The 60,948-nt window shown below is 42.0% G+C and overlaps 1 pseudogene across 1 annotated transcript; it reads left to right on the forward strand.

The window, feature by feature from the left end:
- The first annotated feature begins 15,039 nt into the window (after positions 1-15,039).
- LOC148775255 (uncharacterized) lies at positions 15,040-60,746 on the forward strand (annotated as a pseudogene). Its single transcript, XR_016039296.1, has 4 exons — positions 15,040-15,107; positions 15,203-15,667; positions 32,639-38,941; positions 47,326-60,746. The product of XR_016039296.1 is annotated as an uncharacterized LOC148775255 (transcript).
- The last annotated feature ends 202 nt before the right edge of the window (positions 60,747-60,948 follow it).

A 60,948-nucleotide genomic window follows, 5' to 3' on the forward strand; every position in this document is an offset into this window, starting at 1 on the left:
ATTTTGGACAAGATTAGGGTGTGTGCAGGGCCTCAGTCTCCTAATCTCCATGAGCTTCTCAGGTCCCTTTAATCTTGCCTTATGGTTTTTTGGCTCCTCCCCCTTTGCTTAGCAGCTGTTTGGAACTCACCCTTTGGAACTCAGGGAAGGACATGGAGGCTGCAGTCTTGCCTACAAGAAACAAGAGACCAAAAAAAAAAAAAAAATGTGTCCAAGAGCCCATAGCTAACTCCCTGCCCAGTCTAACTAGTGTGATTTGGCTAAATGACCAAATTCTTCTCAAGAAAGATATAAGTGGAAATGCCATGGACTTCTGGAACACATCCTTAAAAACAGTGGACTCACCACCTTCATCATTCCTACTGACTTGAATGTGGACACAATGGCTGGAACTCAAGCAACCATTTTGGAATAGGAAACTGCATGCCATGTACAGCAGAAAGGAGACAGAAGGAGTCTAGGCTCTGACACCACAGTACCAGCCCCGAGTCAACAGCCTATGAATGTCTTTAACATAAGAGAAAATAAACCATTAACTTGATTAAGCCACTATTTGTTGTTGTTGTTATGTACAGCTCTTTGTGACCTCAGGGACTGCAGCATGCCAGGCTTCCCTGTCCTTCACTCTTTCCTGGAGTTTGTTAAAATTCATGTCCAGTGAGTAGGTGATACTGTCTAACCATCTCATCCTCTGCCACCCCCCTCCGCTTTTGCCCTCAATCTTCCCCAGCATCAGTCTTTCCCAATGAGTCAGCTCTTTGCATCATGTGGCCAAAGTATTAGAGCTTCAGCTTCGGCATCACTATTTAAGACAGCCCTATTCTGCACTATCTCTACACAGATTCTCAGTCACCAGTACAGAGCTGCTCTGGGGCCCCAGAATCTGTGTTTTGACAAGCTCTCCAGGTAATTCGTATACTCAATAAAGTTTGAGAGGCACTGATTTAGAGTTTCCCACCACATACACCTAACCTGATAACTGATAGAGTAGTCCTAAATTGCAGGTTTTGTCAAGGGCTTGGTGAAAGCTTAAAAGGCAGGTGATATAAAGCCAGGTAAGACGGCAAAGGCAATAACTGACAATGTCAAGATTTTAAATGATTTTGACAGAGTGGAACGCTGGACCAAAGCCAAGCAGATGAATGCAATAGGGATACTAAAAAAGAAAATCTAAATGTTCTTTTTTTATTGAAGCAAATATAAAAAGTTCTATCTTTGACTTCGAAAATTTAAAAGAAGAAATCTAAAATTACTTATTTTGAAAGACCGCAAATAATGATATAAATCAATGCCAATTACGGCTAGTGCAAGGGACAAAAGAGGGAAAGGCGATCCGGAAAGGGAATGAGAACAAAACCCAACGTCATGAAGAGATGTAGAGTCAAGGGCAGAAAGGAAGAGAATGGGGGCCCCAGTTCAGCATCACTCTGTGGATCCTAAGATGGTCTTTGCATCTGGAGGTGATCATGATAAAGCATCAGATTATATGAAAACTCACTGTGCACCAGGCACTGTGTGTTATGCAAATGTATCCTCTCAGGAACTCTGAGATAAGATCTATTATTATCATTGCTTCTCAGATGCAGAAACTGAAGCAGAGAGGCTGAGTCATTTCCTAACAGCCACACAGCTAACACAAGGTAGAAGCAAGATAGGAACCCAGGTGACTAGACTTCTGGTCTGTGACCCTCAGCACCCCTGGCGTGGACCCTACCCTTTGGTGCTGCTACACACTCCTCATTGATCAGTTTCCATTGCCTGATAGCCTGGCATAAAAACAAGGAAATCCATTACCTCCTGTAACTGTAAAGCCAGAAGTTGAATGGGAATCTAGATGCAGTCTGATTACAAGCACAGAGACAGCATCACAGATACACTTTGCTTCCATTCCCATGTGCTACCATCCTCAGCATCTGGATTCAGCCTAAGGATGGCACCCCTCACAGTTCCAAGATGGCAGGCACCAGTCCTGAAACTTCGTGCTTTCTTCTTCACGGCCAGCAAGGGAGAGAAGTCTTCAGTCCAAACATGGAATATACTGAAATATATACTCCTTAACTCAGTTTTTTGTACCGAGGCAGGCAAGTGACCATCCTTAGACAACAGAGGTCATCCGTGGGAATAATTCGAGTTGAGTGGGATAGATCACTGCTTGTGGTCAGAGATGGTCTCCACCGAGTCAGGGCTTTGTACCACTCAGGACAGATGGGTGTCACTATTAGTTGTGATTCTTTTTTCTTCTAAAGCAAATTAAGTTTCTTTCTGTGTTCAAATTCTGGCAAAAGAACAAGTACTGAGAAAATCATACTCTATTCATTAGAAAGCACCTTGGGTAGAAATCAATAAACTCCTCTTACCAACTAGATGCTGGTAGCAGGTGATTTAGGAGCAGAGAGGTGCCCAATGTGTACTAGACACCAAGAATGATGCTTCAAGCTTTATTATTTCTTTTAATCATTACAGGGAAATCATATTATCCCCATTATGCAGATGAAACAACCAAGGCCCAGAATTTGTTTGCATGCAAATTGCTCAATGCCATTCAGCTTGTCAAGTGGCAGAGGTTCAAACTTAACCCTATAGGATTCTACAAGCCAAGTTCTTTCCATCCTACTCTACTGACCCAGTACAGGGTCATTTCCATTTGTGAAATTATTAGAATTGAATCTCTTTTTTCTTTTTCATTTTTGACTACACACTGCAGCATGTGGGGCCTTAGTACCCTGACCAGGGACTGAACCCACGCTCTTTTGCATTGGAAGGCAGAGTCTTAACCACTGGACTGCCAGGGAAATCCCAGCATTGAATCTTTTAACTGAGATTTCTTGGCTATTTCTTATCTGCTCTCTGGCCCATTTTTCCAAAGAACTACTCCATTTTGCTAAATGCTTTATGTGTACAATCTGTTTATCCTGCCAATAACCCTATAATGCAGTTTATTATAGAGAATACTTTTACTACCAAATGATAAAATCCCAAATGAAACGTTATGTGCCAATGGCCACATACCCAGTTCTTTTCTAGTTATGATTCTCTCTAGACTTAATTGCAAGTATTTTGAGTTTATTTTTCTTTGGTGGCAGAAACACACTTATAATCTCTTTTCCTGGAGTCATTTTGTCCAGTTGAAAAAATTTAATGGGTGGCACCTTCATCCATTGAGAGGTTTTCATAGAGGGACCATGCCTTCTATTGGTCCTTGGTACAAGACTGAATTTTAATCAACCTTTGTCACTTAACCAAACCAGTCAATCCTCAAGGAAATCAACCCTGAATATTCATTGGAAGGACTAATGCTGAAGCTAATGCTCCAATTCTTTGGCCGCCTGATGTGAAGAGCCAACACACTGGAAAAGATCCTAATGCTGGAAAAGATTGAGGACAGATTAACAATGTTGTGACAGTTTCAAGTGAAAGGCAAAGGGGCTCAGTCATACATGTATCCATTCTCCCCAGAACTCCTTCCCCATCCAGGCCACCATATAACACTGAGCAGGCTTCTCTGTGCTATACAGTAGGTCCTTGTTGGTTATCCATTTTAAATACAGCAGTTTATACAGGTAACCATAAGTTCATTCTCTAAATTGACAGCAGATATTTTTGAGCAAATGATACAATCTACCCAGTAGTGTTCTGGTGAATGTTTAACAACTACCTCTTGGGGAATAAAAGTTCTGATTTATAGCATTTGTCAATTTACATAAGGTAAATACTCCTGCAATGGCTGATTTCAAAATACCAATGAGATGTCACTAACTGCAGAATTAGGAAGCGTTGTGTGCAGTCAGCTTTGTGAACAAGTACGAGCAGGCTGTAGCACGGCTGTGAACTTTCCCCGTTTTAATTAAATCAATTACCATTGACCTCCAGGCCTCCTTAGCCACAGATTCTGAATTGGGGATTAAACCAACCATATGTTGAAAATATTTTGGAAAAAAAAAGAAAAACATTTCAGAAAGCTCCAAAAGGCTAAAGTTGAATCTGCTGTGCACTGCACTATTTACATAACATTTACATTGTATTTGCAACTATTTACATAGCATTTACATGGTATTAGATATTATAAGCAATCTAGAGATGATTTTGGAGAAGGAAATGGCAACCCACTCCACTGTTTTTGCCTGGAGAATCCCAGGGACGGGGGAGCCTGGTGGACTTCCGTCTGTGGGCTCGCACAGAGTCGGACACGACTGAAGCGACTTAGCAGCAGCAGCAGCAGCAGCAGCAGCAGAGATGATTTAAAGTATGTGTGTAGGTGAAATGCAAATTATATGCCATTTCATATATGGGACTCGAGTATTCGTGGATTTTGGTGTCCGTGGAAGACCTAGTCCCCTGGGATCCTGAAGGACTATTAAGTGTGTGAGCTTCGTCGTTCAGTCGTGTCTGACTTTTTGAAACCCCATGGACTGACTATAGCCCACCAGGCCCCTCTGTCCATGGGATTTTCCCAGCAAGAATACGTAGTGGGTTGTCATTTCTTCCTCCAGGGGCTCTTCCCAGCCCAGGGATTAAACCTTTGTCTCCAGAGTCTCCTGCATTCACAGGCAGATTCTTTGCCACTGAGCCACCTGGGAAGCCCTAAGGACTACTATACTAAACGTAAATTACCTATACTTGTTCCACAGCTTGACTATGAAATCCTGCTGTGGACCAGAGCTATTATATGGCAGCATATACCTGCATAAACCTGCCTTAAGCCTAAACTAAGGATTTCCAGTAGGGCAAGTAGGACCTAGACAACTCAGACTTCATCTCCACGTCATTTGCTATTCCTGCGTTAACTGGCAAATTCAAGAGGAGAGTAAGACTGTGAGGTTGAAATAAAAATAACCCTTTGCCTCTATAAATAAGATTCAGCCCAAGGTTCCTCCTCTTTTGCAGACATGCTTATTAAGAACTTGGCTCTTCTCTAAGGAAACTAAGGTAGAGATCATTCGAAAACCCTTTAATTCCAAATTACTCATGATAGGAGTTGCTTAATGAAGCTACCTTTTGATTTTTAATCTTTACTATCATAACTTTTTTTCCAGTAAAAACTTTGCTTAAAATGTCCCTGAGCTTGTAATTAACTTTTACAAACAGAAGTTTTCTGTGTTTTATTGTTCTTATTATTTATTTGATTTTGGTCATGCTGGATCTTCATTGCTGCACAGACTTTCTCTGGTTGCAGTGAGCAGTGACTACTTTGCATTGAGGTGCAGAGACTCCTCACTGTGGTGGCTCCTCTTGTTGTGGAACGTAGGTTCTGGGTGCATGGGTTTCAGTAGTTGTGGTTCATGGGCTCTAGAGCATGGGCTCAGTTGTTGTGGAGTCCAGGCTTAACTGCCCACCGCATGAGGGATCTTTGGAGATAAGGGATCAAATCTGTGCCCCTGCACTGGCAGGCAGATTCTTGTCCATTGTATCACCAGGGAAGTCCCATGGAAAAATCCTGAGTTATTTTTTTTCCCAAAGAATATACTTTAATCAAATTGATATCACCACTGGGGTGACACTGAGAAAGTTGCTTATGTGCCCTGAATTTCTCTTTCCCCATCTATCAGATGGGATAACAACTCTTATTTCTGGCTACTCCTTATAACCTTGAAAGGTTGTTATGAGACAAGTATCCCGGCACACCTGAAGCACTTGCAAGAGAACCTTGAATGTGGTAGTCAATCAATCAATAATCATTACCATGCATTACGGAGGATACTGATAAGAAATTTTCATGATTACTATTCAGGCATGGTACTAGAGGGTTGGAGCTACAATTTAAATAGCACAGGGCTTTATTCACTAGCTCAGAGCATTTGGCAAGAGTAATTTGGCTGTTGATTTTTAGTACATCTGACGGGAATGACTTTTGCAGCTTCCTTGGAAGTGTGGATGTTATTGTAATTTAACAACACTCACCTTCCTAGTTTTTAGTCCATTATGGCTGTTGGCCCCTCAGTTCAGTTCAGTTCAGTCACTCAGTCGTGTCCGACTCTCCGCGACCCCACGAATCACAGCACGCCAGGCCTCCCTGTCCATCACCAACTCCCGGAGTTCACTCAAATTCATGTCCACAGAGTCGGTGATGCCATCCAGCCATCTCATTCTCCGTCGTCCCCTTCTCCTCCTGCCTCCAACCTTTCCCAGCATCAGAGTCTTTTCCAGTGAGTCAACTCGTCACATGAGGTGGCCAAAGTATTGCAGTTTCAGCTTGAGCATCAGTCCTTCCAATGAACACCCAGGATTGATCTCCTTTAGAATGGACTGGCTGGATCTCCTTGCAGTACAAGGGACTCTCAAGAGTCTTCTCCAACACCACAGTTCAAAAGCATCAATTCTTTGGCGATCAGCCTTCTTCACAGTCCAACTCTCACATCCATACATGACCACGGGAAAAACCATAGCCTTCACTAGACGGACCTTGGTTGGCAAAGTAATGTCTCTGCTTTTTAATATACTATCAAGGTTGGTCATAACTTTCCTTCCAAGGAGTAAGCGTCTTTTAATTTCATGGCTGCAATCAGCATCTGCAGTGATTTTGGAGCCCAAAAAAATAAAGTCTGACACTGTTTCCACTGTTTTTCCATCTATTTCCCATGAAGTGATGGGACCAGATGCCATGATCTTAGTTTTCTGAATGTTGAGCTTCAAGCCAACCTTTTCACTCTCCTCTTTCACTTTCATCAAGAGGCCTTTGAGTTCCTCTTCACTTTCTGCCATAAGGGTGATGTTATCTGCATATCTGAGGGTATTGATATTTCTCCCAGCAATCTTGATTCCAGCTTGTGCTTCTTCCAGCCCAGCGTTCCTCATGATGTACTCTGCATAGAAGTTAAATAAGCAGGGTGACAATATACAACCTTGACGTATTCCTTTTCCTGTTTGGAACCAGTCTGTTGTTCCATGTACAGTTCTGACTGTTGCTTCCTGACTTGCATACAGGTTTCTCAAGAGACAGGTCAGGTGGTCTGGTATTCCCATCTTTTGAAGAATTTTCCACAGGTTATTGTGATCCACACAGTCAAAGGCTTTGGCATAGTCAATGAAGCAGAAATAGATGTTTTTCTGGAACTCTCTTGCTTTCTCCATGATCCAACGGATGTTGGTGATTTGATCTCTGGTGCTTCTGCCTTTTCTAAAACCTGCTTGAACATCTGGGAGTTCATGGTTCACATATTGCTGAAGCCTGGCTTGGAGAATTTTGAGCATGACTTTACTAGCGTGTGAGATGAGTGCAACTGTGTGGTAGTTTGAGCATTCTTTGGCATTGCCTTTCTTTGGGATTGGAATGAAGACTGACCTTTTCCAGTCCTGTGGCCAAATTTGCTAGCTTCCCTCAAATTGCCAGCCCAACAGAAAGACTGAGCAGCCTGCCCCAGGACAAAATTGTGGCCTGGGTGGGAGCAGGGAATGGGTGGGGGATATCGGGGGAAAACCCTGAGCCCCATCCCTGGGAAAATGAACAGTTCACTCAGCCCTGCTGCAGTCTTTCATCGACGCACACACAAAATCCCAGAAGCAAACCCTGCCTCCAGCTACCTCCACAGTAGTCCTGGAGGAGCTGGAGGGCCATTCACACATAGAAGCCTGGTTCAGTGCTGCATGCTACCTGAGGTCACAAGACAATCAGTGCAGAGAGACTGAGATGACAATTCACAAAAAGGCTACCCCCTCCCTTTCTGGGGTCACCCCATTCATTCTTCCTGAGTTGCTGTGAATAGTCAAGATTATTATTTCAGACTTCTTTAAGCCTCTTGACTTAAATAATGATGAGGGGACTTCCCTGGAGGCGCAGTGCAAGAGAATCCGCCTGTCAATGCAGGAGACACAGGTTTGAGCCCTGGTCCGGGAAGATTTCACACGCGGCAAAGCAACTAAGTCCGTGCACCACAGTTACTGAGCCTGTGCTCTCAAGCCCAGGAGCCGCAGCCACTCAGCCCACGCGCCAAAGCTACTGAAGCCTCTTCGCCCTAGAGCCCGTGCTCTGCAACAAGAGAAACCACTCCCATGAGAAGCCCGCGCACCCCAACTGGAGAGGAGCCCCAGCTCTCTGCAACTAGAGGAGAGCCTTTCTCAGCAAGGAAGACCCAGCACAGCCAAAAACAAATAAATAATTTTAAAAGATAGTTCTATAAAAAAGTGCTGATGCGGATAATGACAATAGTTAAAACGGGAAAAGTTACCTGAAAGTCTACATAGTACGATATGTGTGTTTGTGTATGTGACACTATGGATGTGTGTGTGTCTACTGGTTCCTCCTGAGTGGCTTTTTTAAAAACTAATTATCAGCTTCTGGAATTTAACATAATGATTTTTTTCTAGCCGTGACAGTCACATGTAGTTAGGCCATCAAAAACTTGGGAGCATGGACGCAGAGCCATTCTTAACTGGGTTCTGGAGAATGTAATGTTACTTGTATGAGCAGCTCAATAAATTTGGGGTGTAAATATGGCCACATGGTCCACTTTTCCAATGAAGCCATAGAGTAAAGCTCACTGTTAAAACAAATTACGCCCCAAACATTTTCATTTATTTCGTGCCCATCTAACAGTCCAAATGAAATGTCTGTAGTTGAAGATCTGCATTCTTCCACAGTGATTCAGGAATCCAAGTCTGATTATACCCTCTTTTCTGGACAATGTAGTTATGAACTTATTCTACAAAAGGTGGCTTCTCCAATACTCCCAAGAGACGTTTAAAGAAGCCAACTAACCTTTCTGGCCCTTCTCTTGATAGAACTAGGAGAGGGAAAAAAGTATGTTAAAGCTTTACATTCACTGGGGCATCCTAGTATATTGGATTCTTTGAAATGCAAGAGTTCGATGTCATTTCAAGGTTTTAGTAGATGAGTGTCTATCTACTAAAGAGAAATAAGGAGAATTTGGAGACTATCTTCATATACGTAAAGGGGCATAAAGAAACTGAAAAATGCAGACATTTTTATTTAGTTATTTATTTAATTATTTAGCTTTGCCAGGTCTTAGTTTTGGCCCTTGGGATCTCTAGTTGCAGAATGTGAGATCTAGTTCTCTGATCAGGGATCAAACTCTGCACATTGGGAGCTCAGAGCCTTAGCCACTGGACCACCAGGGACCACCAGGGAAACCCCTATAAACTCTTTATTTTTGAAGGACTCAGTTACTATGTATAGTTTTTTATAAGACCTATAGTTACTGTTCAACACATTTGTTGAATCCAGCCTCTTGAATCCTGCCTGGAACTTGGCTGCTCAATTGTTGCTTCTTAGAATTAATAAATGAATGATAATGCTATTAGAAAGAGATGGGAATCCCAGACCACCTGACCTGCCTCTTGAGAAACCTGTATGCAGGTCAGGAAGCAACAGTCAGAACTATACATGGAACAACAGACTGGTTCCCAATAGGAAAAGGAGTACGTCAAGGTTGTATATTGTCACCCGGCTTATTTAACTTCTATGCAGAGTACATCATGAGGAACGCTGGGCTGGAAGAAGCACAAGCTGGAATCAAGATTGCCCGGAGAAATATCAATAACCTCAGATATGCAGATGACACTACCCTTATGGCAGAAAGTGAAGAGGAACTAAAAAGCCTCTTGATGAAAGTGAAAGAGGAGAGTGAAAAGGTTGGCTTGAAGCTCAACATTCAGAAAACTAAGATCATGGCATCTGGTCCCATCACTTCATAGGAAATAGATGGAAAAACAGTGGAGACAGTGTCAGACTTTATTTTTGGGGGCTCCAAAATCACTGCAGATGCTGATTGCAGCCATGAAATTAAAAGACGCTTACTCCTTGGAAGGAAAGTTATGACCAGCCTAGATAGCATATTAAAAAGCAGAGACATTAGTTTGCCAACCAAGGTCCGTCTAGTGAAGGCTATGGTTTTTCCCGTGGTCATGTATGGATGTGAGAGTTGGACTGTGAAGAAAGCTGATCGCCGAAGAATTGATGCTTTTGAACTGTGGTGTTGGAGAAGACTCTTGAGAGTCCCTTGTACTGCAAGGAGATCCAGCCAGTCCATTCTAAAGGAGATCAATCCTGGGTGTTCATTGGAAGGACTGATGCTCAAGCTGAAACTGCAATACTTTGGCCACCTCATGTGACGAGTTGACTCACTGGAAAAGACTCTGATGCTGGGAAAGGTTGAGGGCGGGAGGAGAAGGGGACTACGGAGAATGAGATGGCTGGATGGCATCACCGACTCTGTGGACATGAGTTTGAGTGAACTCCGGGAGTTGGTGATGGACAGGGAGGCCTGGCGTGCTGTGATTCATGGGGTCGCAGAGAGTCGGACATGACTGAGTGACTGAACTGAACTGAACTGAATGCTATTAGTCTAGTAAATACTTCAAAATATGTACAGATCCATAGAAATAACTCTATACAATAAAAGTCATTTAAGTTTTTGAGATGAAAACTGGTGGTCATTCAATAAATATTTATCTATTTGTATTATCAAAAGTATAATTGGGATCCTTTAAATTGCCAAAGTAGACAGAGATGTGACTTGTATATATCACAGTCAGGACAGCTACATGTCGAGTACGGTACAGAGGAAGTCATTCATAGAGACACCCATGGAAACAGCTTCCCCTAGGGTTATGCAGTGTGCATCACCCACACAGTAACTTCAGTCTATCAGTCTGAACAGGCTATGAAGGTGCAACAGCAGGTTCCCCTTGTTCACCACCAGGACCGATTGAGCTTCTCGGCTAACTGGGTAGTCATGGCCTCTCACTTCCCACTTCTTTCTCATTCACCACCTTTCCCTACAAGTCGATGTTCTCGTCAAAGATGCTGACTCTCCCAGAGAGAGAGGAGTGTCCCTCAGTAAAGAGTGTGCCTGCAACTCTGCAGGAGCCCCACTCCACCTCCAGCGGCCTCTAAAGCCTGGAGCAAGAGATCCCTCCAGATAGGAACTGAACGTTCTCCTCACTTTCCAATGAGGTACTTACCCAACGTCTTTTTTCCTAACCCAACATTGTTTTTAAATGTGGTTATTTATTTATTCGGCTGCACTGGGTCTTGGTTGTGGCACAAGGGATCTTTGATCTTCACTGTGGCATGCAGGATCTTTAGTTGCATGGCATGTGGGGTCTAACGTCCTGACCAGGGGTTGAACCTGGGCCGCCTGCATTGAGAGCTGGGAGTCTTAGCTACTGGACCACCAGGGAAGTCCCCCTGGTTACATACAGGAATGAAATATATCAAAATCCCTGCCCTCAAGTGGCTCACAGTCTAGTGAAGATAAGACATGTGAACACATAAGGTATACTCATAACACTGAATAAGAGCCATGCCAGAGGGATAAAGCATGGCTGTCCTCACAGACATAGCAAGCACAAATGTAATTAACTTGGTGGAGAGGGCGTGGACAAAGAATCCTAGGTAGGTGAACCTTCGTATACACAGAACAAGGTATGTATGAGAAACTACAAGTATTCAACATTCCTGGAGCAAAAGAGTTCTTGCAAAAGTAGTGGGAGACCTGGCTGAAGAAACTGGCTGAGGATGAAGCATTAAAAAAAAAAAAAAAACATGGATGAAGTTTGATCATTTTTCCTAAAGAGGAACAGAGAAGCCATGGAAGATTTTTAAGCTGTTTGATGACATGGTCAATTCTCTGCCTTTCAGAAAAGTCTCTCTGGACTTTAGAGTACAGTGGAAGTTGGGCTGGACCAGTCAAGATGAGGTGAAGACACCAGTTAAGGAGGGTTTTGTCCAGATGAGGGATCCTGTGAAGGCTGAGGGCATGGGGAGCAGTTCATGGCTATCCCAGTCATTGGAAAGGATGACTTTATGGAATTCATAGACTGACAGGATGGAGGTGGGGATAAACTAAGAATGACTTGTGCTACTGGATGTTTCCCAGGTGATGCTAGTGGTAAAGAACCCGCCTGCCAATGCAGGAGACATAAGAGATGTGGGTTCATGCCCTGGGTGGGAAAGATCCCCTGGAAGAGGACATGGCAACTCATTCCAATTTTCTTGCCTGGAGAAGCCCCATGGACAGTGGATTTCCTTACAATCTGTAAGGTCACAAAGAGACACTACTGAAGCAATTTGGCATGCACTGGGTGTTTGGGCTTCCCTGGAGGCTCAGACGGTAATGCAGGAGACCCAGGTTTGATCCCGGGGTCGGGAAGATCCCCTGCAGAATGAAATGGCAACCCAATCCAGTATTCTTGCCTGGAGAATTCCATGGATAGAGGAGCCTGGTGGGCTACAGTCCATGGAGTCGCAAAGAGTCGGACATGACTGAGCGACTAACTCTGGCGGTACCATTCACATGAGGAATAAGAGGACTAGGCTTGGTAGGGATCCACTCACACACACATACAGGGAGTTAAACAATACAGCAAAGGGAGACCAGGACTACACACAGCACCATCACCTGGCTTTAATTAGGCAAAGGAACAAATGCTACCAGTACAGAGTAGGCAAACACTGCTTGATCTCTTTTTTAAGACTCCTCTTTGCATAACTTTTCTCCTTTATGGGAGCAGTATCACTTGGAGGAATCTGCCTGTTATCCTTAACAACATTTGAAAATCTTTCTAGGTCTGCAGCAGCAGTTAGTAAGAAATCACAACCTCTTCTTTTCTCGATTTCCTACTTCTTTGGAAGTCTTTTTTTTTAGTTATTTTAGCTGTGTGCAGGCTTTCTTTAGTTGCGATGAGCAAGGGCTACTCTCTAGTTCTGATGCTCAGGCTTCTTCTTGTGGTGGCTTCTCTTGTTTCATAGCACAAGCTCTAGAGGGTGCAGGCTTCAGTAGCTGTGGCTCGTGGGCTTAGCAGTTGTGGCGCATGGGCCTAGTAGCCCTGCAGCATGTGAAACCCTCCCATACCAGGGATCATACCCGTGTCCTCCACACTGGCAGGCAGATTCTTAACCACTGGACCACTAGGGAAGTCTGTGAACTTCCTACTCCTTGCTCTGTTCAGTGTCTTCGGCTACCGCCAAAGCCTTCCTTCATTGCATGAGTGTGACCATGTAATTACTGGGGCATTTTAGAGTAGTCAAAGATTTATAACTTCCTAGAAAATATTTTGGAGAAGGCAAAGGCAAGCCACTCCAGTACTCTTGCCTAGAAAATCCCATGGATGGAGGAGCCTGGTAGGCTGCAGTCCGTGGGGTCGCTACAAGTCAGACATGACTGAGCGACTTCACTTTCACTTTTCACTTTCACACATTGGAGAAGGAAATGGCGGCCCACTCCAGTGTTCTTGCCTGGAGAATCCCAGGGACGGGGGAGCCTGGTGGGCTGCCGTCTATGGGGTCACACAGAGTCGGACACGACTGAAGTGACTTAGCAGCAGCAGCAGCAGAAAATATTTGGTTCTGAGATATAAACACAAAGTAAAGGCTGCCCCTAAGAACTTTATGAAGTAGGCAAGGAGTCATTCAGCCATTCAATAGCTAGTCATTCTGTAGTTATGGTTCTGAGGTTAATGCTGGAAATGCTAAATGGAACTAAAAACCTTTCTTGCCATTAGAGTTTTACATTTGATGGAGAAGGTGAACAAATCAAACCTTAAAGGAATGGGTAAGGCGTGATTTATTACAACATAAGATGCTATGAGAGCAAGGAATAGGAAGAGCCAACTCACATGTGGATGTCCAGAGAAGTTTTCTCCAGGTGATGGACACAAATCACAGAACACAATGTCTACCAGGAACAATGTCCCAAGCAAGGAACTCACCAAGTGCTCAGAAAAAGGCACTATTTCATTCTAAGTAGATCCATCAAAACTTTTTGGACAGAAGTACATTTTAGTTGAAATTTGAAAGGCTCCAGTGAATTGAGTTCGGGAAAGTAGGGAGTATAAGAGCATGTTTGAGAAGCTGATGATGTCCTTTACCCAGATCAGACTTAGGTATTTTGGGGGGACCTCTAAGACAGGGAGGGAGACAAATACTTTTAAACACTTAACAGCAAATCTAGAGTTAAATAGTACTATAGCATTCAAGAAATACCACGAGGCAGTTAGTGATTAAGAGCGAAGTCAGAGAAAGGACTAGAAGCACACGGAAGGATGAGGTCACCAGTGTGTCTGAATCACAAGGGACCCGCACAGACCTGAGGTCACAGGTCTTTTGTGGGCTGGAAAGGCATTCTCGCCTACTCAGTAGATGCAGGGTAACTGTTGGTTAACTGAGTTAATCTTTCGTCGGGGAGCCAGAAATTGTGGAGGACCTTGCTACTGTGTTTACACTTTAACCAAAACTTTAGGAAAAACTGCGGCTCCCCAGGGAAACTGAGGAAAGCGCCATTCTGGTGCTTATTCGGGCAAATTCATAGCCAAAGAGCTGCCCTCCAAAACCTACACCAAGGCTGTCCAGCCCTTTTTTCTAAAGTTCTAAATTTTGGGGGTGGGGGGGAGATGAGAAGGGCATTGGTGTGGATTAAAAAGAGATTCACAGAGAGCAAAGGAAGTTCTTCACATGCTTTTCTTAGTGGTCCACCTTCCCCCGACCCCACCCCGCTTCCTTGAGGGAAAGCCATGTAAGCAAGAGTATTGAACTTGAAGCCTGGGTCTCTGCCACTACCTGACAATGAACAGGTCACTTAATCTCTTCATCTCCGAGTCCTCTGTCCTCATTCATGGTTGTGGGTTCCATACTATTTAGGGTCTACGATATGAAAGATGAGGCGTTTTCCACGCTCTCTTTTAATCCTCACAACCATTAAGGTAGATTTCAGTAACCTCATTTGACTCAAGATATTCAGTTCAGAGTGTGTAAGTAACACGCCCAAGGTCACACAGCAACAGCGGCGGGGGCCAGATGGCAATCCAGGGTTGCTTGAGTCTCTCACTGCGCAGTCCCAGCTCGGGATCAGTTGAGCAGCCCTATACTGGTTCCCTGGGTGCCTGGACTATCGGACCGCCTCCCCTCCTCCCACCTAAACCCCAGGCTAAGCGCCCCTTTCACCACCGGGCATGCTCAGTCGCTCTGGAAGAGTTTTCGCTCTGCCTTGGGAAATTTTTCACGCCGCTCCGGCAGCCGAACCCGCCCCGCCCACGGCTTCTCTTCACCGGATTGGTCGAACTCAGGGAAGCTATGAGGCGGCCCCAATGACCTCCCAACTACCTCTCCCAACGATCTGGGCGCGCGCGTTCCGAGCGTGCGTGCGTGCGTGCGTGTGAGTGAGCACGTGAGGCCCCGGAACGTGCACTGGGGGAGGGGGGGCGGGACTGGAAAAACCGGAGGCAAGGGGCGGGGCTTCCGTTGCCATAGCAGTGACGTCAGGCGCCGCGAAGCGAACCCGGCCCCTTCCCCACGCGCGCGCGCGCGTGCGCGCGTACACACAGAGAGACAGGCACACACGCGCGCGCACCGCCGCTCTCCGTCAGACACACTGGAGGGAAAGGTCAAACTAAAGGCGAGGGAGCCGGGAGGCTGGAGGGAGCAGCCGCCGCCGCCGCCGCGCGCCATGACGGACGCGGCCGAGGCGGCCTTGTCTCCGCCGACGCCGCCTAGACGCTGCTCCCGCCGCGCCCCCGGCCCCCCCTCAGCGCCGCGCGCCCCCTCCCTTGGCGCTCGCGCGTCCCCGCGCCCCCGCCTCCCCGCTGCGCCCCGGGCGCGCGTCGGGCCCCGGGCGCGCGCCGGCTAGCGCGGGCGCGGGCGGGCGGGAGGCCCCGCGGCCTCTGCGCCAGGAGCTCCCCGAGCCCCTCGACTGGTCGCTCGGCCGGACCCGGCCAGGTGAGTGCGGTGGGGGCGGGCGGTGGGGCGAGCGGGTGTCAGGAGCGGCCCGGGCAGCCGGCGGGCGCAGCCCGCTGCCTGACCCCTTCCGGGGGCGCTGACAGGCGCGCGGTCCCCGGCCTCTGGGGGGCGTCGCGTCTCTCACGGGGTTGGGGGGCTGCGCGCGGCAGCCCGCCTGGCGTCCCTGCCCTTCGGGGTCGGCCGCGGAGCGCCGGGCGCTCGGGGCCGGGGCAGCGCCGCCGCCGGGCGGGAGTCGGTCGGGCGCCCCGGCCGTGGGGAGCGGCGGCGGGAGGGCAGGTGGGCCCCTCTCGGGGGGTGAAGTGCGGGAAGGGGGCGAGGGGCCGGGCCAGGTGCGCGCGGGGCGGGGGTCCGCTGAGCTCGCAGGAAGTGTTTGTCCGGCAGTTGGGAGAAACTCCGTCCTGGGGACGAGGAGCCTTGCTTTTTGCCGCCGGGGCAGCGAAAGTGGAGGATCTTTACAGCAGAGCTCGGGGGAAGCCTGGCTGAACCGGACTAAAGGGAGAGGGGTTACCCCCACCACCACCACCACCATCCCTGCGTAGGGACCGGAGACGATCAGACCTGCTTGTGGGTAGCATTAGGGTATGAGGCGTGGACGTTGCCATGTCAGTGTTGGATGTTTGTTGCTGATGGTTATTTTAGGACTAAATGTTTTTAAAAAAGTTACTTGGGAGAGAGGGAACTGCTTGAATGGTCAGGAGTTCTTCCCTGTGTGTGTATGTGCAGGAAATGGGTTAATCTTTCACACCATCATCACCACCCAACTGAATCGATGCCCAGTGGACTTTAAAAATAATAAATACGAAACCCTAAAGCCCTGAAACGAAGTGGTGTTTGTCTGGTGAGTTTCAGGTGTCAGGCTCCGGGTTCTGCGAGAATAACAGAGAGGCAGGACACCGAAGTACGTGATGTGCTCCAGTAGCCGTCTTTTTTTTTTTTTGTAATAAGCTTTGGAGCCCATCAAAGTGGAGTTTAGTTATAACTGCCAGGGTTAAGTAATCACATTGACCCCGTGCCACCCACCAATCAGGAGCTTCCCTGAAAGTAACTTGGAAGCGAGCTATCAGTGCAGTCCTCTGCTGATTGCGAATAGCCACTGCTTCTGCTCATTTGTTTTTCCCTCTTTAATTTTCCGCTGTTGTAATGCATGCAACCTGTTTACCAGACGTTGGAACGAATCATCCATAGTTGAGTTGCTCTCCACAAAGTCACTTTTCAAAAGATCAGGTGCTAACTGTAACATAATTTCTTTTCATGTTTGAAAGTTGTTTGGAATTTTCCATTATAGTAATTTTACATGATAAAGGTTTTTTTGAGTCGAAGTCTAGCTTGATACCAAGTGGGTAACGTGCTTTAGAGTTTAAAATCTCATCCAAGAAAACTTCCGGTTTGTGAAAGGTGCAGGATTGTGACCGCTGAGGAAATGTCTTTGGTAAAGAATAAGGAACGCCAGGACACCTGGTGAATTTCGTGTTAATTGGCAGGCTCCGCATTTGCTATACAAACTTTCTGCTTACCTAAGCATTTCTAGTACGTGGGTGCTGCTTTGGTTGTTTGTGGATCTTTGGTTATTCATCATTTTGAAAAAGTTCTATGAAGGGAAAACTCTCACTTTGAAATTGAGTCCTGGTCGCCCTAGCCAGGGTACCAAAGGTTTTCAGTACAAGATGTGAGGGAGGATTTTTCAGTGTACCACCTTGTTAATTCTTTCTCTGCAGCTATTTTTTGTACCTCTGTGCTCTGATGCTCCTTTTAGGTCTTACTCCTATGGCAGTTGCTGACGTATGTCTGTATACAACCCTGTAATGGGGTACTTAAATGTTACGACTTAGAACATCATTTCCTGTACTATATAAATAAATTTTTATTTGTCTTCCTTCTCTGTTTCTAAAGGGAGCTGTAGAACTGGGCAAATCAGCACTTAATCAGCATATCCCCCCTCCTGTAAGTCTTGTTGACCTTGGTGCCATCATGGAGGTCATGTGTTCATGGAGATAAACAGTTCTTGAATAGTTTCCTCCAGGTGACAAAGGCACATTTGAGATATGAGTTTCTTGATTTTTTTTTCATCATTTTAATCAGGCATTTATTGTGATCATTGCCAAAAATAGTTCATTGACCTGTCTTTGGGAGTCCATAAATTTCTTTTTTGACTTTTCTAGTGTTGTATATTCTACTACAGATGAACAGCTGGTTTTTTGGGTGACATTTTTAAAACTTGGGAAAGAGAGAGAAGCGCAGTAACGCTGGGAAGAATTTGGCCCTGAAAAGCAGTTGTGCTCAACTTTAAGAAATTTGATATTTATAAGTGTAAGATAACAAAACAAGTAGTGGTTTCTTATGTTATATGAAAATTGTAAATTTTAGAAGAAGGATTCCCTAAAGGGTGCCTTTAAATAATTATCCCTTTTATATGTTACTTACCAAATGTGATTTGATTTTTGAAAAGTCAGTTGTCATACAACAATTTAAGAACAGATTTTTGACATAATGTTAAGATTTATCAGTGTGTTCCTTGAATTGTCCATTTCCCTAAAGTGTTTTGAGGCAAAGTTAATATTTATGGGTTTTCTGAATTCAAAGTTGTGCTACTTATATGCTGCCTATTAAGTAAGGTTTTAACTGAATGGAAAAATTGCCATCTGACTTGTTCTGTACCATTTACAGAGTACATTGAAACCTAATTAAAATGCTAAAATTTTATGGTCAGGTTTGTCTGGAACCCCACCCAAGGTTGTTCAGTTACTCAGGTATCAAAAGCAGCTTGTTGTAAGATACTCTCACTAGGACGTTGGTCCTGCAGCAAAGGCCAACAAGTGGTTATACCCAGCCTTCAGCAAAACCCAAATAAATAGATTTGGTCTAAAGTCCACATGCAGTGAAAACCATTACCTGGACTTTTTCTCTTGGTGCAAATTATTCTTCAGAATTAAAGGTTTGATTTTCCTAAGCTATAATTCTATTTGGGTCACTTGTGAAAAATCTATTTTGATAAAAGAACAACTGCATACTCTTGGAACTTTCAAGGGAGCTTTTTTTTCTCTCTCTCTTTTTTTTAGTGCAGTTGGGTTTTATTTGGAATCCCAGGAGATATTGAATGAAGTCCTTGGGGAGTTTTCATTCCAAAATCATTTGACTTTGATGACATTTAAAAAAAAAAAAAAGGAATGTGAGTTAATATGAGTAGAACTTGCTTATGGGTTAGCTCAGACTTTATGTTGGGATAAAGGGGCAAGGGAGGAACTGGACACAAACTTAATTAAGGATAATTAATCAAATTTGTTTTATGCTGTTCATGCCTGGCTGGGTAAGAGTCTCACCCTTCCTCCCCAGCTTTAGAGAAATCTTATTCCTAGAGAAGGGATTTGAAGGTTAAGAGCTAAGCGTTGAATATATGTGTTGTTGGAGTATCTTTTGAGCACTTTAATAGTTTTTTGTCTTGTTCTTGTGCATTAGACAGAAAGCAGGAAACTATTTTCATGCTGAATATAGGTTGAGAGCCCAACTTTGGGATAATGGGCACAGTTTTACTGCTCTTAGTATAATTGAATATTATAAAAATTAAGGGAACAGCTTGAATGATGCCATTAATTTTTTAGTATGGGCTCTTAGTTCCTCTCCTGAACAAATGAATAAAAATGAAGATTGAAATTGTGATGTTAAAAGAAATGTTTTTAAGTTTTATTTTGCTTTTTTAATCTCAAAGGACTGTCTCAAGGATTGCTAATTTAGAGCATAGGTAAAAATTTCGTTACTTGGGTTTATCATAATTGAGGGCACGTAATTAAAAAAATTTTTAAGTACGTACAAAAAAATAAGTAGAATACTGCATTTAAAAAATATTTATGCTGAGATCTATGAGAATAGGGGAAATGATTAGAAATTTTAATTGGGACTTAAGGCTGATTTATGTTATTAGTGTTGTTATTTAACCCAATGTCACTTTTAAAATGTCATTTAATTTTTCTCTTCAGTAAAATGCAATCGGTGGAACATACTTTATGTAAAATTGGGTTCTTAACTATTTGGTAGACTTCTTAAGTATAAAATATTACCTATTAACAGATGTTTAAGTCTATAGGATTTTTTAAAGTTTTTAGACCTTACGGGGACGACAGAGAATGAGATGGCTGGATGGCATCACCGACTCGATGGACATGAGTTTGAGTGAACTCCGGGAGTTGGTGATGGACAGGGAGGCCTGGCGTGCTGTGAATCATGGGATCGCAAAGAGTCGGACACGACTGAGCGACTGAACTGAACTGAGACCTTGTAATCTGCAGAAATTTGGAGAAAAATTTTAAAAATAGGAAAGGCTGAGTTTGGATTTTTAGTCATAGATGAGCCCATAAATTGCATTTTCCTCATTCTCCTTTAAAGGGTTTTACTGTTACGTGTTTATATTTTGCAGACTCCCATCACACTGGGTTTTTTTATTTTGATTTTTTGGTCGCACACCACGTGGCATGTGGAATCTCAGTTCCCCAGCCTGGGATTGAACCTGTGCCCCCAGCAGTGACAGTTTGGAGTCCTAATCACAAGGCCACCGGGGAAGCCTCTGGTCACACTGGTTTTTAGCGTTGGATCATCTTATCTTTAGCATCAAAGTTCTTTTGTAAAAACTGTCCTCTATTTTCTCCCAGCTCCTCCATCTGGGAGATTGAATCTCAGTTATTGAACGTTGTTTAATCAGAAGTTAGTCTAAATAGAAGGGTTTTTTCTGTTTTCACAAACTTGGGAAAAATACAGATTTATCTTAAGATAATTTATGAACTTCTTTGTATTAATATGAGGACAATTAAACACTGTGTATAATTTAATATTCCTAACTATTAGCATTTATTCTAAGTTAACTTTATTTGATGTATTGTTGAAATCAACATAGTAGTTGTACAGTCTCTAAAAAATACCTATTTTGTCTGTGGGGTAGTTTTTAAAACACTTCCCTTAAGTGGGAAAGAGATGGAAATTTTACTCTGAAACTTTCTACTGGAATATATAGTTAAATGTTTGAGATTGGGTGTTGTTTTGATTGTTAGTTACATGTGAGGATTTTTTTGTACATTTTTGTAGGATTACTTTCAAGTATGTTTTCATTTGTAAAAAGCTATTTTTTTAAAAAAAGTTATTTTGTTCTTAATGATTGCAAATTCTCGGACTTTTATATTTGAAAGAAATATAAGTGAGTAATTTATTAAACTGTTTCCCTAAAATGCATGCGGTAACATTTATTTTACTGTAACAAAGAGAGTTATCTTCATCCCAAACAAATTTATAGCAGAATAGTTGGATATTTTTGTAAATTTAGGGAGTGTTGAGCGTGCCCAGAAATGGTGCATTGAATACTAGGTTTTGGACTGAGTTTATCATATGGAAAGGGTGTTTATCTTATAAAGACGTTTATATTTCTGTTTAAGGACCATATCTTACATATGCTTGAAGTGACTGTACTGTACATGTTGGTCGAATGATTTATGGAAGAATTAATTGGTGTCCTGAACTTCCGTCCCCTTTTCCTCCTTTTACTAATTGTCACTGGTTGGCTTTGAGCCAGGTGCTAGGAGGGAACTTTTAATGCTCAATAGATAGATAGAGAATGGTTGTTGGTTTCTTCCCAGTGTCGTATCCTATAGAGAAAAGTGAAGGTATTCTTTAACTTTCTTTTAATATGTGTTAAATGTTGTTTTGAACATTTGTTTTTAATCAGTCTATTTATAAAGGGGATGATACTTTAAAAATTCTCCGGACGGTTTAAGTGGTTATGTTCCCCACAGCAGGGAAGGAGAGGATAGAGAGGATTGTAGGGATTTGATTAAATTGTTTAAATGAATATAATTATTTTGATATAAAACATGTTAAATTAATCTCTATATACCTTTTCTATAGGATGGTAATCTTGCTTTTCTTAATGAGCATATCTCACTGTGAAGAAACAGAAGTAGTGAGTGAACTGCTAGGAGAGGCATATGCATGTCATTAGTCAGTTTTATGTGTTATTGCTGGGGACATTTTAGATGGCCATGAGAAAGATAAGCAGTTTCACTGAAGATCATTTTCAGAGATCTCATTTGGAGCTCCATATTTTGAAAGGTGGGAGAACAGATTCTCAAGTGATGGATGGGGAAGCATTTTCAGATACAGAGTCACTATTAAGAAAACAAGTGTACCAATCTTTAAAAAATTACATTATACCAATTACAATCATATATATTATATTTTCCAAAACTGTACCAGTTTTGAATATCCTGTGGCCATAAATACACTAGTATTTGTCCACCCATAAGTCCTAACTTTGAGGGTAGAAAGGATAGTCACTTACATTATAGTTTACCTCATAAATGAAAAAGCTGATCATTTTTATCTTCCTTTTCCTATAACTTTGCCATTGATTTTGAAGGCCTAGTGTGGTTGTTGTTCAGTTGCTCAGTAGTGTCCTACTCTTTGCAACCCCATGGACTGCAGCATGCCAGTTTGCTCAAACTCACGTCTGTTGAGTTGGTGATGCCATCCAACCATCTCATTGTCTATCATCCCCTTCTCCTGCCTTCAGTCTTTCCCAGCATCAGGGTCTTTTCTAATGAGTCAGCTTTTCGTATCAGGTGTCCATAAATGTTGGAGCTTCAGCTTCAGCATCAGTCTTTCCAATGAGTATTCAGGGTTGATTTCCTTTAGGATGGACTAGTTTGATCTCTTTGCTGTCCAAAGGACTCTCAAGAGTCTTCTCCAGCACCACAGTTCGAAGGCATCAGTTCTTTTTTGATGTCAACCTTTTTTACTGTCCAGATCTCACATCCGTACGTGACTACAGGAAAAACCATAGCTTTGACTATATGGATGATGGTCGGCAGAGTAATGTCTCTGCTTTTTAATGTGCTGTCTAGGTTGGTCATAGCTTTTCTTCCAAGCGTCTTTTAATTTCATGGCTGTAGTCACCATCTGCAGTGATTTTGGAGCCCAAGAAAATAGTCCGTCACTGTTTCCATTGTTTCTCATCTATTTGCCATGAAGTGATGGTACTGGATGCCATGATCTTTGTTTTCTGAATGTTGAGTTTTAAGCTAGCTTTTTTACTCTCCTCTTTCACCTTCATCAAGAGGCTCTTTAGTTCCTCATCACTTTCTGCCATTAGGGTGGTGTCATCTGCATATCTGAGGCTATGTAACCTCGGATTCTATGATTGAAGAGAAACAGTAAGGATGAATCCTGGCACCTGAGAAGTTAGAGTGACCTTGGGAAAGAGAGGCATGAAGTAAATAAAACATCTGTGTGGCTATATTAATTCTGAAAAGCAGTAGTTTTGAAGCTATATTCTATAAGGGCTTCATTCTAAGCAGATTCATTCCAATTTCAACCAGCACAGTTTTATGTTATCAGTTTTAGATGTGGACGTTTGCATCAGATTTCATGAAATCGGGGTTTTATTGTTTAAAATAGAAAGTGTGCTAGCCACGTTTGTTAGCATGTTTGGTCTTATCAGTGTCCTGCGTAAATCCTTGCAATGCTTGAGTCTTTATTATGACTTAACACAACTTATTTATCTAGTTCCAGCTTCATCCTTCATCTCTGTTCATCACTGTTTCCCTTGCTTTTCTTGGAAACCCTGCATTGTAGTCCTACTTAAATTGCTTGATATTCCCTAAGAAGGAAATGCTCTTTTCCATCTCCATGCCTTAACACGTGGAGCCACCCTTATTCTCGTCATGCTGAGGAACTCTGTTTCCTTGGAGCCTTGGTCATTGCTCCATAAAAGCATTTGTTTCATTATTTTGTAACTATGGCTTTCTTCGAGAGCAGAAACCATCTAATTTATCTTCATATCCATACTGTTTGGTGTTCATTAAGTATTCAAATGTCTGTTGAATAATTGCATTCAGGACTTGAGAAGTAGAAGAATTACTTTAATGCGTACTCATGTGAGTAAAACATCACAGATCTAGTCTGTGCAAAAGTACTCTTAGTGACATTTTGTTGGGCACAATGCTAAGTATATAAGAAGTACCCAGATGCACTTATCAGGAAGTATAATAAAGCCAAAAGACACATTAAATGGGAAGTTAGATTAGATTAGGTACTAGTGATTTAAATGAAGTAATGTATTGGCTTCAGTCATCTAATCCTGAAAGCTGGTTGTGGAAGCATTTTAATAAAAATCCCATACAGTCTTGAAAAAGTTTCTTTCTATGTGACTAATGCTAATAGATTCAAAAAGACCTTCCAACGTCAAAGTTTAACATAGTGTTGTGCGTGTGTGTGTACGCTTAGTCACTAAGTCGTGTCCAACTCTCTATGACCCCACGGACTGTAGCCCACCAGGCTCCTCTGTCCATGGAATTTCTCAGGAAAGAATACTGGAGTGGGTTGCCATTTCCTTCAGGGGATCTTTCTGGCCCAGGAGTCAAACCTGCATCTCCTCCATTGGCAGGTGGGTTCTTACCACTACTTGGGAAGCCCCTAACATACTAAAACCTATCCGTAAGTGAGCCCTGGAGCTGTCCTTCCTGAATCTCAATCCCTTTCCTAGCTTTGTGATCTTGTGCAAGCTGTCTAATCTGTGGCTCCTTTTTCTTATCTGTAAAATGAGGATTTCAGTCATACTACCCTATATAGCTGTGATGAAGGGTGAACACAAGTTAATGTATGTTGAGCAGTTAGAAGAATGCCCAATACACAGAAAACATTCAAGACGTATTGGCTATAATTTCTAGCAGCTTCTTGAGCAGTTTTTAAATTGTATATCGTTTCCATCATTTAAAGACAATTTCTTTAACACACAAGTATCTAATTTAAAATGAAAATAGCACTTTTAGTTAGTTACTGTTCTATCTCCTTACGGCCTTCCCTTGTGGCTCAGCTGGTAAAGAATCTGCCTGCAATGCAGGAGACCTGGGTTCGATCCCTGGGTTGAGAAGATCCCCTGGAGAAGGAAAAGGCTACCCACTCCAGTATTCTGGCCTAGAGAACTCCGTGGGTTGAATTCCGTGGGCTCACGAAGAGTCAGACAGGACTGAGCAACCTTCACTGTCTCCTTCCTGCCCCATTCTTCCGCTTCCCAGTGGCGTATAGGCTGTTTCTGTCCTCTGGGTGACATGAGATACGAGACTGTTCTTCTGATTTCTGCAGCAGAGCATTTTGTTCCCATGACCTGTGCGCTTCCTGACGGTGCCGACAAGAGAGAAGGGGGAGGAGCAGCAGGTGTAGGAATCCAGTGACAGGTTCGTAAACCAGCCTTAACCTGTGCCAAGGAAGTCCTGAACTTTCATCCTTCTTGGTAGAGGATAGGTATGCAACTTTGTTCCTTTACGCTTTCCCTAACTTTTTTGTCTTGGAAGAATAGATTTTTTAAAACTCTGACTTTATCTGTGCATACTGGTGTTAGCTGCCCAGTCGTGTCCGACTCTCTGCGACCCCCTCGACTGTAGCCCGCCAGGCTCCTCTGTGGCATTCTCCAGGCAGGAGTATTGGAGTGTAGCCATTCCCTTCTCCAGGGGATCTCCAGACCCCGGGATCAAACCCAGGTCTCTTGCATTGCAGGCAGATTCATTTACCATCTGAGCGGTGCACCAGGGAAGCCTGTGGACAGAGGAGTCTGGTGGGCTACAGTCCATGGGGTCACAGAGAGTAGAACACTGCTAAGCAGCTAACACACATACTCCAGAAAGGCACATACGAATGTAATAAGTCAGTGGACCTGTTTTTAAGCTCAGTGTTCACACATGTACCTGTAGTGAGGACAGGAAGTGGGGCGTTAGTAACTTGTGTCCGTACCCTGAAGATCCTGTGTGCCTCGAGATCCTGTCCAGTGTGCCCTTTTATGATGCAGAGAACACTGCCAAGGAAAGAGAAATCTGTTTCCAAGATACTCTGTAAAGAGTGGTTATTCACTTCTCACTGTAACAAGAACATAATATCCAGTGTATCCTTACAGCCTAGTGTGACTACCTCTGTTGTGTAACCATTAAAATATAATGAAAAGCTCATTAGGGTTTTTTTTTTAATATTTCATTAAAAAGAAAGAAATATTACAAATAATTTTGAGCTGACTGTGAGTTGAAGGTGAGGGGCCAAGATCTAAAGATAAGTTGAGCACTTATCTTTACTACTTATGACCAGAATACTTGGGAGTTGAAAGCTGGGAATGAGATTGGACAAGTGCTGGGTTTTGAACAGATTAAGGAAACTAAGACATTAATGAGGGACCATTTTTAAATGCCAGTGGCATCCCGTGTAATTGTTAACTTTGGGAAGTTTGAATCCTTATACAAGTCAGTAACACTAGTAGTGTCTTGTAATTTGAACACTAGTTTAACGTTAGCAAATTTTCGCTCAAGGGCCTTTGTAGGAACTGTCAAATCCTTTGCACCTTCATGCAATTTATGACTTAGGTCATTCAAGAAAAACCAACTTCTAGAACAAATACAGTTTTGACTAAACATATTTCTTCTGGACAGACCTAGACGCTGCGTCCATGTTTCAGTGTCATCTAGCCTTGGAATTTCCTTTCCTTCAACAGCGTGCCTTTCTGCGTTTGTCAGGCCGGAGAACTTCTTGCTTTACTTCTTACCTCAGTGTGTGTTCTTTGTAGTTAGTAGTATACTGGAGAAATACTGTTTGGACATTTTCAAATGCCTCAAAACTGTTAGGTTACCTCAAGGGATGAGTAAGATTTGTGCGACTTCCACCCAGTTGGATCACCTCAAGAACATCTCTGTGCTATCATCCACCCTTCCTTGGTTTAGGTTTCTGAGTGTTAGAAATAACTTCTTACTGAACTTGATTTATTTCTCCTCTTAAGTTTCACTTACTTGTCTTTGGCTGTCTAGGGCACTATATATATGAAACTTAACTCTTCTTATACACAGTAACTCTTAAAATGATTGAAAGTGACTGTTAAGTCCTGCTTGAGTCTTTTTGCCACAATAAGGGGGGAAAAAGCCCTAATTCTCAAACCATATGCACATGACATGGTTTATAGACCTTTCTCTGTGCACATTGCTAAACTCATGACAAAGTCTGTTTGTCAGTAACCTCTCAAAATACAGTGGCCAAAACTGACTGACGGCCTCAGATGTGGACTGCCTACTGCTGAAGACAATGAAGCTATTATCTGGGTACTGTGCTTCTGTTAATACAGCCTGAAATTTGTATCACATTTTTTGGCAGCAACATTATCCTTTGATCATATTTAGCTTATCGTAAACTAAAACGTTGTCTCTTTTTCATGTGGACTGCTTGAAGTCCAGTCTTTCTCGTTCTTTACTTGCAAGTTGATGCTTTGAAAATAAATTCAGGATATGATGTATTACATTACCCTGAAAGTTTAAGTGAATTTTTTTAAATCAAATTTTATCTCATTTTGACTATCCAGAGATAGAGCATTTGTCTAAAAGAGCACAGTTTTCATGGTACTGTCTCATATATTTTCATTTAATCTTTACAGCAGCCATCCCAGAATCGGAAGAGAAAAGTGGCTTTCTGCTTAGTCAGTTATCGGCAGAGGTAGTACTTGGTCGCAGGGGTTTTGATTCCAGATCCCGTGTTCATCTTAACCGCTGTTCACCTACTGAGCGTTTAGCATGTCCTCTGCCACGTGGCCGGCTCTATGCAGCGCTGGTGCGATAGTGAGCGAGGCGGATGACAGCCTGTGCCCTGCGGTGTTGATGGCTTGCTGTATAGATAATCGCTGCCGGTCCCTGAGCACCTTCTACTTGAGAGGGCACTGTGGTAGACTGTGTCATTGCTCACGGTGTGTGTGTGTCTCTCCTGGTGTCCTCGCTGTCAGAGGGTTGTGTTTCCCACTCTGTTGACATCAGGTTTGGACACTTGGCTTTCCTAGACTGATAAAATGTTAGAGCAAGTGGCATGCCCATGTTTGAGCAGATGTTTTAAATTCTGTTTTGCGGTTCTGCCAGTGGCTCTCTTCCTTCTGTCATGGAACCAGCCTGCCTTAGTTGGGGCTGGTCCCAGAATGATGGAGCCTCAGACAGAATTCCTGAATGATGGAGCAGAGCTGAAGCCAATTCACGGTTGACATCTAATGTAAGTGAGAAATGAACCCTTTTGTTTGAGGCACCATGATTTTGGAGCTGTTTGTTACCATAGCATCACGTATCCCAAGCAGACTGTGATACTGACATTCACGGCGCTGTTGGGTGATAAATAAGACTTAAGCCTTGTTCTCACAGAATGTGCAGTCTTGGCAGGTGCAGTGAATTTCCATCAGTTACTGTGGTTGAGGAAGAGGAGAGAATGTGTTGGAAAGGTCTTTGAAGCTGAGGATCTTTCCTGCCTTTGCTTCATCTCTAGGCTGAGTCCATCAATATGTTTTAAATTCGGAGTCTAAGGTCCAGCCACTCACGGTCACAACTTCTATCCAAAATTTGATAAGGATGCTTTCTCTGTCTTGGTTCAAATCACTTTTTTAAAAAACAAATGTTCAAGAGGATGGGCTTTGACAGAATAGTCATTAGAAACTTCCTTCCTAAGTCTTATTAGTTAGCATTCACTAGGTAACCTAAGAACCTGCCTAGTTGAACTTTTTCCCCAACATATCCATGAAAGTGTCATGAGATCCTAGGTCCTGTTGGAATTTTATTTGTCAGCATTCAGATTTTCCATTGCCACAGCCATGTGTACCTGGTTTCGCATGGGTTTTCATTTAAAAACGAAGCCCAGGCTGGGATTCTGTGAGGAATTTCCTTCCCCAAGAAGCTGAGGGATGCATGGCCAGGGTTCAGGGGAACTCTTGAAACCTTTGAAAAAATTGCACAGTAGATTTTCTGTAAATATACCTTGTTCTGAGCTGTAGCTTTCATCAGATTATCAAAGAGAATTAATGATTCCCCTTAGAAGGTTGCAGCCACTGTTGTGGAGTGAGAGGAAAAGTGGAACGAGGATTGAGAGGGCGTGAGTGTGTAAGGGATGGGTCGAGAGGGCATGAGTGTGTAAGGAACGGGGGTTGGGGGTGGGGGGTGGTGGGGCAGAACCCAGGAGGAGGGCTGAGAAGGGAGAGGGAGAAAGGGCTGAGGACTGCTAACACACACAGCGTTTCAGAAGCCGGTTCCTTATTTAGTCAGATTGTTATAAATCTGTTCTAGGATTTTTCATGGATTCTACTTCCATTCTCACGGCACTTATTTGTGATTCCTTGGATATTACCCAATTTTCAGATATATTTAATGTTTTAGGGTGTAATTTTTCTCAATCTATATCTCCTTCCTATCTTCGGCTTTGATTTTTTCTTTCATTCTTTTTTTACTGCCCCCCCATCCTTATTTACCCTTCTCAGATTAAAGATCATTCTTATTTAAGAAGGCTGATTCAAGATAGAAACTGTTCCTTAGGTTATCTGTTGATAATTGACCCCAAGTCAGGAGATAGCCTTTGTTATTCTTTCTTGTTGGGAAGGCTTCCCCCACCTCACCCCACCTCAGGATCTTAGTTCCCCAGCCAGGGATCAAACCCTGGGCCACAGGACTGAAAGCACAGAATCCTAACAACTGGACTGCCAGGGAATCCGAGGAAGGCATTTTTAAATTTAAAATTTTTTCCTTAATGCTTATGACAAGTATGTTTAAAAAAAAAACTGTATTGAGATATAAATGTTATACAGTTAACTGCACATGTCAAAAGTGTGTAATCTGATAAGCTTTGACATGGTGTATACCCATAAAGCCATGCCTGTAGTCACGATACTGAGCATGTTTGTCACCCCTGTTTTTTCTCGTCCCTGTTGGTAACCTCCCCCCTTTATTACCCAGGAAACTACTGTTTATTTTCTTTTTCTTTAGTTTAGTCAGCATGTCCTAGAATACAGGATGCACTTTTTTTTTTTATTTAACTTCTTTCACTAAGCATGATTATTTTGAGATGTATCCATTTTGTAGTGTGTATTAATAGTTTATTCCTTTTTTAGCTAAGAAATATTCTATTGGATGGAGACATACTATAATCTGTGTATCCGTTCACGTCTTGATGAGGAGGGTGGTGGTTCTAGTTTTTGGCTTTTACAAATAAAGCTGCTGTGAACATCCATGGCGTATCTTTATATGGACATATGCCCTCATTTCTCTTGGGTAAATTCCTAAGAGTGAAGTGGCTGAATAATATGGGGTGGGGACTGGGGGGAGATAGGGAATAAGAGGTTGAGAAAGCAAGAGAGGTTTATTGTAAGAAATTGGCTCACAGGATTGCGGGGGCTGGCAAGTCCAAAATCCATGGGACGGGCCAGCAGTTTGCAGCTGGCAGGGGAGCTGCTGTTGCAGTCCTGAGTCCAGTGTCTATAGGACGGGCCCGGAGTCTGGGAGTCCAGGCAAGATTTCTGTCCCTGTCTTGATGCAGAATCCCTTCTTCCCCAGGAAACCGTAGTCTTTTGCTTTGAAGGCCTTCAACTGATTTGATGTGGCCCACCCACATTGTGGAAGGCAATCTCATTTACATAACATCAGCTAATTGTACATGGTAATCATATCTATGGAATACTTTCACAGCAGCCCCTAAACTAGTGTTTGACCAAACACCTGGGCACGAAGCCTAGCCAGGCTGACAGAAAATTTAACCACTACAGTCCCTAAATATTTTGTATTTTTAATGCTGTTATAAATTTTTTATTCATATTTTTTAAATTCAATTTCCGGTTGTTGCTAGCTCACTAGTATACTGTTAGCGTGTTTTTTTGGGGGGGGCCATGCCACACAACCTGTGGGATGTTCATTCCTCGACCGGGAATTGAACCTGAGCCTCTGCAGTGAACTGGACTGCCTGGGAGTTCCCTGTTGTTTTTTTTTTCAACTGGCCACCTTTATACTACTCTTAAACAGATAAATGTCAGTTTTTTCATTCTAGTTTAGGATTACTTTACATCTTTTTAGACATATCCTTTAAAAATAGGAATTATTTTAGACACTTCATAATGACATTACTTCTCACTTCTCTTGTTTATTGGAATCATCTGACAGGAATGGCAAGTTCATTTTAGTAATCTTGTCTTACCTTATTTGAGTCATCCTTTTTATTTTTTTAATCATAGGATTATAACAGTTCTTAAATATTTTAAAGATAAAAAATGTAGGTGGATTAAGAGTCTAGAATCTAGAAAATTTCAGAGCAGAGGCACTCCAAATAGGGAACAGAAAAATTTGGGAGAGAAGATTCAGGCTCATATTTCAGTCATCACCTTTATGCCATTCTCTTTGTGATTCACTTTTTGAGCCTCAGGTCCTCATCTGTAAAATGGAATAATAACATCGATTTTCACAGAGCCATTGTGAAGTTAAGTGAGCAGTTTTGTGTGAAGAGGCTGGAATCGTGCTTTTAAACATAATAGCTCCCATTACTATTAGCATTTTATTCAGCAAATGTTTGATACTTCCATTTGCATTTTTTAGAATGAATTTTGCAAGAAGTTTGTCAGATTCTCCACCAAAAGCTTGCAGACACTGTTCCATGCTCTAGAACTATAGGAGTTAAAAGAATGAGCAAGGTTTCTGCTCTCATGAAGGTTCAACCTGGCAGGCTCTGACAGGACAGGCGGACAATAAACAAGTAAAGGAACCAGCAGAGGACATCATTTCAAGTCATGATAAGAACTTTGAAGAGCAGCGAGGGAGATGCAGTGACATTGGTGGAGGGCAGCCCCGTCAAAGTGGGCAGGCTGGGAAGACCTCTCTGTGGAGATGACATTTGACTCAAGACCCCGTTGAGGATGGTGTGAAGGAACCAGGCATGTGAAGGGCCGTGTAACAACTGGTGTGGCAGAGAAAGTGCAGAGCCTCTGCAGTGGGAAGGATTGGGCAGATGGGAGGAAGAGAGAGGAACCCCAAAAACTGGTGCAGAGGAGTAGGGAAGTCAGAGAGGGGATGCGCATTTCATGCCAAGCACAGGGGGAGGCCTTGGACGGTTTCTAGGAAGGGAAGTGACCTGATCACAGGGAGCATTGTTGCCCTGGGCCTGTGGGGACATGAGCCCAGCCCTGAGGCATATTTCAGTGTGACTTGGATTTCCAGTTGCCTCAGAAACATTAAACTACATATTTTCCCTGATACAAAGATCCCAGCCAAACCCTGTCAAAGCGAAGTGTGTATTGTCTAAAGCAAATTCTGTTTTATATATCTTCTCAATTTTACTAAGATTTATTATATACTTGCATGTATTTTCATAAATAGTGTTTTGGGGATTTTTTTTCCCTTTCAAGCTCAAGTGGCAATTGACTGGCATCGCCGTCAAGGTTCAACCTTGGTGTCAGATATCAGCATAATTATTGACCACATGGGAGCATTTGGCAAATATTAATATCAACAGGTCTTTATTACTAAAGTATGACTCCCTCATAGAATCATGGAACCAGTGAACTTAAGAATTTGTTGGTCTCGATTCCTTCCTTTTATAGAAGAGACAGCTCGCATCCAAAGAGGTTAAATGGTTCGCATTACATAAACATAAAAAAAATTAAATAAGCCTGGTTTATGTTATCCTCCCCTGATCTAAGGTGAGAGATTCTTGAGGCAAAATATGGAGCCAATAAAGACGCGGACATCAATTTTCTTTATGTTTGCTGCCTTCTTCTCTGTTGCTCGTTTATTTTATACCTGTGCTATTTTACACTTATCCCTGGACTAAGGATATTGGAATGCATCAGACAGCCATTCCATAGTGGGGTAATAGGGAAACAGACAAGTAAACAAGCAGTTGCCATACAAGTCACATGGCACAATAAAGGCAAGCTTAGCCTGTGGGGGCGTAGCCTGTTATGAGGGCCGCGTCTGTGAAGTGTGATCCCAGGTTCAGACTCTGTTCACCCTCCTTTTAAAACAGTGTGCATTGTATTGCTTTAGCTGTTTGACTTTTCTTCTGGTTTCTTGCCTCCCACCCATAGCCCTGGGCTAAATGTAGTGAGTTCCCAGGTCGGGCTGTGCCTGACCAGTCCATATCTGACCAGTAAAACTTGTCTTGATACAGCCCTGCTCTGCCCCTGCCACTTTAGAGACCTGAGGCCTCAATATGGACCCACAGCCAGTGGTAAGTGACAGCTTGTCTTATTTTAAATAGAAACCCATTTAGAGACTAATTTAAGAATAGTTGAACTTGATATAGTTCCTCTCTCAAGTGATGCAGATTTTGTTCTTTATTTTTGAAAAATCCTTAAACAATGACTTTCTGTTTTTTTGGTTTACTCTGGCTCATTTGCCTTTTTGCTGTGTTTTATGTGGGGAGCCATTCCTAAGAAAACTAGCACATGAAGTTCATTGTCATCTTACACCATGTTCTCTATCTTAAAATAAGGCTCCAGAAATGCACTCAGAGAACAGGTAAAGAAAGCAGCACTTCTCTGATTGTGAAGAAACTGTAGTTTCCTGTAAGCCTTTCTCATTCAAGAGCTTATAATTTTCTGTAAAAGCTAAACATTATCCCTTGGGCGGGTATGTTTTATTCTTGGCCCTGATTCTGTGTTAGAAAGTTTGATTTAAAAGGGAAGATATTAGCTTTTTGTCTCCCACACAAACAAAGAATGTTCATATTTGTCTTTATTTTTGGTAAGACTCAGTTTCATTCTCCTGAGCCAGGACTTTCTTGGCAGTCCAGTGGTTGAGACTGTGCTTCCACTGCAGCGGGGCACAGGTTTGATCCCTGGTCAGGGAACTGGGATCCCACATGCCACACGGTGTGGACAAAAAAACTGAAAACAAAAAAATACCCCTGAACCTGCCCTAGCGTGAAGAGTAATATCAGTATCTTTTATCCACAAAAAGCATCTTTGCCATCGTGTGTGTGTGTGTGTAAAATCAAAACCTGCAAATGTGGTATATGTTGTCGAGGGTATTAATCAACTCCTGATGAGTACGTTGTATTTGCACCGGGTGTTAGATGACAGCCATGTTTGACAGTCCAGTGTAGTAGGTGATACGGCATTCTCCATACGGGGATAAAATGATCCATCTCTATTACCCATCTCTCCATTATCCTCCTAGTGCCCTAGATGGGAACTAGAATTTAGATGTGTGCACTGAGAGACTGGAGCTCAAGTTGGGTGGCTAAGATGGTAAAGAATCTGCCTGCAGTGAAGGAGACCGAGTTCGAGCTCTTGCTTGGGAAGATCCCCTGGAGAAGGAAATGTCAACCCCCTGCAGGTTTCTTGCCTGGAAAATCCCATGGACAGAGGAGCGTGACGGGCTATCGTTCATGGGGTCACAAGTCAGATGTGACTTAGTGATAACCACAATAGCAGCCTAAAAAACAGTCAAACCAAATTGTGTATGCACAGTAGTGTGTCCTCTTTACTTTGTGCACTTTGAGAAACTGAGCTATAGGGGTATTTTTAATGACTGGAATAAGCTATTCGTAGTGAATGATCTTAGCTTATACAGAAAAAAGTCTCCATTATAACTAACTGAAAACGTTAGTTCGATATACTAACTCTAATGCTGTCAGCTCTGAAGGTCTCTGTAGTGATTTCGCCTCCTCCTCGGGTGACAGCGACAGCACGTGGCACAGGGGAGAGCCGCCTCTGGAGCCGGGCTTCGGGGCCCAGAGCCCAGTCCCCGAGCTCCGGTGCTGCTATGAGCAGACTGCTTTCTGTCTCACACTCCTTGTTTCTAAAAAGGGGGTGATACTAGTACTTCCCTCACAGGGTGCTAGGAGAGTTAAATGAGTTAATATATGTGAAGCACTTAGAACAGGAGGTAAGTATTAACTATTATTGATGCTTTTCTGCCATACATTTTAAGTGGCCAGTTTTCATAGAGAGTTTGGCATTTGAACTGGGCCTGAAAGAATAAATAAGATTTCCAAAAATGAAATGTAAAGAATTTAAAATGGGGAAAGCTGTGGGGGGCAGGGGAGAATACTAAGAGGAGGTAAAAAGTCTTTTCCCCTCCGTTTTGTCTCCCGTTTATTGCTTACTAATTTTACACCTGCCGCAGAGCTCAGCATTGATGAATGTTATGTAATCTTATTCAGCCCTCATGAAAACCCTTGCCAGATAGGTGTTTTAAAATCTCATTTTACAGATGGGAGAGTAGCCATAGAAAAGTCAAGTCACCAGGTTAAGTGCTTGGCCTAGTTCTGACTGTAAAGCTCAGGCTCTTAATTATTATCCAGTCCTTCCTTCCTAAGAGCAGGCTATTAGAAGACGACTCCAGAAAATATTTATAAAACGATGAGTGCTCTGTGGTTGGAGTTGTAGACGTTCACAGAGTGGTGCTATCAGGGACGCACGTGATCCCTTTGTCCCAGCGAGAGACTGGAGACTGTGTGTGCAAGTCATCACAGAAGATGGACGAGAAGCTCGCGTGCCCGCGCGTGCTGCTGCATCGCCATTCCCGTCATTCCGGCAGCGTGGAGGTGCGTGTTTGCTCCCAGCTGAGAATGGCAGCATTGGGCTGTTGAGGTCTTTATTATTTTTCTCATGAGAAATTACACACGTTTCCCCCGCGACATCCCGATTGACCCGTTGGACTCAAGTGCTCTTCACTTCCTTTTGTTGCCTCAGATTGACGGCTGTTTGAACACCCTTTTCAGTTCTCTACCTACATCTGCTTCCCAGTCTGGAGCACTTTTTGGTTTCATGCCGGTGAGGTCTGCTGAGAATACAATGAGGACGATCGTAATTTTATTACTGTTTATTCCTTCCGTCCCCTGACTGTACTTTGTCACATTGTCTTCCTTTTGAACCTTTAATGGAATCTGTCATTTCATCCTCATACTTTTTCGTCTCAAGTAGTTCACTGGCCTTGACTTGAATTTTAAGTTGTTCTGTCCCCACGTACTACTTCCTTCCATTAATTAGCTGATGGCTGTTTTGTTCCCTCTTTAGTGTTCATGGCTTTTTTTTTTTCAACTGTCTAAAACTCCTCTTTCCAGAAGACCCAGCCAACAACTCAGTACTAGGCTTTATAAAACTAGAATCAGACTAAAATGAACTATAGCTAGTATCTTTCCCTCCAATTTATATCTTTTTCTCTGCTTTTAAAGGAGAGAGGGGAAAAAAAGAACATTTTCTGGACACAATTACCAGAGATTCAGCCAAAAATTTCAAAAGAAAAAGCAAAAACTTTCAAGATTTATCAGTGAACCATTAACATCTGTTACATAGCCTCCAAGAAACCATGAAGAATTTTACTTACAAGTCAGTCTCATGTCTATACCTTTTATTTATTTATTTTCATCATCATGAAACAGGCCTTCATGACTTGTCTGGACTGTGGCAGCAGCCTTAAGCCGGTTCCTTATCCTTCCCACCTCCCCAGGTCATCATCCATATCAGCAGCAGTCTGATGGTTCTTAAACAGTGGTCTAATCTTGTATTTTAAGTCTCCTTTGGTCCCTCCTTGCCTGCGTTCGTATTTAAATCCCTAACATGCCTCATGCAGCCTTGTAGCCTGCTTTAGAGGTGGTGCTCCATGGAAACAGGTATTTTATTCACTGCTCCCCCCACACCTGATCAGTGCCTGAAACAGCCCCTTGTTCCCTTAGTTCACTAAGCCAGGGTTTCCCCAAAACAGGTCCTAGGTTTGCCTCTCACAGGTCACAGGTTTGTTGAGAGGTGCTGGTCGGTGCCCTCCACCTTTGGGATGGCCAGGTGGAGCCTGGCTCAGCCAGGACTCGACTGAGTAATGGGACTCTCAAGTCTGACGGTGGCGGTGATGTGCCGATTGCGGGCGAGGAGGTGCTCTGCCACCTGCACGGCTACGATAGCCACACGCTGCAAAGTGTCCCGCCGTGGGTGAGGGGCCCGGGGCTGCTGGCGGATGTATGATCCAGGGGCCTGAGCAGCTCGCCGGAGGTGCTGCCATTCAGAAGCAGGGGTGGGCTCCCAGGAGGCCGGTCGGGGCGTCTGTCTTCACTCCCGTGGGACACATTTCAGTGCTTCTGTGGGTGCTGTTCCCATTTAGTCGCATTCAGGTTAGCCACGGGCTGACCAGTCCATCAGCCATGAAAAGTATAGTTAAAATCAGGCTTATCTTTTATACCTTTACGAAGTCTTCGCTAACCTAAATATCGTTTCCAGTATTATTGTCCTTATGATTGCTGATGGATGGGCCCAGTTAGCCTGTTTGGTGTGAAAGAGGCCACTGTTTTTGGTGCTCTTTTGTTTTTATTTTTTGCCCAGGCCAGGGAATGCCACATCAAAGAGCATTTTGTAGAACCCTGTCGTGTTCCCACAAACCATGAACCTCATGGTTGTCCTGTTGTCAGATGCGTACTCGGGAGGAAGGTTTGCAGAAACTGTAGGTGCAGACCTGAAACTGCTATCAGCGTCTGAGCAGTGCTTTATCATTTCAGATATGCTTTTACATTTTTTAATTTCACGTTATAGGATTTTCTAGTTTTGCAGATTGAAAAACTGATTCTGAGTAAAGTAACTTAAAGTCATACAGCCAGTATATCAGTGGAAGTGCAAAGACTTGAGCAGGTGTGACTTCAGGGACACAATGTAAGCAGACTTTATGGAAGATAATGACTGGGAGAGTCATTCATACCTCTTGTTCTTAGAAGAGGATTCTTTTTCTCAAGTAGAGCTTTAAGTAGATTTCTTATTAGAAAAGTTTGAAAAATTGAAAACGGTATTTAAAACTCGATAGATATACATGGATCATCTCTGAAGATTGAGACAGCTTTGACATTAAGACGTGCACAGTGAGATGCGTGACATCCACTTGTGTTTCACGTGTAGGGATATGTCTGATACATAAGTGTGTGGATATATACTCTGTATCACTAAGGTTCACAGTTAGGGTCTTAGATTCTTATTTGATGAAATCTCCTTTTGCTTGTATGTTGAGGCCCAAGTTGGCAATTTTCCTTGCAGGTGTGGATTTTGAAAATAAAGTCGACATGTTGAAATGTGACCTGCCTCATCCTGATGCATTCATATCCAGGATTATGGGAAATTTTCAGTGTCGTAGTTTGGCTGATGGTATCCATGAACCATGGCAAGCACTCTCAGACTAAGCAAGTTATCAGTTTTGTTTTGGGTGCACTTCATGGTGTTTATCTAAGTCTATAAAGCAGAGTTTGGAGCCTCTTGTGTCCTGTTGGCTGAAGAGACTGCCTTTTAGCACTTACCTGAGCACTGTGGAACCACATACCTGCTCGGTTTATCCTGATTCAAGTGGTCTTAACACTCGGGGTCGGCGCCATGTGTCACTGGTGACTGATTTTGTCCCGTTTATGACCTAGGACTTTTGGTGGATGGTATTTTGAGAATCTAAAAAGATCCTTAAAAATCATGAGACTCTTAAAAAGCTGGCTGCCATCAGCTCACTGTCAGTGGTCAGAGAATTTTATTTTAAAAAATACAGGGAATTCCCTGGCAGTCGAGTGGTTAGGAATTTGAGAATCCACTGCAGGAGGTACGGGTTTGATCCTTGGCCAGGGAACTAAGATCCCACATGCCATGTGGTGCAGCCAGAAAATTTTGAAAACTTTTTAAAAATTAAAAAAATAGAAACTTGTGATTGCCCTATAGTTTAATGCAGTGTTTGGTCATTTTGTCCAAAACACTGCCCTACCCTACCTCCCCCCAGGTGGTTTTTTGTTTGTTTTGTTTGCCTGTGCTTCATGACATATGGAATCCCGGTTCCCTGACGAGGGAGCCAGTGTGCACCGCGCCTGCATTGGATGTGCAGAGTCTTAACCACTGGACCTCCAGGCCTCTCCCCTCTAGGTCTGAAGCATTCCTGGGCAAGCTTTTTTTTCCAGTAAGTACATAACAAATCAGTGGTTGTGTGTAGATATACAGCACCCTTCTCATGGAAAGCTCTCTTTGCTCACAATATTAATGGAGAAAATGCGTAATTGCCCTGAAATGGTATACTAAATTAGCCATCAACACTTCCTGGGATTTTAATGTAACCTTTTTTCCCCTCCCCCCTTTTTTCTCCTTTTTTTACCTGAATAGGCTTTTGGGCTTTGATCTGTAATGGCAATTAGGGTAACAGATTAGTCCTTGCCTGCCCAGGACTGTTTGGGTATTAAAACTGATAGTCCCTTTCAGTCCCAGATGAGCCATAACACAGGGCTGTGTTGTCGGTGGGCTTTGGCCATGCTATTGAAACTATGGTACCACCTAGGTCAGTGGTTAGGAGAATTTAGTGTGCCTCAGAACAACTTGGAAGGCTTGTAAAACACTGATTTCTGCGTCCGATTCCCCCTAATTCCTGATCCAGTGGGTCTGGGGTAGAAGCCTGAGAACTACTTTTCTTACAGTGTCACGGGTAGAACTGATGCTGCTGGTTTGGAGTCGAGCCGTGTATTTACTGTGTGAGTATATGATGATGTTTTATTAAGCTTTGTGGAGAAAGGAACTGGTTCTCTGCCTTGCAAGCCTAAGCACTGACTACCCCAAACCATGTTTGTGTATCTGAGCACTGATCATGCAGTGCAAAAAAACAACCCATCCTGTTAGAAGTGACAGAAATGGGGGAAAAGTTAAAAAAAAGCCAAATTAAAACAGGTAATTTTTACACAAACATGTATCTGTATATACACATACATAGATATTTTATAGTAAGTTTTCTAGGTAAACTTTCATTTGATAATCAGTTTGAATCTCATAAAGTATCTGACATGGGTAGTTGCTTTCAGAAAACATGTAATTCATTATTATAGCAGAACCGATGTCAGCTGAGTGGAGGAGAGATGATGATACCCACCCTGCCTGCCCCTCGGAGCTCACCATGAAAACCCACAGGGGAGGTGTGAGCACGCCATACAGTCGTCAGATGTCACGGTGATGATTTCCGTGCTTTTCAGCACTCTCCTCTTCGTTGTCTCACTGGTTGTCTGGCGTTCAGTTTGCCAGGCTGGTCTGTCCTCAGAGGTGGTCACCTTGTAGATGGTTCCTTGAGAGTGGCTCACAGTCAGTGAGTCAGTGACTGAGCTTGCTCAGACCACCTGTCCAGTTTGTACCGTCTTCCTCATCTGTACACACCTACTTTACTACTAACCTGAGGACTCTAGTTATACAGCTAACTTGAGAAACCATGTGAAAGCATGTTCAGGCCTCTGTTCCCAACGGCAGTTGGCAATAATGAGTAAATCATAAATAAGCCTCTTAGAACAAGAAGCATATTGTTTTGTGCTAATGCCAGGAGTAAGAACGGTTGCTCTCAAATATGAAATAGATTTGTGTCAAGTATGGAAGTCATTATGCACACCAAAACTTGTTCATCTTTAGCTTCAGCTATTCCTTCATTGGAGAAGGCAATGGCACCCCACTCCAGTACTCTTGACTGGAAGATCCCATGGACGGAGGAGACTGGTAGGCTGCAGTCCATGGGGTCGCCAGGACACGACTGAGCGACTTCACTTTCACTTTTCACTTTCATGCATTGGAGAAGGAAATGGCAACCCACTCCAGTATTCTTGCCTGGAGAATCCCAGGGACAGGTGAGCCTGGTGGGCTGCCGTCTATGGGGTTGCATAGAGTCGTACATGACTGACGTGAATGATGAATACAAGAGTGAAAAGAACGTTTGTGAAATACAGATTACATATTGTAATTACAATTTGTATCTAGAAGATACTTTGTAATTATAGAATATTTCATAATTGATTTTATTATAATTATTCAACTTCTGTACGTTTAGTTTTCAACTGTCTTCAAGAACACATCATAAATTACAGCATTTCACAAAATTCCCTAACAACCCTGAAGAAAAGATTCTATATATTATATGTGAGAATTAAATATAGTAGCTCTGATAAAGATGTCAGTCTTTTGATCAGCCTTTAAAAAAAGCAACAGGGAAATTGTTTGAAGGAGAGACTTGCAATCGCTGGTTCATTGTGACTCATTATGCAGCATCCTAATTAGTCAACTATTGTGTGCCTACCTGGGCATGAAATAACTTTTTTTTCCTAATTTAAATCTGGAAATTTTCGATTGTAGAACAGCTTGAATAGCCTTTGTTGGAAATAGCCACTGGGTCCTTTTTTTTAAGTATTTGTCTTCAGAAACAGTGAAGGTCATCTTGTATCCATAGAGACCACATGTACTTTCCTCATTATTTCTAGTATTGTTTCTGTAATGGGTAGTTATTTATGACATTTAAAGCGAAAAAAAAAATCAGAAAGCAACATTAAATATTACCACAGTAAATATCAATGACCAAAATCACTTACTCCATAGTTTCTCAAGGAAACTAGTTAATATTAGAAAATTAATAGCCTTTCAGAATTGTGTGTGTTGGTGTGTTCAGTAGTTATCCTGTAGGGTGTCTGTTTGTGTATGTATGTTCATTTCTTGGCAGTGACTGAGATTTAACCGGTTTTTTAAGAAGCAGTAGATTCACATGCTTTAGATGAGAGCAGCTCTTGGTTTAGGTGGAGTGCCGATTTTTTTACATGTCACCTAGGCTTCCTTCTGTCTTTCAGAAAAGTGGGTGGTAACAAAACGGCTTTAGTGTATTACTGCTTTATAAACAAAGCCAAGGTCATGAGTTCGTGTGCTTATTACCTACCTTGCTTTGTTATCTCCATGGACTGTGTGTGCATCTCTAACCTAACTCAGCTGGGGAGGGGCGAAGAAAGAAAGCATTAGACTCTTAGTACAGATCCACTGCCAGTGAAACCCACTGCATTAGCGGTCTAGATTAGGACTGTTTTGTTAACGAGTCACTTTTAATGATAGCATCAGGGCATCAGGCATACCTTCAGACTGTTTCAGGCAAATGTATGGTCTGATTATTCGGATTGTTATTCTGGTGTGTTTATTATTAATTCTAAAACTCTGGGTTCCGGGAGAGAAAACTTCATTTTTGCACATATCAAATAGAAAGTGTATCTTCGTATAGAATAACTGGGTCATATCTTTAATGTTACTAATTTGCCTAGATAACTTTACAATGCATATTGTCTTTTGTAATTAATTTACTTAGGAAAAATTGCTGTTGATAAGCCATTTATCTCTTGCTGATAAATTTCATTAACCATATCATTTTTTTGTCCCAAGATGTCACAGATAGCATTCAGGACTAAAAGGCCTAACAAGCATTTAGAGATGGTGACAGCAATACTTGTGTTGATGCCTTCTGTTAACTTGTTGTGCAGAAAGTCTGTTGTTGTAAACATCCCCGACTGGAAGCTGTACCACACAGCTAAGCTTTCAGTCAGATGTTTGCTGCTACCGGCTATTCGCAGGCGTCATTTCAGTGTAATTACAGCTAGGAGGTAGAATTGGGGAGGGGGTGCCTGTAAAGTGTGTGGATGAACACCAGAAATCGTTGGGGTTCTGCCTTCACTGCGCTCTGAGCGAATGTGTGTTTCATGCCGAGTAGTGTGGGATGCTTTCCTCAAAACAGGATATCCTGGAGCGGATGCCAGCCGAGCTTCCAGACTTTAAGATGCTGCTGCTGCTGGGCCTTAGAGAATTCTGTTAAAAAAAAAAAAAAATTTTTTTTCCACTCTGGGTCCTTATTTCTGTTTTTACCCTGTCAGTGAACTCACATTCTTTATTGCCTTTCCAACTAGGCTAGAGTTTGACTTCCCAGCAGTTCAGAAGACTGATTTCCTCCTTTAGAAATTCTGTAGACATTCTTGAGAGTAAATTTATCACCACCGCCCCACCCTACCGCCCAACAGTATATAACCTAGAAATTTTCAGTTTTCTCTGTAGTGAAGAAATGTGTGTATAAACTTTGTCTCTGCCTCTCAACCGCCCCCCACCCTCACCCCAGCTTCCTGTTCTCCACCCTGAGTGACGCCACAGCTCCTAGTCAGAACTGTCCTCTAAAGACGTTTGCAGGACCTCAAACTACTGAGCCTTTTTACAGCATTCACCACTGGTTATATCTGTTTCAGTTTATTGAGTATGTTTTCCTGCTTATTCTCGGGTCATCACTTGGCTTTTCTCTTCCTCATTCGCATGCCTTGTGAGCAGATGCACTGAATCTATTTTGGGGGGTTTCCCCACAGAGCTGAAGAATACAGGGCTTTTCTCACAGCTGACATTCAATGCAGACTATTGATAATGTATAATTTTACAACAGCTCTTTCTCCAAGTTTTGAAAATTTGCTTTCTTACCTCTATTTGTCTTTTAGACACTGGGAAACATTTCTGTTTATTGAAACCTTTGTCTTCAGTAAAGCTTTAGTATTTTTATCATGTATTAATATGATAAACTGCTGAACATGTTACTGTGTAGGGCTCAGTGCATAATCAAACCAAAAGGTAAAGCCCTTGGTAACTTTTTACATACACATCTTCCTTGATTGGATCATAAGCTTTCTGAGGGCGAGGACATCATATCCTTACAATTTTCTGCTTTCCTGGCCGTCAGCACCAAGTAGGGCATCTTGCATGCGCAGGGCTCCGCCAACAATTTTGTTTTGCTGCAGAGGCTGCTGTCTCCTTTTACGTTTCTGCAGAGGAGCAGGTGACAGTTTGGGTCATCGTGTAGCTGCCTATATGTATTCCTACAGCAGCCCCACTTCTTTAACACTTCCTTTGCCAGAGTGCTAGTTTACAAGACTGACGTGGCCGGTGTGGAGGAGGGGAAGGAGGGTGGTGAGTGCTTCAGACACAGGTGGCTTTGCAACTTGAAGTATAATTTTCAGCCTTGATGATGCGCATACAGCAAGTGTCCCTTCCTACTGAACTGTTAATAAAGCGGGTTTCTTGTGTACTCCTTGACCCTCCGATGTAGGCCTCAGAGTCCAGATAGCAGCAAACGGATGGGGCCATTTGGGCTCTGAGAGCCCGAGTCATGTCCCCTCGAAGGTAGAACGAGTCCTCTGCTAAACAGGGTTGTTTTGTTAGACAAGGTGACAGTGTTTCCTATGAAAAGTTGTATTACACAGCCTTGAGATTCAGTGAGATGGGTAGAAACCGCCCAGGTTAATAATTTGCCTGGCTGGATTTGAGAGACTTGTTAAAATGATAGCCCAGATCTGTGCTAAAAGGAGGATGCGTGTCCTGCACAAAGCTGTCACGCTCTGCCCAGCCCAGCCCCTTACCCCTGGCTGCAGGATTAATGTACAATCTGTGTTACGTAACGTTTGTTCCATGTTATTCTGCCCTGATGAGGTGAATCAGAGGCCATGTCAGCTTTAATTCTGGATGCCCTTGCCTCGGTGTACTGGAATACCACCTTATAGTCATCTACAGATGACTTCTTTATGTTTTAATTTGGAAGACCCACAGACTTCCCAAATGACCTGCCAATGTAGCAATTGACTGTATAGGACAAATGCTTTAAAATGTTTGAGCATTAGTGTTTGCTAATAAACGTGTAACAGCTTGTCTCCCCACATTTTAACTTAGTATTGAGGAAGAATTGTGTGGTCTTTATTGACAGGTCCTAGAAAGCTCAGAAATTCTTTCCTAGGAAGATACTTTGATTGAAAGTAAAACATTTTTAGTTGCTGAGTAGTATTCTGAAAATGACAGGCTTTTTTTCCTTAGCACTTGCTTTGAGATTTCTAAGGGGTTACTTTTTAAAAGCACAACTACAAAATTGTGTCTGCAAGTTCATTTCCAATTAGACACATTTGTGTGCAGATATTCTCTGTTAAAAGCACACTGTTCGACAGGTCCTCGTTGGTCATGGTGCCGGAGTCCCTTTTACTCTGACTGGCTCCTTCCATTCCTCTGGATAAAGCTTTATTCATTGAGTGAATGTACCTTTATTTGCAGTGCATATTCAGGGGGAAAAAAGAGTTTCAAGTTTGAGTCCGAACTTAATCACTTTTCAAAACTATGCTGTTTCAGGTTGTCTCTGCCAATTTCCCCAGCCTGGTTCCTTACGGGTGGACAGTGTGGTGGATGTTTTGATGTTATGTGGTTTTGTTTTTTTTTTTCTTCATTCTGTAGCATATTACAAACTTCCTAACAATTTGATGTTCACTGCTATCTTTGCTCTGGCTCTCCAGGATGTTTGGTAAAACCGTTTAATGCATTGGTTTTCAAATAATAGCAGGTATCAGAATTACTTGGGAGAGATTGTTAATTAAAATACGGATTGCTGGGCCTTGCGAGACTTTCTCATTCAGTAGGTCTGCGGTTATGCTTGCTTCTCCTAAATGCCCAAGTGCTGCCGATGCTGCTGTCCTATGTCTAGGCTTTCAGAACCATGGAGCTCATCTTCCATTCGTCTCCCTGGTCAGTGGTGGTGGTGGTTCAGTCATGTCCGACTCTTTGTGACTCCATGGGCTATAGCCCACCAGGCTCCTCTCTGTCCATGGGATTTCCGAGGCAAGAAGACTGGAGTGGATTACCCTTTCATTCACCAAAGGATCTTCCCGACCCAGGGATCGAACTCATGTCTCTTGTGTCTCCTGCATTGACAGGTGGTTCTTTACCACTGAGCCACCTGGGAACCCCTCCCTGTTCAGTATTCAGGCCCAACTAGCAACTGAAGAGAAATACGCATGCAATCCCTAACTTAAAAATGTGTAGTAATCCAAAAATTTGTTTTGAAAAAGATTGGTTGGAAACCTGAGACCCACTTTTCTCCCAGAGAAAGCATCATATTCATTGTCTAGCCCACAAAACCTGTTTGAATATATTTGCAGAGAATAGTGGAAGGAAAAAAAAAAATAGGGTTGCAGTGGAATACTTGAAGCAAAAAGTATATTTGTAGAGAAAAAAAAAAGTGTACGTTTAATCTTGAGAACTTGAGAATTTAATCAGAACTCCTGATTTAATCTTGAATCAGGAAAAGTGGCCTGAAGAGACAGGAGGCCAGGTAGAGAGAGACAGGAGGTTCCCAAAGGTCCTGGAAGGCCTGTGAAATTCCAGAGATTATTTTAGAGTTTGCTGGCAACAGTTCTGTTATTTAATTTTACTTCCAAGTTTGAGGATTTTTTTCTTCTTCGAGGCAAGTGTATTGATCAGGCTGCTTAAAGTGCTTCCTAGAAGCATCAGTGGTAATATTTTCTTAATCAGAGGAATCCAGAGAGACGAGGGGTTCCTGGGAGGCGACTTAGCCACACTTGGGCAGGAGGAGGAGGCCGCAGGTCAGAGCGTGAAGACGTGCTCCTGAGGTGAGCGTCCTGAGGCAGGAGGGAGGGGATGGGGAGAAGCTGGGGCACGGAGGCTGCCGCCGAGCCCTGCGCTCCTCGCAGGTGTTCTGCTGACTTTGTCTTCCACTCGAAACAGGAATCTCCTTCCTGAGGAAGAAGGGGTGCTTGATGCACCATCCCAGCCGTCAGGCAGGTTCCTGTAAATGCAGGTTGGCTTGTTTGGAAGGGAAGGCTGTAAACCCAGCCACATTTAGGTCTGGAACGTTCACGAGATGTCTGCTTATATCGCCGCCACCAGTTATGAGAAGAACATCACTTGTGCCTTTTCCCCTGGATTCTAAACCTTGTCTCAGAAATACCTTTTGATTGGACTTTTGCCTCATTCATGTCAATCTTTGTACCTCCTGTTCTTTTTTCAACAGATTCTACAAAGTTATCTTTTTTAAAAAAATATATAAATTATTCATCATATATCCCTTAATTTAAATTTGAGTCTCAAGGAAAGGACCGGTGCAAATACGGTAAAGGATTGGGTAAGTCCTGCTTTAAACCAAGTTTTCAGTTCATGTAAACATCCTACACTCAGCTGTAACACATGAGTCGGCTGGGAGGTGGATGTTTACTTCAGCTGACTTGGACTGTCAACCATTAACACGGATAGTACGCAGAGGCTTGTTTTTTTTTTCTTTTAATGTAATTACTGTAAACTTTCATTACTGTCATATCTTTGCAGTTGTGCTGTTGTATCTCTAACATGACATGGGACTCAGGGGCTGGGCAAAGCCGTGTCCTCACTTGGGTGGTGGTGTGCCGAGCTCTCAGTGTGCTCCGACAGGCAGGGGCTCTGACGTCAGACCCTTAGAGCCACCTGAGCTGTGCCAGATAGTTTGCCGTGTGATTTGGAGGAAGGAAAGGCACAACTTCACACCTCAGTGCTTTTCTCATCTGCAGAATAGGTATGGTACCTGTTTCACAGGATCGTTGTAAGGCCCAACCTCTGTGATGAGTGCAGAGTGGTTCGTTAGTCAGTGCCTGTCACATTAAGTCCTGATAAATGCTAACGCGCTAGCTGTTGTTCTGCCAGCTATAATGCCTAATAATAGTACATAGCCTATTTTAGGTGTTCAGTGAGTAATTGCCATTCTGTTTAAAGTAGATCAAATTCATTTTTATTTTAGCAGTAAAGACAATACCAGCTTTCCGATTTAATGGAAATGCTTTGAAATCACTGTGATTTAGTGGTAGGGTTTTTGAAGCCCAGCTTCTTGAACTCATATCCTGGTGCTACTGCATACTAGGTTTGTTACTTTGGGACAATTATTTCTCCATTTCCTCAGTCTGCTCAATTGGGATTAGAACAGTACCTCCCTAATAGGATTGTTATGAGATTAAATGGGTTAACGTAATAAATAAGTTAATAGCAGTCAAGTGTTATAATAATTCCTGGTACACAATAAGCCCTTGATGAATGGTAGCTATTATTATTATTTCAAAAACATGTTTGTCATCCTTTTTTTTCACAGCATAGTTGTGCCAAACACTTATAGATAATTTAAAGATAAGCTAACACCTGATAATTAGTCCTAGATATATATTGTTTGATTTAAATGATACTCTCATATTTCATGCTCTTATTGAAAACACTCTACTTAAAATTAACTTTCTATAACTTTGTTTTTCAGCCCCATGAAATCACCTCTGCTTTTTGTTTTTTGATGACACATCCACATTCTATATAGGTGAAAAACAAAGCAAACAACAGCCACAAGATCAAAAGTACTGAAGAAGGACATATTGCTTTAACAGCTTGGCAAGTGTCCATAAACTTACCAGTGCCTACATTCAGACTTAGGGGTCACGTTTGATGCTTGCACTCAGGAAGATGTCTGTGTTTATGAAAAAGTCACAGTTAAATAAAAATGTGAAGTCCAGGCAGGGAGACTTGTTCTTGAACAGGTGAGTGCTGTCTTTCTAATTGTATTCTATTTGATGTTCTTTAAAGTTTTGTGTTTGTTTTTTTTAAGTTATTTTTTATTAAGTGGGAGTTATTCTGTTGTGCACTTGGATGTAAAATGTATTTCAGTGAGTTTCACATTTTCCTTTGAAACTTGTCAAATGCTTAAGTTATTTAATAATTTATAATACTTCAAGAGAAATGGAAGCATCATATAACCTAAGAGTAGTTTTATGAAATGTGTTTTTTCATGTTTTCAGATTAAGGGTATTTGGAGGATCCCCATCAGTTTACCTTTGAACCTCAGTGAATAAAATAGAAAATTTTTCTTTCATACTCTCCAATGTGAAACAGCATTTAGTATATCATGTGGTTTAGGCTTCCAAATGCCTTATAGGTTAAATTCCTAATTTATAGTGTTTTAACTTATTGCTTTTTTCTTTTGTTTAATAGTCCTGTGTTTGTATCTTTGTATTACACACTTTCCTGATTATATAGTAGTATCATTTGGGCTATCAGCTTTGTCTCACTTCAGCACTTAGAAAACGCTCTCCGTGAAAGTTGAGTTGTGGTTGAGTCAAAAAAATTATTTTTCACTTTATCTTGTTTTAGTTAATACTGTAAAAGCATTCTGTTATACTGAGCTGTCTCCCACCTTTTAGATAATACATGCCTTGATTTCTTTGAAAATCGTACGTTTATTAGAATTTTTTCTGATGAACATGTGCTTATAAGTTTTAAATGTTACAGAATCTGGGTAAATGTTAAAATGTTCCCATTTTCCCCCATTATTTTCCAGTTGTGATTTTTCATTTCATTGATTGATAGAGAACATAATATAGTTGGATATTTTATTATATTTGATATGTTCTAAAATTAAACTCCAGCTATTTTCTCTCAAGTTTGAAGATTTGTTATGTCTCATCAGTTCCCAGTAGTAGAATTTCATGCTTCCAAACAAATGTCTCCTGTAGACTTCAGTAGTTGAAAACTGTCCCTTAAAATAGGGAATCTGATAAACATGAGTTTGCCTTTTAGTTCTAGTCATTTCAGTTTTTTTAAAAAAAGCAGTTCTACCTTTTGATAAAGGTAAAGTGTTATTCAGTGGAAAATATTATGCACAATTATAATAAGCAATTAAATGATCTGTTTTCATTGTTGATATTAAGAGTTGTTTGTTTTTAAACTAAAGAGATGATAGTATCAAATTCTGACTTTTTCTGGCTTTCAGTGAAAGGCAGGATTTAGTTTGTTTTGTTTTTAATTTTTAAGATACCAGTGCATTATGAAACCAATAGCAGTTTCACTTTTAGGATTTTTATATCTACATAAATTAGGATTATTTATTAATATTAGCATTAACTTCCTTTAACTTTATGGAAGAGACCCTGTCCTGAGGATGTTTGTATAATTTTATGCATATTATTCCTGTGAGGCTGAGTAAAACTGTTCCATCAGTTAAAATCTTAGCAGTAGAACCTGTTCATCTACTTAGCTATCTTTCTTGGGATTAACCAGATGCAATTATAACTGGCTTTTAAAAGTTCCAACCTTTTCCTTGCTTATTTCAAAGTGATTCTTTAGAACCATTAAGCTGTATGGTCAGTATTTGTCCTGCTGTCTAAAGCTACTTAAATATAGGATTGGGGCTGTTTGTTTTGTTTTTTAAAAGTAGTTTGAAAAAATTTCTTTGCTACTTGTTCTTCATGCAACTTTTCAGTTCAGTTCAGTCGCTCAGTCGTGTCCTACTCTCCGCGACCCCATGAATCACAGCTCGCCAGACCTCCCTGTCCATCACCAAGTCCCGGAGTTCACTCAAACTCATGTCCACAGAGTCGGTGATGCCATCCAGCCACCTCATTCTCTGTCGTCCCCTTCTCCTCCCGCCCCCAACCCTTCCCAGCATCAGAGTCTTTTCCAGTGAGTCAACTCGTCGCATGAGGTGGCCAAAGTATTGCAATTTCAGCCTTAGCATCAGTCCTTCCAATGAACACCCAGGATTGATCTCCTTTAGAATGGACTGGTTGGATCTCCTTGCAGTACAAGGGACTCTCAAGAGTTCTCCAGCACCACAGTTCAAAAGCATCAATTCTTCGGCGATCAGCTTTCTTCACAGTCCAACTCTCACATCCATACATGACCACGGGAAAAACCATAGCCTTGACTAGACCGACCTTGGTTGGCAAAGTAATGTCTCTGCTTTTTAATATACTATCAAGGGTGGTCATAACTTTCCTTCCAAGGAGTAAGCGTCTTTTAATTTTATGGCTGCAATCAGCATCTGCAGTGATTTTGGAGCCCAAAAAAATAAAGTCTGACACTGTTTCCACTGTTTTTCCATCTATTTCCCATGAAGTGATGGGACCAGATGCCATGATCTTCGTTTTCTGAATGTTGAGCTTCAAGCCAACCTTTTCACTCTCCTCTTTCACTTTCATCAAGAGGCTTTTGAGTTCCTCTTCACTTTCTGCCATAAGGGTAGTGTCATCTGCATATCATGCAACTTTTACAGGAGTTCAAATTCCCTGGAAAAAATAAGTGTTTTGTAAGATTTCTTTGACTGAAGAAGTATAGAGGTTGCTAAAGGTATATAGTTGTCTTAATATTGACATAAATTTCCCTTATTCTGTAGGTATCTCTGAAAATTATTATTTCAGGTATCCTATTTATGTATAATAATGATTGTTTAAAATTTTGTGGTAACATAGTAGCACAAAAAGATACCATATTAACCAGAATACTGGGTTATTTCAAGTAAAGGTAAGATTTTGAAATCCTGCATTCTGAGATAACTTCCTAAATATGTGGTCATTCTGTATTATTTAGACTAAATGTAAAGAATATATAAAAATATTCTCTTCACAGTCACATACCACTGCCCTTCTTTTTCTTACACTCTGCAGTATTAATAATGGTGATCCTTCCAAGCTCTTGTGTTTTTACACTCAAATACATTGGTGATATATGTGGGGTTTATTATAGCATGAAATCATACTATAGCTTGTACTTTTTTCCATGCTTTGGAAAACTTTCCATATCTATGTCTCACGTATTTTTTTTTAGTTCTGTGGCCTGGCGTGCTGTGATTCATGGGGTCACGGAGAGTCGGACACGACTGAGCGACTGAACTGAATTGAACTGACTGATAAATATACCAGATTCCCTGTTGGTGGATGCAAAGGTTGCTCCAGTGCTTCACTGTTTTAGACTGTCCTGCAAAATACAGAGTGTTTTGATGCATATTTGTGTGATTATTTCTGCAAGACCATTTGTAAAGGTATAATTGCTGTGTCAAGGAACACATCTATTTGAAATACTTACGGGTACTACAGAATTGTTCTCCCAGGAGTCTGTGACAGGTTACCCTTCAGCTGGCAGTGAAAGAGAATGCCTGTTCCCTCACACGCTTGCCCCCAGGGCATTACCCTTCTTGTTCTTTTTTAGCTGATCTGATGGCTGCAAAAAAGTATCTCTTTATTTTCATTGCCTTGTCTAAGAGCAAAGTTAATATCTCTTCACATTTCTGTTGGTTTTCTTTCTTTTTTATTTGTTTGATTGTTCATCCCCTTAGCCCATATTTCTTTTGATTTGTTAATTTGTTCTCAGTTTTCTAGGAACGCTGTATATTTTGGATTGGGTTACTATATGTGTTGCAAGTACTTCCTCCTAATCTGTCATGTGTTTTTTAAAACTTTATTTTAAACCATTACGTAATCTTTGGTAACTTCTGGGTTTTGTTGTCTTAGGAAGGCCTCAGTATTATAAATGCATTATGCTGAATACATTATCCTTTAATCTTTTGAAACTGTATTTTCATCAAAGCTAAGAAATACCGTCGTTGGTTACATGACCCAGTATTTTATATACTGAGAAAGAGGGGACCAAATCTTGAGGAAAACATAGAGTATTTTCTATAATCATTTCAAATTTTATTTATAGTTATGTAAAGATTTCTTCTAAGACATTTATTCTGATCAGTTTTTTTAAAACTCTTATAAAAAGGACGTCTGTTCTGTCAGTTTTTTATCTTTGCATCAGCAATCCTCAGACCTCGGGTGTTCCCCTCAATTTGTCCCTTATTTTAATACAGCTTTCATTATTACTGTCTGAGTATTCATCAGACAGTAATAATGTATATGGAACACCTTTTATGATACAAGTGTTTTATTAGATACTTTCATAATGTTCTCATCTAACCCTGCAGCAGCCGTTTAAGGTAAGTGTTATTAGTGTACTTTACAGTTGAGGAAACTGGGACTCAGAAAAGTTAAGTTGCTTATAATCACAAACAGTTAAAGTGATGGAGATTCCTGCGCTCAGAGCAAGCACCCTGGGTACCGTACGTAAGTGGTTCAGAGATGCAGGCTGTGGGTCTGAGACATTTGTAGAGATTGGAAAACGAAACACATGGGAGAGATTGACCCTGAGGTATACAGTCAGTCTCGTGTGGAGCACGTGAAGTGTGTGATTAAATGTATGATTCTGATTCTCATACATTTCAGAACCTCCAGATAAATGCTCACTTTTGCCCTTCTCTTATTAATAAGCTTGCTGATACTCTGGCTGTTGTCAGTTTTCATATTGTTATAGTTCTTGAATCAATAGGATTTATAACTGGATCTTCCCTTTAATGTGGAAGTAAATGCAGTGGTACCAGAAATGTTGCATAACCACTCTCTCCATCTGTATGGAGAGAACAGGAGATGAGAATGGTACACTAGCATGAGCAAAGTCATTGCATGTGAGTCACAGTCTCAATAGTCGTCTTCCTTGAACCTTTAAAGAATAATTTTAAAACTGCATACATAATGAGAATGGCAGAGTTTTATTGTGACCCTAAGGAAGTTATTTAAGCTTTTTATTTCCACACAAGCATTTAAAGTTTTCGTTTCAAACTGAACAAACAGAATGAACAGTCCGTACTGTTTGCTTGTGTATAAAAAATGATTGAACAGATCCCAGGCATCTCGGACAGGGCAGGTAGAAGAGTCCCACGGCTCACGTTAGAAACACTTAACTCAAGTGCTTAGAAAACCTGCTGTCGCCACGCCATACAGGGATTTGTGGCTGTAAGGGCTGGAGGCAGAGCTCTGGGTGCACAGAGTGCAAGTCTCTTCTCAAGGCTTGTGGCTATCTGGGGTTTAATCCATGCCTTGCAGTTATTTCTGTGTGTGACAGGTTGAGTGTGTGAGAAACAGTGTGCATAAAAGTTGGCAAACCAGTTTTGCTTGTTTCTCAACCTTTGCAGATCATTGCTTATGAAACACTGGTATTTACAGTAAATATCTTGTTTTAGATGTAGGCCAGCCCCATCCAACCATGTGTCCTTCAACAACTTCGCCCTTTGGTAAGTTGGCACATGGTTTGAGGTGGCCTTTGGTGATGGAGTGTCTGAAGGGAAAAGCTAAGGAGCTGAAGGGAAAGCAGGAAGAGAGTATCATGTCCAGGAAAAAGTGATCATACCATGGATGGATGAGCCCTTGAGAGGATAAAGGATTATCTGTCTGTGTTATGTGACCTTTGGCTAACTCCTGCAGCATCCTGACTTCATAGCCTTTTGTGTAAATGAGAACATTTGGGTGTATATACCCCTTTATCCCTGTGACTCCATCCGGTGATCTGTTTTACTGTGCGTTCGTGTATGTCAGTAGCTCACAGTGTTAATATTTAGCAAATTGAGTCCTAGATTAAACCATCTGAATTCATCGGTAAAATGGGGTTACCTGTCTCCTAAATTGTAGCTGTAATTTAATTAAATAATCCAGATAGTCCCTTAGCACAGTATCTGGCCCATACTAAGCCCTCAGGAAATAACTTGTTCTTCAAAACTCTGTCCAGATGTCTTAATATTACCTGAATCTTGGACGTCCCAGGTAAAAGGGAGGGAGAGTTCTTCTCGTTGTGCCATAAATGTGTCTTCTGCTTGCCTTCTCATTTAGCACCATATTATGAGTGCTAGCAGTGCTATTTAGCACTGGCACTAAAATTATTACCAGTTTATCTACCTGTGTAGTGCTCCACTTAGATTATGAGCCCCTTGAGGACAGGAACAAGCTTGTTTGTCTTCATAAATCCGTGTCTGGCATGATAAATTGTGTTGGAGGAAAAAAAGTTGATTCCTGTTTAAATAAGGTCCCCTCCTCTCTCAGAAGAAGATAATGTTGGAACAAAAGTGTCCAGTAGAAATATTCTCAAAAATCCTGGGCATGGGGACTTCCTTGGTGGTCCAAGGGTTAAGACTCCATGCTTCCAGTGCACTATTGGGTGTATTCTCCAAACACCTTTTTTTTTTTTTTTTTAAGTTATGTAATTGCCACTGTACTCCCAAGGATTCAATCAGTTTTTTTACTTTGCTTCTTCACAGTGTTTTCCTTATAAAGAAAATGAAGTAAGAAAATTGACTGTCTGGTGGAGGATAAAGCATCACAATGGCAGCACGAAAGAGTTGCTCCTGGAATCAAGGCCCTGGGTTCATGTTACAGGTCCATCTGCTACTTTTCTCGCCATAGGACAATGATCGAATTATTGTATCTGTCTGACTCTACAAAATGGGCATGCTTCAGTGACTTGTAATGGTAGAAATACAGACTCCGGGATGTGAAGGGCTAGAGTCCTCTGCTGGTGCTCTGGTCTCACAAGTCTTTTCTAAGTTCTTATAACTTAACCAGAGGTGATATTCATGTAGTGCCAGCACTGGACCTGCTTACTGGAACACACTCAATTACTTCATGAGTGGAGTTAGTTCAGTTCATACGATACCCTTGAAATTTGGGGGGGGGAAGCCTATTTATTTTACCTAATACATAATTTTTTATTGTTCAGTTCAGTTGTTAAAGGCATTTAAATTAATCGTACCCTTGGTTCCATGTTGAAAAACAGAACTAAGATGTAAGTGGTGATCAAGTAATTATACTTCCATCATGCCAGTGTTGTAGGAAAGAATGAACAGCAAAGGCATACCTGAGAATTAAGTTGTACGATTAAAGGTTAATATTTTCTCAACACAAACATACGGGTCTCTCCTTCATCCTGTAACTCTTACAGTTAATTTTGCTAACTTGAGACACACAAAGCATTGAAGCCGACTAGGTCTTCATTGATTGTGTGTTCCTTAGAAAAGATGGAAGTGTAGGGGAAATTATTCTTAGTACTACTGAAACAAATAAAACTATTAGGTGCCTTTCAGCGTAGTGCATAAGGTATCTGAACCTTTGTCACCTATGAAATTTTTGTCCAGGTCACTTCCCAGCTGCCGTGTTTTAAAGGAACCCCTCAAAATCCCCCACTGGTAAGCTCTCTTTTCCCTCTTTTACTGGTTTTGAACCTCATACCATTTTACTAAATAAACATTTTCTCCCAACTCTTCAGTTTCTGTTTTCTTCATTTGTTCTGCTTTTCAAAGTGCATCAGTGAGTGAGTGAATGTTACTGCAGTGTAATAGAAAACTGCTGAACTGTGGCTTAAGATGCTGGTTTACTGTTCTACCCTCTTACGTGGTTTGTTTCCAGGAATCTCGATGGAAGGGCCGACTGAACTAATATAACCATCCCATACCTCCAAACTCAGATGTCAAATAAAACATAACCTATACACAGCCAACAGCAAAAGGAAGGAAACGCAGTCCCAAGTGCCGGAAGTGAAGAGAGAACAGAGCAGTACACGGAGGAACTGGAAGAGACACTGACCTTCAGGGTCGTCATCTTGGCTGAGAACCTAGCCGTTGAACTGTTGGACTTTTACAGCGAGACAGAGCCCCCCACTGGCGCTGCAGCCTCAGGGAGCAGGGTGCAGAGCTCTGCACAGCAGCCTCTGACCCTGAGGCGGGGGGTGGGAGGAATGGTCCCGTGAGAAGAGATGAAATGTCCGGTGCAGTCCTGCTCTCCCAGCATCCAAGCTCAGCTCAGGAGTTACTGTGCGCGCCTCCTTAATGTGCGGGTTCAGTGGGGTGCTGTGAAGCACCGTAGAAAACAAACGTCTGCCCTCCTGGGGCCTCTCTTCCTGTGCCACTGGGAAGAAATGTACTAGTGTACAGACCAGACACACTCGATAGTCTTTGAGATGGCAGGAATAACAGAATAAGCGTGAAAGAGAGGGGAGAAATGAGTCACACAAGGAAGATTCAGTACACATATGTATTTTAGGGGTTTTAAGCAGGAGAAAATGGTGTGGCATTTGTGAGCTGACCTAAACCTGTGTATTCATACACCACACTTGGTAGATAATAGCACCCACTGAAAGCCCACTCACCCCACACACACTCTCTCCTGCCCTCCCATCAGCCCCTAACAGCCAGGTCATAAGGAAGACAGTTTCTTTGCGACTTATGTTAACAACACAGATTAATTATTAAAAACAGTTCTTACTGCCTCTTCTGCTGGCTTAAGGAAGTTGTTCTCTGCCTTTGAGATGCCCTGGAAAGTTATGACCAACCTAGATAGCATATTAAAAAGCAGAGACATTACTTTGCCAACCAAGGTCCGTCTAGTCAAGGCTATGGTTTTTCCCGTGGTCATGTATGGATGTGAGAGTTGGACTGTGAAGAAAGCTGATCATCGAAGAATTGATGCTTTTGAACTGTGGTGCTGGAGAAAACTCTTGAGAGTGCCTTGGACTGCAAGGAGATCCAACCAGTCCATTCTAAAGGAGATCAATCTTGGGTGTTCATTGGAAGGACTGATGCTAAAGCTGAAACTCCAATACTTTGGCCACCTCATGCGACGAGTTGACTCACTGGAAAAGACTCTGATGCTGCGAGGGACTGGGGGCAGGAGGAGAAGGGGATGACAGAATGAGATGGCTGGATGGCATCACCGACTCGATGGATATGAGTTTGAGTGAACTCCAGGAGTTGGTGATGGACAGGGAGGCCTGGCGTGCTGTGATTCATGGGGTCGCAAAGAGTAGGACACGACTGAGCGACTGAACTGAACTACTGCCTTGCCTAAAAATCCCCTTCAAGAAGCAGAATTCTGTTACCCATAACAAGACCTTGTTTGTGGCTGGACAGAGGAACTTCCAGGAGCCTGTATTAGGACATCTTCCCAAAGGATGAGGGTTCAGACCAAGCTGGATTCTTTGACCTGTTCTTGCAGGGTGGATGTGCAACTCTAATCTTGGCCAATCCATGTAATTGTACAGGCCACTAATTTCACCAATTAAAATTTGTGACATTTAGTATGTAAATTAGCAAAGCATATGTTGGTCAGGAGAAACACAACAGTACTTAGGAAAGTTTCTTAAAGATTTTACAGGCCATGTAACATGGGGAAAAGGTTTGAAGCTAACAAAATCCCGTGGACGAAGAAGGCTGGCACGCTGCCGTCCATGGGGACACAGAAGAGTTGGACACGACTTGTAGACTAAACAGTGTTGACAGAGTCAGGATAGAGTTTATACTGGCAAATTTTCAATAAAACGATGATACAAAAGGTATGAATAAGGATATCATTAACGTTATATAGATAAGGGCTTCCCTGGTGGCTCAGCTGTTAAAGAATTCGCCTGCAAAGCAGGAGATGCAGGAAATTTGGGTTCGATCCCTGGGTTGGGAAGATCTGGAGGCGGGCATGACAGCCCACTCCAGTATTCTTGCCTGGAGAATCCCATGGGCTGAGTAGCTTGGCAGGTTACACTGTAGAGTCACTGAGAGTCGGACACGACTACAGTGACTGAGCACGCGTGCGCATAGTTAAGGTGTGCTTTTTCTTTTAATGACAAAGCTATTGTGAGTCTTTGTAGATAAATTTGAAGTTTTAGATATTTTTTAAAATGTGGATCATTGTAAAATAACACTGAATCTGTTTTTTAAAATCTCCCAAGTAATCCACCAGATCCGGATGGTTTATGATGTGGTCTGTCAAACATTCAAGAAACAATCTTTATAAATACTGTAGTAGAAAAAAATTTTTAAAGGAAGGGGAATCTCAACTCTGATGTTGAAGTTAAATGGGATATGTGAAGGGAAAGTAATATAGTCCAGTCTCTCATGAACATGGTTAAACTAATCTAAAGTGTAGAATTTCACTTTCACCAATTACAATACACTCATTGTGACAAGTTAAAATTGATTGCCAAAATGGAAGAATGATATACACTGGAAAAATCTTTCCACATAACATGCCACATTTATAAAGAGAAAAATATCTCAATGAATGCAACAGGAAACAAGATGCAGCACTCATTTTAAAAATCAACAAAATGAGGGCCTCCCTGGCATTCCTGTGACTAAGTGCTCCCACTGCAGGGGCCACACTTGGATCCTTGATTGGGAAACTAAGATCCTGGATGCCACTCAACATGACCAAAAAATATGGGAAAAGAATCAGCCAAACGAAACATTCTCTTGATGGATTATGAATAGACAGAAGCTTCCCTCATGGCCCAGCTGGTAAAGAATCCACCTGCAATTTGGGAGACCTGTGTTCGATCCCTGGTTGGGAAGGTCCTCTGGAGAAGGGAAAGGCTACCCTTTCCAGTATTCTGGCCTGGAGAATTCCATGGACTGTATAGTCCATGGGGTTGCGAAGAGTTGGACACAACTGAGCAACTTTCCCTTTACTTCCTTAATAAGGTAAATGGTAACTGGCTCAGTGGGCAAAGAATCCACCTGCGATGCAGGAGATGAAGGAGACAAGGGTTTAGTCCCTGGGCCGGGAAAATCCCCTGGAGAGGGAAATGGCAACCCACTCCAGGTACAGTCCATAGAGTCACAAAGAGTTGTGAGTTAATAACACACGCACGCTAAAAACATATGGTTTGGGGCTTCCCTGGTGGTCCAGTGGTAAAGACTGCAGCACTACCAAAGCAGGGACCTGGTCAGGGAACTTGATCCCGCATGCCACGATAACATGATGAGTTAATGGTGTAACTAGTAACTAGATAGGTCAGCAGTAGGACGGGGATGACCATTGTGCATCTTGTTCCACATTGCGCAGAGCGTCTGGCCAGCGCAGTAAGATTAGAAGAAGAAATAGACACAAGGATTGTAAAGTAAGAAACAATTATTAGTGGGCAAGATAATTGTTTATTTGAAAGTTCTAGGAAAATTGCAAAGTATTGTAACTAATAAGAAAGTTGAGGGTTTGGGGCTAGAATATGCAATATACAAGAATCAGTAGTGCTCTATTTAAAAGTAATATTAAAAGTTTCATTCACAATAAAAACTATAAGATGCCTAGTAAAAAATGTGCAAGAATTATATAAAAGCAGAACCAAAATAAATGAAGCAATATTCCATGTTTCAGGATGGGAAAAACTAATATATTAAAGTGTCGGTTCTTGCCAAAGTCATCTAGAAATTCACTGAAGTTCCAAACAAATTCTCAACAAAATTTTTCATGGAACACAATAAACCTACCTAACTTAATATGGAAAGACAGAGAGCCAGGACTTTTTTTTTTTTTTAAAGACAGATTCATAAGAGGCGAGGGACACCTATATCTTAGGCAAGACAACAGGACTTAGAAAGTTATGGTGATTAAACAGCCCTAGGGGTGCAAGTTTGGGATGTATAGATCTATCGTATAGAATAAAGGTCCAGATACATGAAAACTTGATATGCCAGAAAGTGGGGAAATAAAGTTCTTTTGGCTTTCTTTGCTGGGTTTTCCCTACTGCACACGAGTTTTCTCTAGTTACTGTGATTGGGGGCTACTCTATAATTAAGGGGAGTGGGCTTCTCACTGCAGTGGCTTCTCTTGTTACAGAGCACTAGGCGTGCAGACTCAATAGTTTTAAAGGAGTTTTCGATAAATAGCATTAGGACAATTGCATGTCCATGTGGGAAAAAATTACCTTTCTCACACCATATACAAAAAAATTTGGTAGATTGAGACCATTTTAAAAATACTTTGGAAAGACATACAGAAAAGAAAAAGACAGAAAAATATGACCTAGTGCAGAGAAGTAGTTGAATGTGACACAAAGTGATCCATAAAAAGATAAATGCATCTGTTTGTATTAAACATAGAAACTTAAATAGTGCAAAAGACACTGAATATGAAAAGGCAACCCATAAGCTTGCAGTGAACTTGCAATGTATCTACCAGTAACTGACAGAGGAAGTGTCCAGATTATAGAAAGGATGAATTAAGGGGGAAAAAATAATACATGAAAGACCCAAAGTAAAGTCATTCAGTCGTGTCCAACTCTTTGTGACTCCAAGGACTGTAGCCTCCCAGGTTCCTTCATCCATGGAATTTTCCAGGCAAGAGTACTGGAGTGGGTTGCCATTTCCTTCTTCAGGGGATATTCCCGACCCTGGGATCGAACCCGATCCTCCCGCATTGCAGGCAGACACTTTACCATCTGAGCCACCAGGGAAGCCCATGAAAGACCCAAAAGTCAATTAACACAAAAATATTTTAGGTCTCTAAATGTAAGACCAGAAACTATAAAACTTTTAGAGGAAAGCAGATAGAACACTTGATGACATAAAGCAAGATCCTCTATGACCCACCTCCTAGAGTAATGGAAATAAAAACAAAAGTAAACAAGTGGGACTTAATTAAACTTTAAAGCTTTGCACAGCAAAGGAAACTATAAACAAGGTGAAAAGACAACCCTCAGAATGGGAGAAAATAATAGCAAATCAAACAACTGACAAAGGATTAATTTCCAAAATGTACAAACAGCTCATACAATTCAATACCAGAAAAACAACCCAATCAGAAAGTGGGGAAAAGACCTAAACAGACATTTCTCCAAAGAAGACATACAGAAGGCTGACAAACACATGGAAAGACGCTCAATATCGTTCATTATGAGAGAAATGCAAATCAAAACCACAGTGAGGTATCACCACAAACCAGTCAGAATGGCCATCATCAGAAAGTCTACAAACAATAAATGCCGGAGAGGGTGTGGAGAAAAGAGAACCCGCTTGCACTGTTGATGGGAATGTAAATTGGTACTGCCACTTGGAAGACGGTACTGAGATTCCTTAGAAAACTAAGGAGAAAAAGAAAAATGAGCAAAAAAAAAAGGAATAAAACCATCATATGACCCAGCAATCCCGCATGAGTTCAATCCCCCAGTTGGGAACTAAGATTCCACCTGCTTTGGGAAAACTGAGCCCTCACGTTGCACCTATGCAGCCAAATAATTAAATAATTTTTAAAAAGAAAAAATAGATGTAATAAAATAACAAAATAGTTCATACATCTGCATAAAAACACAACAGAACAACTTGTTGCTTATGATAAAATACATAGACTCAAATTTAAGATCTCTTTGAGACCTTTGCATTAATCTCTTAGTATCTAACAGATTTTATATTTAGTTCACTAGTTGTAAAATTGCTTTCCTTATTAAGAAAGGCTGAGATTTTATAGTCCTACGTATAAATACATAA

Source organism: Moschus berezovskii, chromosome 16 (genome assembly GCF_049115385.1).
Source record: "Moschus berezovskii isolate FMDL1 chromosome 16, NW_MosBer_1.0, whole genome shotgun sequence".
NCBI lineage: Eukaryota > Metazoa > Chordata > Mammalia > Artiodactyla > Moschidae > Moschus > Moschus berezovskii.